Source organism: Rhineura floridana, chromosome 11 (assembly GCF_030035675.1).
Source record: "Rhineura floridana isolate rRhiFlo1 chromosome 11, rRhiFlo1.hap2, whole genome shotgun sequence".
In the NCBI taxonomy this organism is placed as follows: domain Eukaryota; kingdom Metazoa; phylum Chordata; class Lepidosauria; order Squamata; family Rhineuridae; genus Rhineura; species Rhineura floridana.
Window position 1 is genome coordinate 74,124,839 of NC_084490.1, and position 51,958 is coordinate 74,176,796.

General features: G+C 43.1%; 1 protein-coding gene across 1 annotated transcript; it reads left to right on the forward strand.

The window, feature by feature from the left end:
* The first annotated feature begins 2,846 nt into the window (after window positions 1–2,846).
* FH (fumarate hydratase) lies at window positions 2,847–20,943 on the forward strand. The gene is made up of 10 exons (XM_061589986.1): window positions 2,847–3,064; window positions 8,066–8,200; window positions 9,280–9,390; window positions 12,957–13,133; window positions 13,700–13,882; window positions 14,091–14,256; window positions 15,695–15,898; window positions 16,628–16,755; window positions 17,567–17,720; window positions 20,761–20,943. The coding sequence occupies exons 1-10, from the start codon at window positions 2,954–2,956 to the stop codon at window positions 20,901–20,903; spliced, it is 1,512 nt and encodes a 503-aa protein (XP_061445970.1). The 5' UTR covers window positions 2,847–2,953; the 3' UTR covers window positions 20,904–20,943.
* The last annotated feature ends 31,015 nt before the right edge of the window (window positions 20,944–51,958 follow it).

Consider the following 51,958-nt stretch of genomic DNA (forward strand, 5'->3'; position numbering starts at 1 on the left):
CTGGTAGCTCAGGTTCTATCTGGAGTGGCAGGACCTGGCCTTGCTCACCCATGCTCTACTTTCCTCCAGACTGGACTACTACAAGGCACTTTTATGCAAGGCTGCCTTTGAACACAGCTCAGAAAGTTAGCTGATGAAAAATACAAATGTCAGGATGCTGATGAGGGCCAGAAGGTTTGAACACTGTTGTGCTAACTGTATTGGCTGTCAATGCATTTCTGGACTGAACTCAGTGCTGGAATTATTAAGACCCTAAACAATTTGGGACTGGATTACCTTGCTGCCTACTCCTATATGACCCTATCTGTAATGCAAGACTGAGGTCCTATTTATGTGCTAGCTGGTAAAATCGATTAAGTTGGCAAGCAGGGCCCTCTCAGTGGAAGCCCCACAGGTGTGGGGCATTATTCCAGTTAATATTTCTTGGGACCTTTCGGTTCTGGTGTTCATGGCCTTAAAAACTTCTCTTTTTACTATTAGCCCTCTTTAAGAGAAGTTTGGTGATCTAATGAAGTATATTGCTCATGCATCTACTTGTCTGTATCTACTGAGGCTTCATACTCTGCCCAGTGTTCTATTGTTTTCTTTCTCTACATACATTGCTTTGAAGGCTTTGCCCTGAAAAGCAACTAATAAATAACCAAAATAAATAAAATCTGCATTAGTCTCAGCCTCAAGATTAAATGAAGGAAGAGGAAGCGGACTTAATTAGAGCAAGGTTGCAATCCTATACCTATTTGCCAGGGCATAAACTCCATTGAACACAATGTGACTTACCACATAGGCATGACGGATTGCACTGTAAAGAAGAATGAGTGGTTGCTTATAACACAGTTTTTAGGAATGATTCACAAGGTAAGTGCCGTGCCTGAGGACTGGAAAGTGGCAAATGTAATGCCAATCTTCAAAGAGGGATCCAGGGGTGATCCCAGAAATTACAGGCCAGTTAGCTTAACTTCTGTCCCTGGAAAACTGGTAGAAAGTATGATTAAAGCTAGATTAACTAAGCACATAGAAGAACAAGCCTTGCTGAAGCAGAGCCAGCATGGCTTCTGCAAGGGAAAGTCCTGTCTCAGTAACCTATTAGAATTCTTTGAGAGTGTCAACAAGCATATAGATAGAGGTGATCCAGTGGACATAGTGTACTTAGACTTTCAAAAAACTTTTGACAAGGTACCTCACCAAAGACTTCTGAGGAAGCTTAGCAGTCATGGAATAAGAGGAGAGATCCTCTTGTGGATAAGGATTGGTTAAGAAGCAGAAAGCAGAGAGTAGGAATAAACGGACAGTTCTCCCAATGGAGGGCTGTAGAAAGTGGAGTCCCTCAAGGATTGGTATTGGGATTGTACTTTTCAACTTGTTCATTAATGACCTAGAATTAGGAGTGAGCAATGAAGTGGCCAAGTTTGCTGACGATACTAAATTGTTCAGGGTTGTTAAAACAAAAAGGGATTGTGAAGATCTCCAAAAAGACCTCTCCAAACTGAGTGAATGGGCGGAAAAATGGCAAATGCAATTCAGTATAAACAAGTGTAAAATTATGCATATTGGAGCAAAAAATCTTAATTTCACATATACGCTCATGGGGTCTGAACTGGCGGTGACCGACCAGGAGAGAGACCTCGGGGTTGTAGTGGACAGCACGATGAAAATGTGGACCCAGTGTGCGGCAGCTGTGAAAAAGGCAAATTCCATGCTAGGGATAATTAGGAAAGGTATTGAAAATAAAATAGCCGATATCATAATGCCGTTGTATAAATCTATGGTGCGGCCGCATTTGGAATACTGTGTACAGTTCTGATCACCTCATCTCAAAAAGGATATTCTAGAGTTGGAAAAGGTTCAGAAGAGGGCAACCAGAATGATCAAGGGGATGGAGCGACTCCCTTACGAGGAAAGGTTGCAGCATTTGGGGCTTTTTACTTTAGAGAAAAGGCAGATCAGAGGAGACATGATAGAAGTGTATAAAATTATGCATGGCATTGAGAAAGTGGATAGAGAAAAGTTTTTCTCCCTCTCTCATAATACTAGAACTCGTGGACATTCAAAGAAGCTGAATGTTGGAAGATTCAGGACAGACAAAAGGAAATACTTCTTTACTCAGCGCATAGTTAAACTATGGAATTTGCAGCGTCACATCTTCCAGTAATGGCCACCAGCTTGGATGGCTTTAAAAGATTAGACAAATTCATGGAGGACAGGGCTATCAAAGGCTGTGCTCTGCAACCCTAGTCAGAGACAGTGTGTTTCTGAAAACCAGTTGCCGGAAGCCTCAGGAGGGGAGAGTGTTCTTGCACTCGGGTCCTGCTTGCGGGCTTCCCCCAGGCACCTGGTTGGCCACTGTGAGAACAGGACGCTGGACTAGATGGGCCACTGGCCTGATCCAGCAGGCTCTTCTTATGTTCTTATTACTCTTCGGTATGGCTTAATAGATTGCCCCCCCCATCTGAACCAGATTACTTGCTTAAAACTGTTTCAATTTCTAATCGTTTCGATATTTAGCCAAAAAGACGGTAGCTCCTACACTCGTTGCTGAAAAGCTAGCAATAGAACCATAAAAGAAACAAAACTAACTGAACATTCCACTCGAAAAGCTAAAGACCAATTTTTGAAACGGGTGACCGACTACAGCAGTTAAGGAATACGAAAGCTTCGGAGTTGCAATTGCGCAAACTCACTCCAGCTGAGGCATGAGCCCTACGTCAGTAAAGCGGCAAAGAATCGATTGAGCCACTCCCACTTTCCCTTTTGCTTTTTTTAATTGCTGTTTAATTGGCTCTCCTCATTAAACCCGCCTTTTTTTCAGCCCCACCCTGTTTTCTTGATTGGTTTGTGAAGGTGGGATTTCCGACCGAGGGTGAGCGCGGCTGCTCCTTTGCTTTTAGCCCATTGGCTGCTCTATTCCTCCCTCCTCAGGTTCCGCCTTCTATCAGCAGCCTTTCCTGCGGCCACCATGTACCGTTCGCTCCGCTCTTTCCAGCGTTTGAGCTGCGCTAGGGGTATCCTCGCGCACCGGCTGCTCCCGCGCGCCGCTCTGCTGCTTTGCCATCGTCCACGGAGAATGGTGAGCGCGCGGCCGAGCTTCTCTCGCCAAGAGGGAGCGACGGAGGGACGCTGAGAGGTGACCTTTATCGGCCTCTGCAGAATACCTCTCAGGGCACCTTCTCAGCGAACCCCTCCTCGCGGTTGCGGGGTTGAAGCTGGGGGACGTGGAGAAGAGAAGCCTGAGGGTGCGGGGGGGCACCCGGTCAATCGGGCTCCTCCTTTCGCGTCCACCGTGGTGTGGGCAAACGTGGCCTACGGTTAGCGGGGGTTGGGTAGGGAGTCAAGTTGTGGTGAAGACCCGTTGCAGGCTGTCTATAACTCTCTGCCTGCCTGCCTGTGCCTTGCAGCGTCACGTCTTCCAGTAATATATGAACCCCTGCCAATTTGTGAGCAGCACCAGCCCCTCGGATAATGACCTAGAATTAGGAGTGAGCAGTGAAGTGGCCAAGTTTGCTGACGACACTAAATTGTTCAGGGTTGTTAAAACAAAAAGGGATTGCGAAGAGCTCCAAAAAGACCTCTCCAAACTGAGTGAATGGGTGGAAAAATGGCAAATGTAATTCAATATAAACTAGTGTAAAGTTATGCATATCGGAGCAAAACATCTGAATTTCACATATACGCTCATGGGGTCTGAACTGGCAGTGACCGACCAGGAGAGAGACCTTGGAGTTGTAGTGGACAGCACGATGAAAACGTCGACCCAGTGTGCGGTGGCTGTGAAAAAGGCAAATTCCATGCTAGGGATAATTAGGAAAGGTATTGAAAATAAAACAGCCGATATCATAATGCCATTGTATAAATCTATGGTGTGGCCGCATTTGGAATACTGTGTACAGTTCTGATCGCCTCATCTCAAAAAGGATATTCTAGAGTTGGAAAAGGTTCAGAAGAGGGCAACCAGAATGATCAAGGGGATGGAGCGGCTCCCTTACGAGGAAAGGTTGCAGCATTTGAGGCTTTTTAGTTTAGAGAAAAGGCAGGTCAGAGGAGACATGATAGAATTGTATAAAATTATGCATGGCATTGAGCAAGTGGATAGAGAAAAGTTCTTCTCCCTCTCTCATAATACTAGAACTCGTGGACATTCAAAGAAGCTGAATGTTGGAAGATTCAGGACAGACAAAAGGAAGTACTTCTTTACTCAGCGCATAGTTAAACTATGGAATTTGCTCCCACAAGATGCAGTAATGGCCACCAGCTTGGATGGCTTTAAAAGAAGATTAGACAAATTCATGGAGGACAGGGCTATCAATGGCTACTAGCCGTGATGGCTGTGCTCTGCCACCCTAGTCAGAGGCAGCATGCTCTGAAAACCAGTTGCCGGAAGCCTCAGGAGGGGAGAGTGTTCTTGCACTCGGGTCCTGCTTGCGGGCTTCCCCCAGGCACCTGGTTGGCCACTGTGAGAACAGGATGCTGGGCTAGATGGGCCACTGGCCTGATCCAGCAGGCTCTTCTTATGTTCTTAAAGCAAAGATGCACCAATGTTCCATGCTCTACCTGACAGGTGTGGGAGGATCCAGGAAGTGCCGCTGTAGCCTAGAATGCACGGCAGGATAATGCCTGCCCCCTCCCTTGGGTGCTGATCTGGACAACATAAATGTATCTCTTTGATACTGAAGAATGAATTCTAGTTTGGTAAAAATGAACCTCGGGAAACAAACTTGTGGCTGCCTCAACAAATAACTCGGTGTTGTTTGTTTGTGAGGCTTGTTTGTTCCCTGCCTTTGTTATGTGCTTTCAAGTCGATTTCGACTTATGAATCAGCGACCTCCTTTAAATCAAATAATTCTCAAGGTGGCTTACAAGAAACGGGAAGTAACCCAATGGCCTCCCCAAAACAGCCAGCCCTAAGTTTTCTGGCTGATGGATGGGGCCAGAATATGCTTTTCTTCAGCTCTGCAGCCTCAGGACAACTGTATGTGGAAGCCAGGTGTTCTTCTCAGCTGGAAGGGAAGAAACCACATTTGCTTCCTTTTTGGCTGATGGTCTTCCCTTTGCCATACAGTTCCCATGGAGACAGGCGGTGTAACCCCCCCCCCATGACTCTTAGTCCCCTGGCTGATGGCAGAGGCCAAAGTAAACAGTGACATTATTTGCCTAATATTCTAGTCAGGAAGGAAATATTGGGTAGGAAGCTGCTGAAGCTAAGATATAATGGTTTGGTGACGGGGGGGGGAGATGTTCCTTGGCTCCCTGCTACTTATTTGTTAAAAAGTACAGGAGCCCCGATTTTCCTTTTTTGTATTTCAAAATACAAACCTTCTGGGTTACATCTGATAATATTATCATATTAACAATATTACCATGATCTCTGAGCAACTTAATTTTGAAATAGGGTGAGCCCCATAGATGGAATAACCTGCCCTCTGTGCCGAAGGGGAGGGTGCTCCGAGAGGTCTCTATCTCATTTCATGTTGGCTGAAATTCTTGCCAGATATGTGAGTCTCTCATGTGGCTGCTTTTGGCTTGGGCAGTACTGCTGTCCAAGTGAAGTCATGGTACCCAACAGCATTAAAATTAAATGTACTGCCTCCAAATTGATTTTGACTTATGGCGACCCTATGAATAGGGTTTTCATGGGCAGCGGTATTCAGAGGTGGTTTTACCATTGCCTTCCTCTGAGGCTGAGAGGCAGTGACTGGCCCAAGGTCACCCAATGAGCTTCATGGCTGTCTGGGGATTCAAACCCTGGTCTCCCAGGTATTAGTCCAACACCTTAACCACTACACCACAGTGGCTCTCCAGCAGTATTAGCCAGGATCAAAACAGAGAGCATGAGAGAGGTTTGTGCACCACCTCTAATCTGGACTTGGAAAGGATTAGAAAATTTTGTAGAAAGCCAGGAAAATTTCTAATACCCTAGAATCTAGGGCCTAGATCAATTGGGATCTAGTGTGCTTAACTGATTTGCATTCAGGAAGTAAACAATGTATTACATGCCTTATAAACTGAAATATTAGAAACCAATTCACTAAAACACTGTTATCTTTATTATTATTTATTATTATTATTATTTATTAGATTTGTATACCGCCCGACTAGCAATAGCTCTCTGGGCGGTGAACACAAGAAATACAATAAAATCACATAGTATAATACAGCCAAAAACATATAAAAATAAAACAATCTAAAATCAATCACAGCAGATTTTAAAATTACATTAACTTAAATTAACATGCCTCGGAAAAGAGGAAGGTTTTAACTTGGTGCCAAAAGGATAACAATGTCGGCGCCAAGCGCACCTCCTCGGGGAGACTATTCCACAGTTCGGGGGCCACCACTGAGAAGGCCCTAGTTCTTGTCATCACCCTCCGGGCCTCCCTATGAGTCGGAACCCGGAGGAGGGCCTTCGTAGTAGAACGTAGAGTACGGGCCAGTTCGTATCGGGAGAGTTTTTTAAGACATTATGTGATTTTTAAAAGTTTTTTAAAATAGCAATATTGTATTTAAATGTGTGGCTGTATGTTAGTTGAAGTTTTGTGGCTGAAAATATGCTGTGAGACATGTACCATGACAGAGTATATTGAATATATACAATGAGTATTTTATCACTACTATTCTGCTTCTTTAAAACTAAACTATCATAACTGAGCCGGAGATAGTTTGCTTTGAGTGCAGCAAGATATCTGTTTCTAATTGTCTGCTTCTGACTATCTGATATTCTTGATTAAAGGTTTTGTTATAGAGAAGCAGTTGGAAGAATTATCATTTCCCCAAAATATTCATTCAAAATCCTGCAAAAATGTAAATACTTGAATGCTAAAGTCAAACTTTTTCATTTTCCAGTAATCCATGCTGATTGTCTGTTGTCATTTAGTGTCATGGTGCAATCCTGTATGTCACCACAGTTAATATTTAAGAGGCAAAAGTACAAATGTGATTAAGTGGTTTAAACTCTGAACTGTGGCTTGACAAAAAGGCATCATGGGGAAAATTGTGTATTTGGCATTGTTTATATGAGGTTGAGAAGAGCAAGTTATTAGAGCTTTGTAGTAAAATCTGTGGCTAAGAGGCAAAACACTAAACTGGAACAACCTATATGATCAGAATGGGCCTCCCCTGGGGACTGATGGATCCATCCAATTTTCTGTCATGTTTTCAGTTTTTAACTTGTTCAGCCTGACGATACGGGCATGATTCTTGGAGATGTGTCATTGACTACCTGCTTTCTTGAGCCTAACTAAGATGGCTAGGGTGGAGCACAATGCCTGGACAGTGGAAACGATAAGAACTCATTGTGTTCTATGTATGTTAAAGGTGGCAGTGGTGCAACTCTTACTGAAAAAATCATCATTTGATTTAAGTAATTATTATCTAGTAGAGTAGGTTTCATAGAATTGCCTATGTGAGGCACTTGTTCTTTTCTCCAGTATAATTGATTACTCTTCTGCACCCCCATCCCCACTTTGAACCCATGATGTAATCTCCAAAGCTTTTGTATCTGTCTTCAGTTTCAAAAGCAGATTGCCATGCATCCAGGGAAGTTGCTTTTAGACGTTGCCCTGCCCTGTTGAGCTCATGGAACTTGTTTCATCACAGTACTCTGCTCCTAACACCAGAAACCTTGTTTTTGCTTCTGCTTCTGCTAGTTGATTCACCCTGTTTGAACCATGGTTTGTATTATGGTACTTTGTGGCCTTTTCTGATAAAATAATTTTTAAAAGAGAGCCAGTGTGGTATAGTGGTTAGAGTGTTGAACTACGACCTGGGAGACCAGGGTTTGAATCCCCACACAGCCATGAAGCTCACTGGGTGATCTTGGGCCAGTCACTGCCTCTCAGCCTCAGAGGAAGGCAATGGTAAAACCACCTCTGAATACCACCTATTCATACCTATGAATACCTATTCATAGGGTCACCATAAGTCAGGATCGACTTGAAGGCAGTCCATAAAAATAAAATTTTAAAAACAACATTCTGGCATTCTGTGTTAACATTTGTGTTTCTTTGGTGTGTGTTTTTCTGATTTACTAGAAAAATGATCTCTTCATTTTACCTAATTTTTCCCCATTCCTCAGGCTAGCCAGGACTCATTTAGAATAGAATATGATACTTTTGGTGAACTCAAAGTTCCAAATGACAAGTATTATGGAGCACAGACTGTGAGATCCACAATGAATTTTAAGATTGGTGGAGCAACTGAACAGATGCCAGTAAGTAATTTAAATCGGAATTTATTCTGTAAAACAGAGATGGGGAACCTCTGGTACAGATTTCTATTTGGTTAGTGAGGCTGTTTTCCCCAATCCATTCTCACTTACCCCACACCTAACATCATATGTGACCATCAGGTGTGAGGCAGGTGAAAATTCAGCTGCTGGGGAACAGTCCGGGGCCTTAAAGTGCTTCTGATCATTCCTTGCCAAGGAGACTCGCTATCAGTGCTGATCAGCACTCACAGGAAGCCAGCTTGGATTGACTGTGCTGTGGAGTTTCCCGTTGGGAACTTCGTAACATAGCCAATCTCAGTTGGCTTCCTGTAAGCCCTAGGCAGGTGATTGGCACTCACAGGAAGCCCACTGGGATCTGCACGCATCCCTTTGCATTGCCAGCTTGAATTGCAGCTGGTGACGCAGAGGATCTTCCTCTGGGTGTAGCTTGAGCCATGCCTACGAAAGATTTTGGGGGGGCATCTGATGTCACTGTAAAACATTAGGTGATTGACAGATGGGAGACCCTGGCCACCATTCAAAATGGCCTGTGGGTGTTGATCTTATTCTTCACCCCTGCTCTAAAAGCAATCTTGAGGTCTAGTGCAGATATATCATCACTCAGAATTGAAACAGGTTAAGTTTTGACACTCAGTAAAAATCTATTATTTTGGTGTCGGGGGCAAAATTAGTGGAAATTTGAGATTGATGTGGGAATATATTGCCCTAATTATTTTTATTTTTTGCTGGATAGCAGGGTGTTTTTGCAGTTACATGTTCTTATGAAACTGCAACAATTCTTGGCCCCATCAATAGGGCGCAAGGTGGAAAGGGATAAGAGCATGTGAGGGAAGATTTATGTGAGAGGGAAGATTTAAGTGGGGGGGGGTTGGGTACAGTAGTATTGTTTAGATTGTTGATGAATATATGTTTTTCAAAACTTCTAAATAAAAAAATGACTATAAAAAGAGTATGTGGCTGTGTGAATTGGACTTGTTTAGAAGGAAACATACTAGTAAAATGGCTTCCTATATGTGCATGTACAGTTTCACAGTTCTTAGGATTATTCTTTTAATTCTTAGGTCCAAGTAATAAGAGCTTTTGGTATCCTAAAACGAGCAGCTGCTGAAGTAAATCAGGATTATGGCCTTGAGCCAAAGATTGCTAATGCCATTATAAAGGCAGCAGATGAGGTAAGAGGGAACATAAACATCTGAATAAACTTTTATGTAGCAATTTACAGTAGCAAAAAAACCACCTGTGGAGTCATGAAATGTTGAGTTCATATTGGTGTTTGGAAGTTAGGATTGTGTTTTAATCATAAGATATAAAGAAAATGTTGTATTGGTAGACACCCCACTTGAAAGCGCAATAGGTCTTTTGTCTGCCTTTCTGCAATCTCCAGTGAAGAACAGGTACATAGATATAAGAACGCGTTGTAGATTATTGCAAATTGTATGAAGTGAATCGAATCCCCACTAACCAAAATCTGCAGCTAACTGTTTGAGTTTTTGAATTCTGAAATTACATTTTACATCTCAATGTTCAGTCATTGGGATTGCTCCTAAAAGTCTTTCTTGTGCTTGAAATCTTGCTTCCAAGTTAGACACAGGTATACTGAGAATGTAGGATTAGGTTTAACTTATCTGTGTGATTATAGCTCATTACTTAAGTATCTATATATTTTTCCTTTAGTTTTAAGTTTTGTTGATGTTCAACGGAGAAAGTGTTGTGAAACATCTTTACTGAAATTTGCCCCCAAAGTAGGATGATTAGGGTAAAACAAACCTTGTGGCCAATCTGGCCTCAAATAATGTATCTTAGGGCACTGACATTTTAATATAAAAGCTCTGCATAACTGAATCAAAATTGATGCATGGAATTCTTTGTAAGCAATTACTTGCCTTCTGAAAATTCTTTGATTATATAGCCACGAGAGTGTCTGTATACTATAGTCAGCATGGATTTTTCACATTCCACAATGTTAAATTGAAAATACCCCCCATGCCATTCTGATGCTTCCCATAAGCTCATCTCAAACCAAAACCTTACATAACTTATAGTCCTGAACTCAGAAACGCTTGCTTAACAACCCTGTAAATTTTCATGGTGATACACAAAATAGTCAGAGAGAATAGAGAGTTCAAAGTATAAAAAGAGAGAGAGAGAAACCAGATCCCTTTTGGACTTTTTTCTGTCAGTGTTCTCATAATCTGTTGAAATTAATTAAAAATCAGCTGTGTTTGCAGAGTACCTGGAATCCTATTACTGACTTTGCCCCATACTCTGACCTTCATCTACTGCAGATTAAAAGTTAATAAAATGCCTGGCTGATTTTTAATTAATTTAAGAAATATAACATTGAACCCAGTGATAAGGCTGGGCATGCTCAGTAAGAACCAACTGTCAATGTTCTAAAAGGCTTGCCTAATCAGGGGGCCGCACCCACATCAGACTTTGATTTCACTTAAGACAGTCATGGCTTCCAGCAAAGAATCCTGGGAAGTGTAGTTTGTGAAGGGTGCTGAGAGGAGACTTAGTCCCCTGACAGGGTTCCAGGGGCCAGAGTGGTTTAACAGTCAGCCACCCTGATTGAAGGTCTGTGAGAGGAACAGGGTGTCTCCCAGCAAATCTCAGCACCCTTCACTAACTGCACTTCCCAGGATTCTTTGGGAGAAGCCATGACTGTCTAAAGTAATATAAAGGACTGGTATGGATGTGGCCAGGGACAGCTTTGGTTTAAATTTGGGTGGGAGGCTACGTGTGCCTGCTGTAGAATAAAAAGGTGGGGGAAACCCTGGAAGAAGAATGATATTGTTCACAATGTTTTCCTTTTGGAAATGAAAGGGGCTTCTCCTCTGCCAAGTGCCCACCGATCCAATCTCCTGCGCTCCCTCTTGCTCCCTCCCCCTTCCTCCCACCCCCTCCTATTTCTGCCCTCCTTCTCCCCTCCCTGGCCCTCCCCCAGGTCAGTTTCACCTATCCTAAGCATGATTGCACAGGAGTAAATCCCACTGAACTAAAAAAGCATGCAAATGATCAAACCTGCCCTCCCCTCATCCTTCCTATCCCCTCCCTCTTATCCCTCCCCTCCCTCTTCTTTCACCTATCCCTCCCCCATTCCCTTCCAATCTTCTCCTTTCCCCTCCTTCCCCCTCCCCCTCCATGGTCAGTTTTACCTATCCTAAGCATGATTGCATGGGATTAAATCTGATTAAACTCAATAAGCATGCAAACGATCAAACTTGCCCTCCCCCTCCCTCCCATTACCTCCCTTTTGCCCCTTCTCTCTGGCTTCCTTCAACCCTCCCCCTCCTGCTCCCCTTTCCCCCCTTTCTCCTTCCCTCTACTCTCCCCTCCTCCTCCCCATGGTCACTTTTACCTATCCTAGCCATGATTGCATGGGAGTAAATCCCACCATATCAATAAGCATGCAAATGATCAGACCAGCCTTTCCCCTCCTTCCCCTTTCCTTTCCCTTCTTCCTCTCTTCCCTTCTTCCTCCTCCCCTGCCCGCTCCAGGCTTCCCTCCCCATGATCAGTCTTACCTATCCTAAGCATGATTGCACTGCAGTAAATCCCACTGAACACAAACCTGCCTGCTCCCATCCGCCTCCTCCCTCCCCATCCCCTGTAGTTAGTTTCATCTATCCTAAGCATGGTTGCAGGGTAGTAAATCCCACTGAACTCAATAAGTATGAAAATGATCAACCCATTCTCAGTAAAATTGCACAGGATCCCATTTCTTACCTCCCGGATTAAAAAGCAAAGAAATTCACTAATAGGCAAAAAACCTTGCGCTTTAAGAACATACCTATAGCCAACAGATATTTGCCACCACTCATCATATGCTCAGAGGCTCATGTTACCAAATTCTTTCAAGCTACACACCAAGTGGATTGCACTGTGAAAGACCAACTCAAATGGTGTTTGCATTTTGACAGATTTGTAGCGCAGTACCTCAGCGAGGAGGTCAGGTCTCCTGCTTCACTGGTGCATACACTATAGCTGCCCAATTTCCCTGCTTTTTAAAGTTTGATAGAAATATCTGGGGGCTATAGGTACGTTCTTAAATGGCAAGGGTTTTTGCCTATTAGTGAATAGTATTTTCAGTTCCCTGGATTCTTTTGTGTTGGTCACAACGTCTGCTGCTGCCCACTGTCAGTTGAACAATATTGGTCACAGACACTATGTAAAAAGGCAAACAATGAGGCATACTCTTGGAAACAGTCTTGTAACTAGTTAAAAATGTTTTGGTCAGAATCCTGCCAGTATCGGTGTTTGGGATGCAGCAACCCTAGTGAGTGCTGTGTGGGTCCAGATGTCTTCTGTTGAGGCCTCTTGCCTATTGGGGAAGACGTTTAGTGTAAATCTTCTTTGTGGTTATGCTAAAACCTTTTTTGACTAGTGCTTTACTAATGCCAAAAATTAGTCTGACACAGTAATACAACCCAGCTTTTCTGGATTGGATCATTGTGTTCATTTTTGCATATTTTTGAAATATTCCAGAGGTATATGAAGATACAAGATTTGCATTATTCCACTGAGGAGGAAGCAAATAGGGTAGCGCATACACAGCTCATCACAGAAGGTGAATACTGTGAAGTATACATGATGGATTTAAAACCTAGCGCTTAAAAGTTATTTCATCTCTGTTCAATTTTACCATCACATTTAGTTTAGTTCAGTAGTGTTTCACGTACATTGACGTTACTATGAAACCAACGTGTAACAATAATAAATTGTCTGTGTTTTGCAGGTATCTGAAGGTAAATTAAATGATCATTTTCCTCTAGTGGTGTGGCAAACTGGATCTGGAACTCAGACGAACATGAATGTTAATGAAGTCATCAGTAATAGAGCCATTGAAATCCTGGGAGGTAAACTGGGGAGTAAGGACCCAGTGCATCCAAACGACCATGTTAATAAAAGCCAGGTTACTATGTGCTCCTTCCAAATATTCCTTCTAACTTTATATTAGATAATATCTCCTAAAAAGTCCAAATATTTTGGGTTTTGTTTGGCTGGACAAGCAAATATGCATGGTGTTTTGGGGGGAAAAACACTTTGTTGGCATGCTGCGTTGTCAGCTATCATACTGCCAAAACACTCTTAAAATAAGCTATGAATTGTTGGATCAAATTTTTAAAACTCTTCAGATGATTTGTTTGGGATGCTAAATTGCTGTCTATGTTGCTGCATAAAAACAACAAGGGAACCACTAAATGACAACTTCCTGGTGTTAAATACTGCATGTACATGAATCTTCTCATTATTTCTATATGCATTTACTTTTCATAAATTGACCTGAACTTTCTATGGGCTTGAGACTTTTGTGATTTGCATTCCTGATTTTGCTACTGGTATGAGTGGCATAATAAATAGGAGGGGAGGTGTCCTTGTTTCACATGCTTGGAGTGTTTTCCAACTTTTTTGTGTAGTTGAAGATCAGATTCAAACAGATGTTCAAATAACAAGCGTCTTGTGTTTGGATATTCTCAGAGCTCAAACGACACGTTTCCAACAGCAATGCACATTGCTGCTGCACAAGAAGTTCATGAAGTGCTATTGCCAGGGCTACAGAAGCTTCAAGATGCCCTTGATGTCAAGTCAAAAGAGTTTTCCAAAATTATTAAAATTGGACGTACTCATACACAGGATGCAGTTCCCCTTACCCTTGGGCAGGTACAAACCTTGACAACTTAATTTTACATGAAAATACTATCTTCTTCTGGGGCACTTTTTGCCAACATTAAGTTTGTCTGCAGTCAAAAGACATATCTTTGACTAGTGTTCAATGACTCATTTATTTTAAATATTTGTCATTTGAAATGGGAACAAGTAGGCCACTAGTATAATCTTGTCTGTGTCTTTTCCTTTTTCCCCTTCCAAGGAATTTAGTGCTTATGTGCAACAAGTCAAATATGGTATCGCTAGGATCAAATCTGCCATGCCAAGGGTCTATGAGCTGGCGGTTGGTGGCACTGCTGTTGGCACAGGACTGAACACAAGAATTGGTTTTGCTGAGAAGGTGGCTGCTAAGGTGGCTGCACTCACAAGTAAGCGAGGACATGAAGGAAACTACTCTAGATAGCTTCTTAGAGAACTGAAGTATAGTTTTCAAATAAACGGAGCCACCTTTTCTAGCAAGAAAAAGCAGAGCTGTTCTCTACTCTCTCTTTGTGTTACATCTACCTAAGCTTCTTCATAAATTGGGGTTGTCCTGTAGCAGAGACTGCTTGTGAATGGCTTTATCAAACTGCTGTTTTCAAGATCAAGAAGGTTATCAACCAAGCAGCTATCAAAGCTAGAAGTATATCCTTAGAATAGACCATATCCGTTCCTTGAGCCGTCTGATCTGGCCACGATGACACATGCCTTAGTTACATGCCGTTTAGATTACTGTAACGCGCTCTACGTGGGGCTGCCTCTGAAGACTGTTCGGAAACTTCAGTTGGTACAACGTGCTGCAGCCAGAATGTTAACTGGGGCTGGTTACAGGGACCATACTACCCCCCTGTTAAAAAAGTTCCACTGGTTGCCAGTCTGTTTCCGGACACAATTCAAAGTGCTGGTGATGACCTATAAAGCCCTATACGGCTTAGGTCCAGGCTATTTATTAGACCGTATCTCCCTGTATGAGCCTGCCCGGGCCCTGAGATCCCCAGGAGAGGCCCTTCTCTCAATACCCACATCTTCTCAAGTACGACTAGTGGGGACGCGTGAGAGGGCCTTCTCGGTGGCTGCCCCTAGGCTTTGGAATTCCCTTCCTAGGGAGGTAAGAATGACCCCCTCTTCGCAGTCCTTCTGCCGACAAGCAAAGACCCTTCCTATTCCAACAAGCCTTTGGAATTGAAGGCTAAGGATAGGGCGTGAAGGGTGCTGCATTGCTAATGTCTATTATATCATTTTTAAACTAGTCTGAACTCTTTTAGCTGTATGTGTGTATGGTTTTAATATTGGAAATGGTTTAATCTTATTTTAATGTAGACTTTGTATGTTTTTAATTATATGGTTTTTTTATCTGGAATCCGCCATGAGTTCCAGTTTTGGAAAAATGGCGGGGGATAAATAATGATGATGATGATAATAATAATAATATCCCAAGATTAACTGCTAACTACCTCACTGCTGGGGGTGGGGGGGAAGACAGGGTAGGTGGGATTTGCACCACTGGAAAGTAATAGTCTAGTTGTAGCAATGTCTTCTTGACATCCCAGGTTTCTAGCATTAGATGTAATGTATATAATGTAACTGGGTATTTTAACCTTTTATTTTGTGTTTAATTTCTCAACTGTTTTCTTTGTCCATGAAAGCCTGGGAACCCTTGGGGACAGATGATCAAGTTGTATTTATTGATATTTGCCCAGAGATGATAAGGTGGACTCTTCCTGTAAAATGATTTATTTTTAAATAGTACATGAACTATGTGGATCACGTGTAAGAGTAGATTGATGGAATGCTAATGTTATTTTTTTAAATCACATTCTTAATTAGGCTTGCCCTTTGTTACTGCTCCAAACAAATTTGAAGCCCTTGCTGCTCATGATGCCCTGGTTGAACTGAGTGGGGCAATGAACACTGTGGCTTGCAGCCTGATGAAGATAGCCAATGACATCCGTTTCTTGGGTTCTGGACCACGGTCTGGTCTAGGAGAGCTAATCTTGCCTGAAAATGAACCTGGAAGCAGCATTATGCCAGGTAGCACAGCCAAGGACAGTGGGGTTTTTGTTAGCTTTGTGTGAATAGATAGTGAGCTAGCATCTTTATATCATATATTTTCTCTTACAACTTTACATGCTTTTCAGTTTTTGCCTTCAAATATATATATATATGCACAATACTATTTTTCTGCTCCCAATGTATGAAATACTGACCTAAATTTTTTATTTAAAAATTTTGTTCTTGAATGCCAAGTTTCTCTGGGAAGATTGTGGTAAGAGATTAATAATGAGGAGTAAATGAAATTAATGACCCTTCAATAATTCTGGGAGATGTTTCAGCATTTAGAACTGTTGGTTGCATTATTAGAACAATTTATTCTAGTAGCAGAGTATTAACATAATTTATGTATTGCATAAATTGCTTGAATTTTCAGTGAATTCAAGTGAATACCAAATAACATTTAGCAGGTATGCAGTATTTTAGCTTGCTGTCATTGTATTTGCAAATTATTGCTGTCATTAGAACTGCCCTTGAAACTACCGTTTTGGGTTACTTGCTCTCATTAGAATTTATAAGATTCTGCCACCTATTTAAATGTGCCCAGGATGCTGCACAATCGCATCCAGGCCTTTTTCTACAATTTGTTTAAATAATATTTTAGTAAGAGTTCCCTTTAAGAGAATAAATGGGCAGAAATGAATGGCTAAAATGTCTGATGAGAAATTAATGTGAGGTCTCTTTCTCCTCTGCCCTCTCCCTTTAAAGGAAAAGTGAACCCTACTCAGTGTGAGGCCATAACCATGGTGGCAGCTCAGGTGATGGGAAATCATGTTGCTGTTACAGTAGGAGGCAGCTGTGGTCACTTTGAGTTGAATGTCTTTAAGCCCATGATTGTAAGTTTGAAGTTCTGATTATGTGACTTAAACTGAAATTCCCAAATACAATCTATGTTAGAGAGGCTAAATAATTGTAGTAAGAATGGATAATTGAGCTTTGTTGGAATCACAGCCTATGCATGAGCTCTGTTACATTACAGCAGGGTTGGCTAGCCCACAGGCCTTATCTGGCTTTTTGTGGCCCCTCCAAGACCCCTCAAAACTTAACATTAAAATAAAAAGCCCCCCTCCCCCCTTTTCTAGTATGTGCGATGATGGTGGTGGAAATTACTTATGCCAGCTCCAGGCTGATATGGATGAGGGAATATTTGATCCTTGGGGCTTCTAATTTAATAAAGAGTTATTAGATCCAATGAATCCAAGGCCTTCCTGCCATATCCCCAGAATGCCTTATTTGGGGACCAAATGCTGGCTTCTGCTAGAGGAAACAGTTGTTGGTACTAGATCTATGTCCACTACACTTTCCGCAGGCATAGTGGGGAACTTCTGCAGTAATGGCTTCACTGGCAGGGGGCACTTCCATGCAATCATAATGCCTTCTAACTAGGTGGGCCTAGCAACTAGGATTGCTCTGTTAATGTTATTTTCTTATCTATAGATGGGTTGTCATTTAGAAATACTGTTGCAAATAGGCTTCTTAAAAAGTTGGCCATTCAGATTACACTACCAATTGTGGTAAAACTGTAAAAGGGTTAAAATTATATTGGAATATTGACTTGTATTGATCCAAAAATGCAAATATTGTATAGCTGTCAGTCATTTCAATGGGCATCTGTGACTTTTAATTATTTTTTTAAATTTTATTTAGATTAAAAATGTGCTACACTCTGCCCAACTCTTAGGAGATGCCTGTGTTTCTTTCACTGACAATTGTGTGACTGGAATACAAGCCAACACTGAGAGGATCAACAAACTAATGAGTGAGTCATTAATGCTGGTGACTGCCCTTAATCCCCACATAGGTAAGTATCTAACAAATGCTGGGCTTGGCTAATGTGAAGCTGTTAAAATGAATATCAGTATATAACTAATATGCTTGAGCATATTTTCAGAGACCTAGAATAATGTCATGTTTGGTCTGTAAGGGAGGTAGGGTAGATTATGGTCAAGGGAAAAAGATAAACTGCACGTAGAAATGTAATAAAAGGGAAAGGGCATAGATGTGCCCAACTTCCTAAAGCTTTAACAGTTAACATTACTGTTTCACTATTTGTGTACTAATCTAATTTCCAAGTATTGATTGCAAAAAAGGAGAGAATTTACCAGGTTGCAATATCAGATACTGGCCTTCTTATGAATCCATGTAACTTTGTAGACTCATAACTGTATCTCCCTCCTATTAAATGTTTAATAGCCATTGTGAGGGGCCCAAATCCAATCAGGATGGCAGCACTTAAGCAGAGGGGTTAACCTTCCCCCTGCTCCATTTTCTTGATTTGAATCAACCCCTCAAAGCTATTTGCCCTGTGCAGCAAAATGTACAGATACCACATTTTAATTGGGAATATGGGATGTGGGGAAAGAGGACCCTTCCTTTTCCAGCACTGCAGATCCCAGTTAGATTTGGGGGCATTGTGACTGTTTTTAAACTTCTTTAAAACAAGTGGTGATCACAGATCTCCTGTAGTTGCATGTAGTATTGTCAAAGGATAGTAGATGCAGAATACTTGCTTTTAGTTTTTCCAAACTAGGTCACTGATCACCAGAAGAAAGAAAGAAAGCAATTTACAAGCAAGGGAGGCTCTAAGATTTGAGTGTTGTTTATGTCAGAACTATCCTTCTCTAAAGTTGTAGATTATCTCGCATAAAAAACTTTAAGCAGTTCACTCATTCTAAAATCAAGTATTTTATGGGAATTTTTCTTCATTGTCCCCAAAATTGCCACTGGTTTTTTTAAGTCCTCAGGAAAACAAATGAGTTTTTATTTCCTGGCTTCCCCCCCAGGATTCACAGCTTTGTACCTAAATCTTTATTCCATTGTACATTGTACGAGTAAATATCCAAAGATCATTTTTTGTGATACAAATGGTTATAACTGAAAATATGAGACAGGAAAAGATGGTAAACCTCCTATAACTTCTTGTTTGGTTTCATCTGTAAGAATAAAAGTTATTCATAATACATTTCATCCATGTTTATCTCAATTTTCTCCTATAGTGAAGAGTCACAAAAATTATTTTTTAAGATTAAAATATGCACTTCTGAGTGTAGAAGCTAAAGGCAGTAACCCTGGGCTGGACTTTCCCCAATTTTTATATCTTCTTAATTCATACCTTAATTTTGACTTCATTTATTTGATCTCATTGTGTAAGTTGTTTAAGTCTTAACATTTTTTAAACCTCACAGCTATAACACTGTATTGGCCTCTTTAGATCAATTAACAGTAGTCACAGGTTTGTTTAGATTCCAGTTTAATACTGATAAACCCATGAAACGCTAGGTGAAGAGTTCATCTGTTTGCTTAGACTGCAATCCTATACATATTTAGTTAGGTTACATCCCTTTGATCATAATGAAACTGACTTCTGAGTAGACAAACATAGGATTGTGCTGTTAAATATATTTAGTAGTAAACAGCTAATAAAAGCATATACAAAGCAAATTATAGCTCTGCTATGTAGATTATGTATTGCCCCTCAGGATTAGGCAGGTGGACAGTACGTTCACCCCAGTGGCAGAGATCAAAGGTGGTTGTGTCTGCTCTCCAGTTTTGCAATGATGATAAAAGAGCCCCTGGCCCAAGTACTCTTGGCTATAATTGGGCTACTTCAGTTATTATTTCTCTCTGGGCTTGCCTACTTCCCTGGATCTCTGATTGCCTTCAATCCATGCCAATACTTATAGGCAAAAGATCATATAGAGTGCAGCATAATTATGTACAAAGGCCAGTAGCATCATTCCTTTGCAACTGGTTTCACAAGCAGCTTGAGTCTATGGTTGCCTGTGATGCTTGGCACATTTCTTTGATCTTCTATATTTTATACCATGCATTACTGTTTGTGCTTTAGCTAAATCATCCAAGATTAATCCCCTGTTTTTCAAGGTATTTCATGCCAGGTGGGGGTGGGGAGTCCTAGAGAATGGACTTTGTGCACTCGATCAGTTTAACCACAAATGAATAATTTTTTTTCTTGCTCCATTGTCTCACCTTCAGTCCAGCACATAGGCTCTCTTACTACATAGAAATCATCTGTCTCCATGGTCGCTGTGACATGGCATTTCTGCTTAGCCATTTTCTCAGATATTGGGGACTTGATCCATCTCTAAGGCTTTGGCATGCCTGCATCACGACAACCTTATAGAGGAGCTGGAGTGTTAAGAATGATTAAGCATGGTTTGGTCAAAACTGAGCACTCTTATAACCCAGTGATCTTAATTGAAATCAGTGGGCCTTAAAAATTCTGGACCATGCTCAAAATTAATTTACTAGTAGTAACACTACTGAATTTTGCTGACCCGTTCTGTTTTGAAGCATCCAAAATTATTCCCTGTCCACTTCGTTAAGTGTTAACCACTTCTTTTCACTCCAGAAGAATAATTATCGGCAATAGCAAAGCTACAAAAAGACTCTTTTTGCTTTACAACAGAGGGGAAAAAACATATTGATTTGGAATTTCCTTGTGACAGATGACTGAAAAGTGTTAAGGAAAAAAAATGAAACTGAATCCTGCTACAGTATATAAAATTCTGATTACCAGTTGTATGATGTTGGCTGCTCTTCTGACAGCAGATAAAAGGCTGCCACTGAAAACAGCAGCCCTGCCTCACTTTCCCCTTTTCCAATTCAGAGATTCAGTGGGCTGCGTTGATGCCATTGTGCTGCAAGTCTCCCTCTCTATCACACTTCACTGGCTGCCACTTTCATGAGCAGCATCCATCCACATACTCTAAGGGCTCAGGGTAGTAGGAGTTTCTGTTTGGCTGGTGAAGCAGGTCATTTGAATTGTTTCTCAGTGACCAAAATAATTATTAAATCTTGTATGATTTTTCCTTCTACATTAGGCTATGACAAGGCAGCTAAGATTGCCAAAACGGCACATAAAGAAAGGACAACGCTAAAAGAAGCTGCTATCAAGCTTGGATTTCTTACATCAGAACAATTTGATCAGTGGGTAAAGCCAGAAGATATGTTGGGTCCTAAGTAATTCTAACGTGGAAAAAAAATAAATTTTATAAACCAAACAATTTTGTTACTTGTGACTATTATGAAACCACAAATCTGTGACTAACCACAAATTATTTTTCATCTGAAGTGGTAGTGGTTTTTCATGATAGGTGTAGTAACATAACTTCAGATATGCTACAGATATCCTAAAAATTATGCTACATCTGGCTTACAGAGATCAGACTCTCCGTCAAATTATTTGTTGAATGTATAGTGCAGTCTGTACTCATAAAATCAACAATGCACTACAGTCAACACACTGCCTCTACTAAGGAAAAAATGCAGTGGTTGCAAATTGTAAGTTATTCTATATCAATTTCATTTATTTTATCAAAGATTTATAACCTGTCCATCAGTACAGGTTACAACATGAAATTATAAACAATCACAGATTAATAAATTAAAATTCATAAACACCAGCAAATAGAGACAGGTTACAACAGAGGCTAAAGCAGTCATTCATTAAAAACCTAAAAAGTCTTGAGTAAACAGGTATGACTTCATTTGACACTGAAATAACACGATTGGTGCCTGATGGTACCCATAAGGGGAGGTTATTCCACAAATGGGGCACCACCATGGAGAAGGCTCATCCTGCGTTGTCACCGAATGAGCCTCCCCTAACAGTGGAATGCAAAGAAGAGTTGCCTCCTTCAGATGAAGTTGCTAAATTTGTACCGTAACCAAGCTAGATAAATATATTGAACCTGCAGATCTACATGAGGACTAAGCAGGGCGGGACTGGAAGGCACCAACTTGGCTCTTGCCTGGTCTCTCTCAGCCAGCAAGAGTGTATGTGTTTGCCTGCATCAGTCCGATAGTGCCTTTCTTTTCTGCCTGCCTGCAGGTAAGAGTATTTTCTGGCTGATTACAGTGAGTGATATTGTTTGCTGGCTGAGTGAATACAGCTAGGGTATGGCTGTGGTCCAGAACCTGGCCTTACTGTAAGAAGAGACTGCCAAATGTGTGGTTTCCTCAAAAGAGTTACCACTCTGGGGAGGTACAAGGCCAAGGGTGACCCCACTGGCAGTCAGGAAATTGAATTGTAGGTCAGGCACTGTTGGAGACAGGCCTGTGACCCTTACCCAAAATGAGAGCCTGAGGAGGGGGAGTTTTGTTTGGTGGGGTTCCCCCTGAGTGGGAAAAGAGGAAGAGTATTCTGGAATTACTGTATTCTGCCTGACAGTGTGGGATGTGCTTATTACTGGCCCCTAGTTTATGATCTGTGGCCTTAATCTCCCAGCTGTATATAGTGGTATTGGGTGCTAGGATACGTCCAGGTGGACATGTAGCAGGGAGTTGTGAAGATGCTGCTCCAGTTTCAGTGGTAGTGGGCAGAGGTAGGTATCATTTAAGCGGAGGGACTGACCGACATCTGAGAATGAGTCCCAGATATTTGGCCCATCCCTCATTCCAGTCCTCCCGCTGCTGGTAGCATATCTGGTCAGGTGGTGGTGTCACTGAGTGCCAGATTAGTCCATAATATGACTCTGCTTACCCACAACCTGATTGTGGAATTTATTAAATTTGTATCCTACCCCTCCTCTCAAAGGAGCCCAGGGTAAAGGGGCTGGCCTGGCATGTATTACCCAGACTTGGATGGGTGATCTTGGTGGGCCTGACCTAACTCAGCTGTGCCTGTCAGAGTACTAGGTGCAGGATTAGGCTAGACTGGGTGTCATGGGGTATGTTGCTGTTATACATAGAAGTACCATCTCCTTTACCAGATGTATGTCCTGGCCCATGGGCATTCAGGTTTCTGAGGTACCAGAGAGATGAAGAAGGCAGACTGAGTCACAGGTTTACTTAAAAGGAGATAAACTTTTTTTGGGTAACTTTCAGCACTCAGGCGCACCCAATGTGGAACAGACTGCACATCTTGCACAGAGCGTGACCAGTTCTGAACAGCCCACTGGGCACAAGAAGCACTTTTATAGGATACATGTTTACCAGCTCAAATATGAGGTTACAAAACTGATTGATTATTGTAAAGCATCAAATCATTGCATCTCAACATATTATTGCTAGAAAAGGCTACCACATGCTACTAATTGCTACAAAGGATTAAGTCACCACTTAGCCATCCAGTGATGGGGCTCCTTCCCAGGATCATACAGCATAACAACAGCTAATAAGCAAAGCCTCTAATTGCCTGGGGGGCATTAACTGCTCCAAGATCTACACTATCTGGTTAATGAGGCACCTTCCCAGCATCCCACAGCACTCTGGCAGAGCATCAGACAATGCCTGTTAGGACCCCCAGATGGCTCTGAGCTCACATTGGCTGTCCTTGACCCATCTCCTGCATTCTTAGGTGCTGAATGCTAAACTAGAAAGAACTAAGGCTGGGTGGGGGATACAAGCCTCCCCCCCGCCTACAGACAGCTATTCTGCTGATATAGCTGCTGGGCTTGCCCACGGGCCAATACACCAGAAAAGCTGTTGATCTTGGGATGGGCTTAGAGGGTTTGCACCTGTTGGGCCAGAGAGACAGACTGGGGATGTTGTATTGTCCAGCAGCATCCCTGACTCTGGTATCAGAGGAGCCCAGGACAATAGTCCTAGAAAACCTTATGTGCAGACTACCATTGAACTGGCTTGGGATTTCATGGCCTTCCATGATAACTATGGATCTGTCCCAAATAGTCACTGGTCCAGCACATTAGGCAGGGCACACCCTTGATGTAGCTTTACCCTGAATAATGTGAGGAACGGACAGAAGGTAAGGGTGTGTGTGGAATGCACTCCTTTGTCATGGTCAGACCATTATCTGGTGAAGCTTGGATAGGGTAGTGGCAATTCTCCCCATAAGGGTGGTTGGCCCATTTCAATGACCCACCCTTGGAGAATGATGGAACCTGATGTGTTCCTGAATGCTCTGGAGGATCTTCCAATGGAAAGGCTGACAATCCTCATGAAGCCTTAGTCTCACTATGGAATGGCAAGATGAAATGGGTGGGTTACACTATTGCTGTTGAGCATCCTCTCCGGCATTGTGAAGCTTGAGTAGCTCCTTGGTATTCTGGAGAGCTATGGACTATGACGCAAGATGGATAAAGTTTAGAGCACAAGTCTTGCTCCAAAGCTGACACAACACTGGTTGGTGCACATTATCCTACCTACTGTAAGGCAGTGTGGGTTACAAAGGAGACTCATTTCGTAGCTTGCATTGCATCTTCTAGTAGCTAACCGGTGGGGTTATTTCAGATGGTAACTGGCTCCCACTGTTGGGGAGGAGACTTTGGGGACTTGCTGGGACTAACTGGCTGCACATTTTGAGGACACTCAACTTTGAAGTGACCCTGACTCTGCAGTTGTTGCAGTTCTAAATGAGTACCCAATGCCAGAGTCAGTGATGTGTTGTGGGGTCGCTTTCAGTTTATGCGGTCAGCTGATGTGGACATGGTGCTGGCAGCTGTATGCCCAACCATATGCCCTCTTGCCCCTTTATTAAATCTAGCAAGGGGGGTTGACTGGTTGGGTGCAGAATATGGTTAACACTTCACTGCATGATGGGGTGGTCTCTGATGCCTTGAAAGATGTGGTTTGGCCATGCCTCAAGAAACTGGCCCTGGACCCCTTGGTTTGAAATAATTATTGACCAATTGCAAATACCCCTTTCTTGGAGAAAGTAGTGGAGAGAGTTTTGATAGGGCAGCTGCAAGCATTCTTGGATGACGCATACTGTCCAGGTCTCGGCTGTGTCCAGAAGCGCCTTCGCCCAGCTCAGACTGGTTCGCCAGCTGCACCCATTTCTGGAGACGTCTGAGTTGACGAAAGTGGCACATGCCCTAGTTACATCCCGTTTGGACTACTGCAACACACTCTACGTCAGGCTGCCATTGAAGACTGTTTGGAAGCTAAAATTGGTTCAACGTGCGACAGCTAGGATGCTGACTGGGGCTAGTTTTCATGCCCACACGACTCCCCTAATACAGCAACTCCATTGGTTACCGATTTGCTTCCAGACCCAATTCAAGGTGCTGGTATTGTCCTTTAAAGCCCTTCACGGCTTAGGCCCTGTCTATCTGTCCGATCGGTTGTCTGCTTATGAACCCCCCCCGTCCCTTGAGATCCTCTAATGACTTCCTTCTTATGATTCCTTCAGTTTCACTAGTTCATTTATCAGGGACAAGAGATAAGGCGTTTTCAGTTATCGCTCCTAGACTCTGGAATTTTTTACCTCTGGAGGTACGGTCTGCCTCTTCGCTTCTGACATTTCGCCGCCTGGTCAAGACATTTTTATTCCAGGTTGCGTTTAATTTATTTTTATTTAATTTTTTTATTTAATTTAATTTATATACCGCCCTAAGCCCGAAGGCTCTCTGGGCGGTGTACATAAAAAATAAAAACAAGTACAATATATAAATACAATAAGTACAATGAATCAAAAACCAAAAACAGACAAACAATACAAGAACCAAACAATGTCAAAAATACAAAATAATTTGAATGAATAATAGAATTTCTTAATATTTGATTGTTATATTTGGCAATTTTAAGTATGGAGATTGTAATTTTTATTGTAGTTGTGTATTTTATTTATATGTTTCATTAGGTTGTTCGTCGCTCTGAGTTTATGGGAAAATACAGCGGGCTATAAATGTTTTAAATAAATAAATAAATAAATAGAGTAGACCCATTCCAGTCTGGATTCAGGCCTGGCTATTGGAGTCAGTCACCCTTGGTCACCCTGATGGATGACCTTTACAGAGAGTGGGATGGGGGAATGTGACCTTGTCCTGTCTCTGGATCTCTCTGCAGCTTTTGATTCCGTTGGCCATAATAGCCTCCAGGACCAGCTCTGTGGAATGGGAATTAGGAGAAGTGTAGTACAGTGGTTCCAGACTTCCAGGGAATAGCATTGGCAGAATAAAAGAATGCTTTTCAGCTCTCTGGCAGTTATGCTGTGGGGTGCTACAGGATACTAGTTTATCCCCAGTGCTATTTAATATCTATTTTGGGATCAAGGTGACATCAGTATGCTAATGAAACGCAACTCTATTTTTCCGTAACATCTGAATTAGGAAAGGGTGTGTGGGCTGTGGACTGGTGCCTGGATGCAGGGGTGGGATAGATGAAGGAAAATAACCTGGCAAGATGGAGGCACTGTGGGTGTGTGCAAGAAATTGGTCAGTTTCTGCTGTAAAAAACTTCATCATCATGGCGGCAGGAGTAACAGCTACGGGCAAGGGAGCTCCGCAACAAACAGCTTTTATGCAGTAATTTCTCCCTTGTTGGAGGTTACAATGCATTGGAAAATACGGGGTAGCCTCCCCCCTTCTTATGTCACCACCCTCAGACCCGACCTGGATGCCAGCTATCAGAAATGCGATGTAAGATTTTCACCTACACTGGGCTGCCGCCGCCGCCGTTTCCTGGTTGCCGGATTGGAGCTGGGGATGAGCTGCGGCCCTTCGGCGAGCCTGGGGCTGCAGCCTCTACTCAGGAGACAGCGTTGTTGGCTGTGGCAGTTTTCCATTGGCTGCTGGGGTTGGGGCGCGCTCTGTGGCCTCCATTGTCCTGCCGTGCTGGCCTTGATCGTTTTGCCTTGTGTCGGCCGCGTTTGCCTCTCATTGCCTTTGCTTTTGGCTTCTCGGGGAGAACTTTCCTGCTGGTTGCGTCTTCGTGGGGCCTGTTTGTGCCGCCTCTTGCTGTTGCCACACTGGAAGCTAGATGCTGAGAGTAGGGTTGCCAGATCTCTGGTTTTCTGCCAGAGTCTCTGGCAAAAGGGGGCCGTCTCCGGCCATAGGTTCTTTTAAGACGTCAATCTCCGGCTTTTGAGCATTCCCCCCAGCCACGCATGCGTGATTGACATATGTGGCTGGGCGCCTTCCCGCCCTTTCTCATTGAGGCAGGGACTGTGGCTGGAGAGAGAGGAGGGGAACTTGAGGCGTTGCCAGGCAGCAGCGAGTAGAACACCTCATCGAATCTGCTGTGGGGTAAGAAGGCCTCTTGGTCGCAGGAGCCTTGCACAGCCCTTGGTAGCCCAGAGAGGCCTTGCACAGCCCTTGGTAGCCCAGAGAGGCCTTGCACAGCCCTTGGTAGCCCAGAGAGGCCTTGCACAGCCCTTGGTAGCCCAGAGAGGCCTTGCACAGCCCTTGGTAGCCCAGAGAGGCCTTGCACAGCCCTTGGTAGCCCAGAGAGGCCTTGCACAGCCCTTGGTAGCCCAGAGAGGCCTTGCACAGCCCTTGGTAGCCCCGGCCCAACCGCTTCACCCCTCCTGCCGTGGGTGCTGCTGGGCGGCGGTGGTGGCGGCCGCGATGGAGCTCACCAGTCTCTGGCTGGGGGGGCCCATCGCGGCCGCTGCCGCCCAGCGGCGCCCACAGCATGATGGGTGAAGCGGCTGGCCATCCTTTCTGGAGCAGGGGAACCAGTTCCGGGGCTAAGAAGGAGCCGGCCCTGGCCAGCCTCCACTCCTGCTGAGGCTGGCAGGCCGCTCGGATGCCGTCTCCTAGCAACCGCAACTGTAGGCAGCTGACACAGAACAGAAAAGGCACTTTGCGTATCCTCTGCACTCAAATGTCAAGATTTGTCTCTACGTGAACTCAATGTCTGTGCCAAAGAAATACAAATTGTGTGGTTCAATATAAATGTTGCAAATCAAATAAAACGACATATGTTTGGTTATTTAGCATACATAATTCTGCATACATAATTCTCCTTCTGTGGTCCAGGTTCTTTATTAATTAAAACATGACTAGAAGAAAAAGATAGGATGGGTTCATAGATTGTAGATTGGTACATATGAAAGAAACCAGAGACCTTTTGAATGAACGTGGATCTATTCTACCCAGATTATACAGCAGGGTGTCACCCACACTACTGCTGGATGTAGGCTCAGTGGCCCAAAGCAAGGGTGGAGAACCTGTAGCCCTCCAGATAGTGCTGGACTCTAATTCCCATCAGTTCCAGCCCGTATAGCCAACTCCTGGAGGGCCACAGGTTCCCCATCCCCTGGTCCAAAGCCTGCAGCCTTTAACTTTTGATATGAGTGTTGACTTCCACATGTTAAGCTGCACATCTGTCTGCTAAGGCAGTTGTCTAAATTCCAGTATTGCATACCGCTTTTTGTGCAATGATTTTTTTTAACCCTGCATGAGTAGCATGCAAAAAGCTAATTCAAACTGGGAATATGCACAGTGCTGGCATTCGTAGAACAGTCTCAGCATGTGGTAGCTGCACTGCAGTAGGAAGCTGACCCTATCTCAAAACTGTGGTTGTCAAATACCAAGGGGTGTGTTTAAACAGAAAATAATGCAATTGTCCTGACAAAAAATGACCAAGAACAATCCTGGCACCAGAAAAGTAGACATATACAGGATTTCACTGTTAAAATGTTAGATCATCATCACCATCATAATCTCAACAGGAGTTTCCTTAATTGAAATGTTGTTGTTATGTGCCTTCAAGTCGATTATAACTTATGGCGACCCTATGAATCAGTGACCTCCAAGAGCATCTGTCATGAGCCACCCTGTTCAGATATTTCAAGTTCAGGTGTGTGGCTTCCTTTATGGAATCAATCCATCTCTTGTTTGGCCTTCCTCTTTTTCTATTCCCTTCTGTTTTTCGCAGCATTATTGTCTTTTCTAGTGAATCATGTCTTCTCATGATGTGTCCGAAGTATGATAACCTCAGTTTCATCATTTTAGCTTCTAGTGTTAGTTCTGGTTTAATTTGTTCTGACACCCAATTATTTGTCTGTTTTGCCTAGAATGCCCTCCCTTGTCCTTAACATGGCTGCAACCTCAGGGAGAGGGCTGCATAACCTCAGAGAGGGGCTGAAGAACCTCAGGGAGAGGGCTGAAGAACCTCAGAGGGGGGGGCAGAGAGAGCAATGGGCTGCATAACCTCAGAGAGAGGGGGGGCTGCTGTGGGCTGAACAATTCTCAGCGCTGATGTGCCTGTCCCTCCACCTTTATCTTGCTGTAGATAGCCGGGACGAGGTCCAGAACATCCAAGAAGCACGCACAGCAGGATCTTGGTAGGCATGACTTTATGGAATCATATGGCTTCCTTTATGGAATCAATCCATGTCTTGTTTGGCCTTCCTATTTTTCTACTCCCTGCTATTTTCCCAAGCATTATAAAATATTATTTTTATTTTGTATAATCTTTTATAAGACGTTTCATCTTGATGCAATTAAAAACCATTCAATTGCTTCAGCAGGCAAAAAAGTCATTAAGTGGTCTGCCAAGACTCTCAGTAATGTTCAAGTAGTGGTGGTGATGAGTTTGCAAATCCCTGGTCTATCGCCTTGCTGTCTGGTTGTGAGCTTACAGGATGCATTTGACTGGCCAGGCTTGGATGCTGGGTTTGAAGAACATAAGGACAGCCCTGCTGGATCAGCCAAAGGCCCATTTAGTCCAGCGTCTTGTTTGCACAGTGACCACCTAGATGCCTGTGGGAAGCCCACAAGCAGGAACCCAGTGCAGCAGCGCTGTTCCCACTTGTGATTCCCAGCAAATGTTACACAGAGCCATATAGCTTGTGATATGAAGGGCCTTTACTCTGATCCAACAGGGCTCCTCCAGCAGCATTGTGGCATACTTGTGTGCAGGGCTGGATTACCCACTAGGCCCCTGCATTAGTGCCTATGAAACTCCTACAGGCCTACGAGAAAGTTTGGGTTCTACAAAATAAGTTAATTAATGCAAATTATTGTCTGATCTAGCAGTTTACTCAGCCTTGACCCAATGAACAACATACATATGTCTTAAGTAAATGTAGATTAAAAACTCACTTTGCAGCTGTTGTTAGCAAAATCAAAGATCACAATAGAGGAGCACAAGCCAAGATAGCCATGAAGCATTCTCAGTACATGATCTCTTCTCGGTTATCCCAGAGTGCCGGAATGAAATCATGGGCTCAAGTTACAGCAACGTAGGAGACCCCTGTTCTCACAGAGCTACAGTTTGCCATAGTGATTCAACAGACAGCCTCTCTTCCCAGAGATTTCTGTGATTGTAGCTCTGTTAGGGCAACAGGAGTCCTCTATCAGCTTTCAGAACCCTTTGCAAACTACACTTTCCAGGATTTGTTGAGGAAAGCCATGGCTGTTTAAAGTGGAATAATAGTGGATTAAATGTCTGGTGTGAATGTGCCCTGAGTCTTAGCAAGTGGAGGAAAGCTGAATGACGCAGAGGAAGCCAAGGTTGGTTGATTCAGTCCCTACTTCCAGATAACATCTTTCGCCATTCTCTTAAAATTTCCTCTTCCTCTGCGGTGCCCAAGATGGCAAGAACCCTCCATGGGGCAGGAAAGACTGAGACACTTCTTTTCTGAAGGCATCAGAACTGCACCTCTCAAGAAATGTCCCTAATGTCCTAGTAAGAGTTCTACCCACAAGTTAAAGGGTTACGCTGGCCCTTTGGTCTGTGTTGCTGTGGTTGAATTCGGGTAATAAATGTTACACTGTAGTACTGCTATGGCACCCATAACATGGTAAGCACACTTTGAACTTGACCTGTTAGCAAATCAGCAACCAATGCAGATGTCAACACAATACCATACCAACCACAACAAGATTCCTATGAGTAAGGCAGACAACTCAGCATCCCACAACTAGTCAGGATTCATAACCGAAAACCAAAACTAAAAAAATCCTGGCAACCTGTCAGTTAATGTAGAATGCTGCAGCACGATTTCTGACATGAGTGAGATCCTATCAGCACATGATACCTCTGCTCTGAAATCGTGTTGTGGTTGGCATGGTATTGCATTTAGGAAAGCATCACTGTCTTGTTTTTTCATTTTCTGTTTGCATTTCATGTACCTTTGACCCTCCTCCTTTACATCCATAGAAGCAACAACAGTGGTTCCATGTGGTCAGCTCAACCCCCTAAAACCCATTGATGTGCCTTGTTGGTTGCATGATGGTTTGTTTTTTGCCCACTAATGGTAAAAGAGAATTCACATATTTGAAAGTGTGGCTGCAGTTGTTGTTCCCTAACTGCTGCCTGTGAAGGTAGACCAAACCATGTGTGTTTTCTCTCTGTCAATTATTACTCACTGGAATTGGATTGGCTGTCAAAGTGAGTTTATAGTACCCCACAGGGTAGACAGAAAGGGTAGAGAATCTTCTTTCTCTTACTCATTTCTCAGACCTCTTTCTGAAGTGAAGGGTCAAATCTGTAAAGAAGTTTGGAGCAGCCACGTTAAAAGATAAGGGCAGGGCATTCCATGCAGGGGGTTGCCAACCCTGCTTGGATATGGATGTCTTTGCAGAGGATCCCTAGTCAAGCTTTACTAACAGCACAATCCAAACTATATCTACTCAGAAGTAAGTCCTGTTGAGTTCTATGGGGCTTAGTTCCTTAATAAGCATGTTTACAGTTGCTGCCTTCAGGGGCATCTATCTGTGCTCCCATCTAACATCTCTGCAACACTAAGCTCCTTTCTTCCAATAATGGCCTGGCCTGAGGGCACATAAACCCTTCTTGCCAGAAGCAAGTAAGCTAGATTAAATGTTCCCTAAAGGCATTGAACTGTGACCTGGCAGACCAGGGTTCGAATCCCCACACAGCCATGAAGCTCATTGGGTGACCTTGGGCCAGTCACTGCCTCTCAGACTCAGAGGAAGGCAATAGTAAACCACCTCTGTCTAAATACTGCTTACCATGAAGACCCTATCTGGGATCAACTTGAAGGCAGTCCATTTCCATTTTGCATCACCCTAAGCTTGTGGGAAAGAATGACCTTGTCACTTCAGATTTATTTATTTATTTATTTATTTTATTCAATTTTTATACCGCCCAAAGCCAGAGGCTCTCTGGGCGGTGCACAGCATAGAGTACTACAGTACAATAAATACAATAAAATAGCAGTAAGACACTAAAAACATACATTTTAAACGGTTAACAGCCTGGTATACATTAACAACAATAAAATATGATTAAAATGTTAAAATGCCTGGGAAAATAAAAAGGTTTTAACCTGGCACCGAAAGGATAGAAGTGTAGGCGCCAGGCGCCCTAGATCTCGTTACAACCCTCCGAGCCTCTCTGTGAGTCGGGACTCGGAGGAGGGCCTTTGATGTTGAACATAGTGAGCGGGTAGGTTCATATCGGGAGAGGCGTTCCACCAGGTATTGTGGTCCCGCACCGTGTAAGGCTTTATAAGTCAAAACTAGCACTTTGAATTTGGCCCGGAAACAAATAGGTAGCCAGTGCAAACGTGCCAGAACAGGTGTTACGTGTGCAGACCGTCTGGTCCTCGTCAACAGTCTGGCTCCTGCGTTTTGCACTAGCTGTAGTTTCCGGACTGTTTTCAAAGGCAGCCCCATGTAGAGCGCATTGCAGTAGTCCAACCTAGAGGTTACCAGAGCATGCACAACTGATGGACCTAGGAACACCCTATTTTAGGTAAGATTTCTATTTTAATCTCCAGAGAATTTTTTTTGAATGGTATGCTCCAAGCAACTGTGGTTGATACAATGTATCATGTTTAATGATGTCACTAGGGCCCACCCCGTGACGTCACTAGGGCCCGCCCCGTGACGTCACTAGGGCCCGCCCCGTGATGTCACTAGGGCCCGCCCCCATTTTCTCAGGTTTTTGGATGGTTCCGACCTGGCAACCCTAGCTGAGAGTGAGAGGAGATGCCGTTTTCGGTTTCGCAAATGACGCACCTTGTGGACTATACGGGCCAGAAGCTTTATTGACCTTTACTGTAGTAGTCTTTACCTGTTGTTTTAGTTTTATTGTTGTTTTGATGTTGTGATACTTACATATTTTGACTTTGTACATCGCTCAGAGTGGCTGGGTTTCCAGCCAGATGGGTGATAAATAAATCGCAGAAATAAATAAATAAATAAATGGGGTTGCACTCCCCCTGAAGGAGCAGGTATGGAATTTGGGGGTGCTTCTGGAACCAGCTGTGCCATTGGAGGCCCAGATAGACTCAATGGCTACACGCACCTTTTACAGTTGTGACTGGTACAACAGCTGTGACCATTCCTTGACTAACAGTGCTTGATCACAGTAGTTCATGCATTGATGACTTCAAGATTGGATTACTGCAGTGCACTCTCTGTGGGGCTTCCCTTTGCTTGATCTGGAAACTGGTCAGTGTTGAATGCTACCAGTGTGGAATACTGCAGCACTGTTGCTGACTGGAGTAAGAACCTATCAGCATATAACATCTATGCTCGGAGATCTGCACAGCTTGCTGATTTATTATTGGGCCAAATTCAAAGTTTTGCTATTAGTATATAAAGCCCATAACAACTTGAGACCAGTTTACTTGGGATATTTCCTCAACACATATATGCTCACTTGACCACCTACAACAGTGCTAGTTCCGTGGATCAAAGTGGTCAAGTGAGCATATATGTGATGAGGCAATATCCCAAGTAAACTGGTCTCAAGCTATGTCAGCATTTTAATGTTTTATTTTTTTGTAAACTGCTTTAAGGTTCTCTTTACAATCAAGCAGTACATAAAGTTTGTTAAATAATGCTAAATAAAGATACATTACAGAAACTATTCCACATTTGCCGCAAGAGCGTTGACTCAAGCTATGCAGTTTTGTTACTCATCTGCAGGACAATTGCTCTGTGGATGTAGGGGAGGGGCGGTTGGATACCTGGGAGACAGCAGAGGTGATAGGGAAGGATAGAGAGAGGAAAGATCAGCTGAATGCAAAGCAGACATGGCAAGAGCCCCACTGAATAATTATTTGCAAAGCTCCATCACACCATTGAGATGATACAAACTGCTTAAGGAATTCATGTTGCGTTTCTCATCCACCATAACAGCCTTCCTCAATTGGCTGCTTTCCAGATGTTTTGGACTATACCTCCCATCATCCTTAACCATTGGCCATATGGCCTGGGGCTAAAGTTTTTGGCTAAAACATGAATAGCAGGTGTCACTAACCTGCCACCCACTGGCACCAAGTTAGTGGCCCTTGTGTGTGTGTGTGTTTTTAAATTGGGGCACTTCCTTCACCTGTGGGAAGGGCTTTTCTGAATGTGTGCGTGTGATTGAGAGACATGCACTTGGGCAGAGGGGGAGAGGTATGAGTGGTTCATGTGGGTGTGTGGCTGCATGGGTGTGAGAGAGATGCACGTGTGTCTGTGGTCTGCGTGTGTGAAAGAGCGTGAGTGTGGAAGGAAAGGAACAGCATTCTTGTGCATGTGGATGGAATTAATATTGTGCGATCTTCGTAATCAGGGCCAGCAGGACATTGGTGGCTTCCCACGGCAAACAGATTGCCTGGGGAGTGGAGGAAACAGCAGTGACTAGTCTAGTTTTTCGTTATACCATGCCCTTCTGTGTTATGCTACTACCCCCTTGACAGCCATTTTGACTGGCGCCAACAGCGCTGTCTCAAAATTAAAAATGTGCCCATGGGTCCCAAAAGGTAGCGATCCCTGTAGAACGACGCTGAAGTTGGTTCCTAGTTCCCAGTTCCTTATTTGTGTGAAATTTCAGTCACTAACAAAGAAGAAAAGTTGACAGCTACAGCAACGTCAAACCAAATTTAAAATGCCCCTGAACCCCAAAATAAATAATGGGGTACCCTGTATGATATATCACTGTAATCAGGAGACTCTCCCTGTCAAGACTGACAATAAATTTATACAATCAAAATCATCAGGATTCTGATATCATAAATACATAATGATGTTATAACATCATAAATCATAAGTAACTGGGGGTGCACACCCCAAAATCTGCTCTGGGCCAGGACAAATCATATACCCCAGGAAAGGGGAGGGTGTCCCCTACCAGATGCCACTGTGTCCCATCCGGCCCAGAGCTTCTGCTGGGCACCAGGCACTCACGAGGGCATCTATGCAAAATCAAACTGGACAAAAACACGCAGAAAAAAATAAGTAACTGGGGGTACATGCCCCCAAATCTGCTCTGGGCCAGGACAAATCATATACCCCAGGAAAGGAGAGGGTGTCCCCTATGAGATGCCACTGTGTCCCATCCGGCCCAGAGCTTCTGCTGGGCACCAGGCACTCACGAGGGCATCTATGCAAAACCGAAGCAGACAAAAACATGCAGGAAAAAATAAGTAACTGGGGGTACACACCCCAAAATCTGCTCTGGGCCAGGACACATCATATACCCCAAGAAAGGGGAGGGTGTCCCCTACCAGATGCCACTGTGTCCCGCCTGGGCCAGAGCTTCTGCTGGGCGCAGGGAACGTTGGAGGGCATCTATCCAAAACCAAAGCAGAAAAAAACATATAGGAAAAAATAAGTAACTGGGGGTACCCACCCCAAAACTTTCTCTAGGCCAGGACAAATCATATACTCCACGAAAGGGGAGGGTGTCCCCTATGAGATGCCACTGCATCCCATCTGGCCCAGAGCTTGTGCTGGGCACCAGGCACTCACGAGTGCATCTATACAAAATCAAACTGGACAAAAACACGCAGAAAAAATAAGTAACTGGGGGTACACCCCCCAAATCTGCTCTGGGCCAGGACAAATCATATACTCCAGGAAAGGGGAGGGTGTCCCCTACAAGATCCCACTGTGTCCCTGCTGGCCCAGAGCTTCTGCTGGGCGCAGGGCACATGGGAGTGCATCTATACAAAACCAAAGCAGAAAAAAACATACAGGAAAAAATAAGTAACTGGGGGTACACACCCCAAAATCTGCTCTGGGCCAGGACAAATCATATACCCCAGGAAAGGGGAGGGTGTCCCCTATGAGATACCACTGCGTCCCACCTTGCCCACAGCTTCTGCTGCGTGCAGGGCACATGGGAGGCCATCTATCCAAAACCAAAGCAGACAAAAACATACAGGAAAAAATAAGTAACTGGGGGTACACACCCCAAAAATTGCTCTGGGCCAGGACAAATCATATACCCCAGGAAAGGGGAGGGTGTCCCCTACGAGATACCACTGTGTCCCGCCTGGCCCAGAGCTTCTGCTGGGCGCAGGGCACATGGGAGCGCATCTATCCAAAACCAAAGCAGAAAAAAACATACAGGAAAAAAAAGTAACTGGGGGTACACACCCCAAAATCTGCTCTGGGCCAGGACAAATCATATGCCCCAGGAAAGGGGAGGGTGTCCCCTACCAGATGCCACTGCGTCCCGCCTGGCCCAGAGCTTCTGCTGCGCGCAGGGCACATGGGAGGCCATCTATCCAAAACCAAAGCAGACAAAAACATACAGGAAAAAATAAGTAACTGGGGGTACATGCCCCAAAAACTGCTCTGGGCCAGGACAGATCATATACCCCAGGAAAAAAGATGGTGTACTCTTGCATGTCTTTCCCAGCTAAAATAATGAAGAGTAAATATGGCAAAACTGGTACAGAACGCGGCGGCGCGCCTGATTAAAGGCAGCTGCTGGAGAGATCATATCACTCCAGTGCTAAAAGAGCTGCACGGGTTACCAGTTGCTTACCAGGCCCAATTCAAGGTGTTGGTTTTGACCTTTAAAACCCTATACGGTTTCGGCCCAGTCTATCTAAAGGAGCGCCTCCAGCATCATCAGCTATGCCGCCCAACAAGATCAGCCTCAAAAGACCTTCTCTCCATCCCATCAGTCAAAACAGCCAAACTGGTGAGAACGAGAGACAGGGCTTTTTCAATTGTGGCCCCCACCCTGTGAAACTCCCTCCCAAATGATCTCTGCCATGCCCCTTCTATGATGAGCTTCTGCCGGGCCTTGAAGACCGGGCTCTTCAGGCAGGGTTTTCGGGTGGGCTAGATTTTATCTTCATTGTTTTTAGATTTTCAATGTCTAGGTATTATATGCCTATGTTGTATGTCGCCCAGAGTGGCTGGACAGCCAGCCAGATGGGCAACTAATAAATTCTATAAATAAATAAATAAATAAATAAATAAATTGTGGTGACCACTACAAAATCTTCTGTCGGCTATGAAAAATCATTCACTTGAGCAAAGTGAATAGTGTCCTCCGCGAGATGCCACTGCATCCTGCCTGGCATGGTTTGTGGTCATACGGAACAGGTATCGACATCTATGCACAACAACAATAATCAAGCTATGTAGAAAATACAAAAGGAACTGTGGGATTCTACCATCAAACATGCTTTGGGCACTGCAGGTCATATACCCATGCATTCTGGAGAGGGTTCCCACCCAATTCAGAATTTCTTGTATCTGTATAGCACAGACAAGGGCATATATGTATTAGAAAATATAGCAAATATGTACAGGAAAAGAATAAGGAAATGAGGTGCCCATCACAAAAGATGGTTTGGGGCACCATAAAACATACTACATTGCACCTGGAAGAGTGTCTTCTCTGAGATGCCATCCATGAATGCTTTTGAGTGTCAATTATGAAATTACATCTTCAAGAAATCATTGTTGTTTAACCTGCCACATTTTCTTCTGTCGCCAATACCAATGGCTTTTAAAAATAATAATATTTGAGCTGTAACAAGGTGAGTAAGAGGGTAGACCGATACAAAAATTAAACATAAGAAAATCCCATCTTTCAACAACCCTTTTAAGGAGAGACCTTGTCCCTGTGTGCATCTGTATTGGAATTATATTCAAGATGTTTTCAACAATGTTTTGTAATTTTCAAAAGGTGTTTTTCAATGTTTTGTATTTGATTTTGTAAAGATCTTTTGTTTTTAAGATGTTTTTAAAAGACTTGGGGGGGTATCACTTTTTTGCCACCCTGGGCAAATGTGGTGATGTTTGTGCAACAGATGAGTTGTTCCAAGACTTCACAAAGAAAAATAGTACTCCAAGTCATATTGTAGCAATGAGGTTATAAAGGACCAAACAATAACGATGATGTGCAATGTGCAGTTTAGAAAGTCCTCTTCTAAATCTACTACTATTTCAGAGATGTTTGAAAACCAGGAGATTATTTCGAATGGGTGAAATTGTTTAATTCCAGCCCATGTGAAATGGTGTTGATTTTGTAAACTACAAAAATGTTCTAATATATTTCTAAGCAAAATGTTTTTTACTGTTTTACCAGTTCTGATAAATGTGACTTTCTTATTTGTTTTTTAAATTAAGTCTGCACTTGTTTATATGTTCATTTGTATACTTGGTTCTTACCTGTTGGAGAAATATAATATATATGTGTAGTAATTTATTTAGAGATATAATAAATCAAATGCACAACAATTCTTCTCAAAGTATGACTCTATGTTATCTGGTGCCATGGCAGATGGAAACTTGGCTGGATCACCAGACAACGATTCACTCAAGAAGCATAAAGATGTAATTTCATAGATGAGACTCTAAACTATGCATGGATGGCATCTAATAGAAGACAGTATCCCTGATGTGTGGAACTATGATTCGTGGTGCCCCAAATCATAATTTGGAATGGGCATCCAAGTTTCTTATAATGTTTCCTATAGATTTTGGCTATTCTTCTGATACATAAATTAATGTTGTTGGTGTTGTTTAGATTTATTCCCTGCAGTTAACTAAAACGTTTCGGGCGGATCACAAAAGTTATAAAATGCATAATTAAATACAGTTCAAAACACTCTAAAATCAGAAATGATAAATGACCTTGTCTGAGCTATAACTGAACAAAAAGCTCTGACCTGGGTTGGAACCAATGCCATCTTGTAGAGGACCCTGTCCTGTATGAATATGTGTATGGATTGTCACCTTGCAGTGGTGAGTGGGCTTGCGTGTTCCAATGAACCCTGTGAGTGATGCCATCGGGAGTCATGTACTCCCAGCGGGGTCATCCATGGCGGTAAGGTCAAGGGAGAGGAACCAGACAAAGAACGATCAAAGAAAGTCCTCAACAGCAGAACAAGCGGAGGATAACAATGTGTATGTTACAACGGCTGTGAAGGCGGATGAAGGCTGCAGCAGATAAAAGACTTCCAATCAACGTGGTATCCATGCCATTGGATCAAAGCCTTTTTCTATCAAGATTTTGTGTTGATCGTCGTGCACCGATCTCCCCACATAAAACAAATTCACGCACAGGCGCCTTCCAACCAAACCAAACCAAAAGTCCCATGGTGATCGGTGGATGGTGACGGGGGCAGGACTGTGAAATCCGGAAGCCGCTAGTCATGGACTGGCACATGGGCAGTAGTCCTGGCTCAAGGACCGAGGCAGTTGAGTTGTTCGGCAGCTGTATCCACGACTGAGCATTCCTATTCAGGATCCACTCTGCTCACCCCTTATGGGGAAGGTGCTAGAAAAGGTGCCCTAAATATAGTCTGCCTCATCCCTCTCCCTGACTGGATTACCGCGTCCAGTGGGGTCACCACTTAGGAGTCGCAAAAGACAAATGAACTTTGGAACGTGGAATATATGGACATTGCTGGACAATACAGATAGTGAACGTCCTGAACGCAGAACTGCCATCATTGCGAGGGAGTTGAGATGTTTTGGTATTGACATAGCAGCACTCCAAGAAACTTGAAGAGCAGGAGAGGGACAATTGAAGGAAGAAAAAGGTGGTTACACCTTCTTCTGGAAAGGACTGCCTGAACAAGAATGACAAATACATGGAGTAGGCTTTGCTATTAAAAATGATCTTGTGAAGCTCTTGTCAGAAGTTCCTACTGGCATTAATGAACAACTCTCAACTCTCTGATTAAAACTTGCCAAAAACCAGCAGGCAACTATTGTAAGTGCTTATGCACCAACATTAGATGCTGATGAAGACATCAAGGAAAAATTTTGTACCCAGCTGGACACCATCTTATCAGAGATACCTAAGGAGGACAAAATTATCCTCCTGGGCGATTTCACATCCACGCCCTTCAAGATCCTATTAAGCGAGCTTGCTTTCAAACAACTCTCAAGAAACATCTACCTACGGAACTCCCTGAAAATGTTGAGGAACACTGGATTAAACTGAAGACATCCATTACTGCAGCATGTGAACAAACTATTGGATACCAAACTAAGAAACATCAGGATTGGTTTGATGAGAATGATAGTGAGATTGAACATATCATTGACAAGAAAAGGAAAGCCTTCCAGATATGACAGAAAGACATTAACTGTGCTGCTAAGAAAAAAATCTGTGCTAGTGCAAAGGCTGAGGTCCAAAGAAGAACTAGAGAAGAACACCCAGTGGATAAAGAAAGCTCAAGAAATCCAACATTTTGCAGATGCTCATGATGCACGGGGCTTTTTTAATGCCACAAAGGCCATCTACGGACCAACAAATTATGGTACAAATCCCTTACGTTCAATAGATGGTACCAAACTTCTAAAGGACAAAGAGTCTATTGCACTGCATTGGAAAGAGCATTACCACGATCTCCTTAATCATAACTCTATTGTGGCTGATGAGGTCTTCTCGCAAATCCCGCAACAACAAATTAGAGATGATCTTGCAGTATCCCCTAATTTGGATGAAGTCAGTAAAGCCATCAATCAAATGAAAAATAACAAAGCTAGTGGACCTGATGGGATTCCTGCTGAAGTCTTTAAAGAAGGTGGGCCTGAACTTACACAACAACTTAATAAGCTCATCGAAAAAATCTGGATGAGGGAGGAGATCCCGGAAGACTTTAGGGATGCCATAATTATCACTCTTTTCAAGAAGGGTGATAGAACAGATTGTGGGAACTACCGAGGTATCTCTCTTCTTGCTACCGCAGGTAAAATCCTTGCAAGGATCCTTGCAAATTGCCTCCTACCTATTTCAGAAGACATTCTCCCTGAATCCCAAAATGGTTTCCGCCCTTCCAGGCAGACAGTGGACATGATCTTCACTGCACGACAGCTTCAAGAAAAATGCAGGGAGCAAAACCGACCTCTGTATATGGCATTTATTGATCTGACTAAGGCCTTTGATACTGTAAATCGAACTGCCCTCTGGACCATCCTTCTGAAAATTGGATGCCCTGATAAATTTGTGAATGTTTTGCAACTCCTCCATGATGACACGAGGGCAACAATTTTGGATAACAGTGGCTCTCAAAGTGATCCATTCAAAGTGGGATCAGGCATCAAACAGGGATGTGTCATTGCTCCAACCTTATTTGCTATTTTTATCGCCATGATTCTACACCTTGTTGAGGGGAAACTTCCCACTGTCGTAGAAATCACATATCGAACAGACGGAAAGCTTTTTAATCTCAGTAGGCTGAAAGCAAAAAGTAAGGTAATTACAACCTCTGTCATAGAACGTCAATATGCCGATGATAATGTAGTCTGCACACATTCAGAGGAAGATCTTCAAACTATCCTAAATGTCTTTGCAGAAGCATATGAAAAGCTTGGCCTCTCGCTTAACATCAAAAAAACCAAAGTGCTTCATCAGCAAGACCATCTACTTGTGTGAGTTTCTGCAAGACCTGCTCCCTGCATTTCTGGCTGATTTCCACCTGGCCTGGAAGGGCAGGGCCCTGTCTCTCTCCAGCTACAAAAGCAGCAACTGCTGAAGGGGCCAGAGACCATCTACCTGTGTGAGTTTCTGCAAGACCTGCTCCCTGCATTTCTGGCTGATTTCCACCTGGCCTGGAAGGGTGGGGCCCTGTCTCTCTCCAGCTGCAAAAGCAGCAACTGCTGAAGGGGCCAGAGACCATCTACCTGTGTGAGTTTCTGCAAGACCTGCTCCCTGCATTTCTGGCTGATTTCTACCTGGCCTGGAAGGGTGGGGCCCTGTCTCTCTCCAGCTACAAAAGCAGCAACTGCTGAAGGGGCCAGAGACCATCTACCTGTGTGAGTTTCTGCAAGACCTGCTCCCTGCATTTTTGGCTAATTTCCACCTGGCCTGGAAGGGTGGGGCCCTGTCTCTCTCCAGCTACAAAAGCAGCAACTGCTGAAGGGGCCAGAGACCATCTACCTGTGTGAGTTTCTGCAAGACCTGCTCCCTGCATTTCTGGCTGATTTCCACCTGGCCTGGAAGGGTGGGGCCCTGTCTCTCTCCAGCTACAAAAGCAGCAACTGCTGAAGGGGCCAGAGACCGTGTGTGTGTGTATGTGTGCGTGAACCTGCTGCTCGGGATGTCTATAGACTACTGGGGTTAGTTGTTTTTTACTTGTTTTGGGGGTCAAGATTTAATTTTGGAGATTCATTTTTGCTGTTATTTGGACTATAGCATATTTTTGTTAAACACTGTTGTGAAGTGTGTGGGGATTGTTTAATTGTATATTTATTGAGATGTTTTCATTAGTTTGTTGTTTATTATTATTGTTTGGCTACTTATATACTGTGTATATTTATATGTTAAAAATAAAAATGCTACTTATTTGCTGGGAAATTGAAGATTTTTATTTAGGCCTTTTTATAAAGTGTTTGGTTCTCTTATTGTGACACATTTAAATGTTTTTTCTTTTCTTTTAATAATGTTATTTGTTATTTAATTTTGAGAATTGCATTATTGTATTTATGCTTTATGATGTGTTATACTCGTGTTTTTGTAAGCCGCCTTGAGGGCCTTTTGGCCATAAGGCGGGATATAAATTTAATATTAAAAAAAAAAAAGTGCGAACCAATTCCTCTGTAGCACCGTCAATCCAGCTTAATGGTGCAACGCTGGAGAATGTCCATCAATTTTCTTATCTTGGCAGCCATCTCTCTGTAAAAGCTGACATCGATGCTGAAATTCAGCATCGTCTGAGCTCTGCAAGTGCTGCATTCTCCCGAATGAAATGTAGAGTGTATGAGGATTGGGATATTCGCAGGGAGACCAAAATGCTTATTTACAAAGCCACTGTACTACTGACCTTACCGTACGCCTGTGAAACATGGACCATCTATAAACACCACTCCCAACTTCTTGAAAGATTCCACTAACGCTGCCTCCGGAAAATTCTGCAAATTACTTGGGAAGATAGGCGGACTAATGTTAGCGTATTGGAAGAAGCAAAGACCACCAGTGTTGAAGCAATGATCCTCCAACCCCAACTTCGCTGGACCGGCCATGTGGTTCGAATGCCTGATCACTGTCTTCCAAAGCAGGTACTTTGCTCCCAACTTAAGGATGGAAAAAGGAATATCAGTGGACAGCAAAAGAGGTTTAAAGATGTTCTCAAAGCTAATCTTAAAAGATGTAACATGCATTAAGAACTGGGAAGCCTTGGCCCATGAACGTCCCAAATGGAGGTCGGCCATTATCAAAGGTGCTATGGACTTTGAAGAAGCACGAGTAGAGGGCGAAAGGGACAAGCGAGCTAAGTGGAAGGCATGTCAAGCAAATCCTCATCGTGACCATCTTCCATCTGGAAAACTATGTCCTCACTGTGGGAGGCTGTGTGCATCCAGAATTGGCCTCTACAGTCACTTACGGACCCACCACTAAAGACCTTACAATCTTACTCGGCCACGAGTGATCGCCAATGAATGAATGAAATGAATGAATGAATGATATATAATACTTCAAATAAAGTTTTGTGGTGGGCACCACCAGATCCTTTTTTCTCCTACCTAATTTAAACATTTGGTTGTTTATAGTTGCTCAGATCCACTCCTTCTGCACACAAGAAATTCTGGGCAAGTCAGGAAGCCATGGATTCTTGTAGAGAATATTTTTGTCCATTTTAGTTGTGAGTACATGCCATCATATGCGCCCTGCGCCCTCCACAACCTCTGGGCTAAGCAGGACGCACTGGAATGTTATAGAGGACACCCTCCCCTTTCCTGTATTATTATGATGTATTTTATTGTAACCGAGATGTACGTCGCCTAGAGTGGCCATTGGCCAGATAGGCGACACATAAATTAAATTATTATTATTATTATTATTATTCCTGGGGTGTATGATTTGTCCTGGCCCAGAGCAGATTTGGGGGCGTGTACCCCCAGTTACTTATTTTTTCCTGTATGTTTTTGTCTGCTTTGGTTTTGGATAGATGCCCTCCCACGTGCCCTGCACCCAGCAGAATCTCTGGCCCAGGTGGGACGCAGTGGCATCTCGTAGGGGACACCCTCCCCATTCCTGGGGTATATGATTTGTCCTGGCCTAGAGCAGATTTTGGGGTGTGCACCCCCAGTTACTTATGATTTATGATTTTATGACATCATTATGTATTTATGATAATATCAGAATCCTGATGATTTTGATTGTATAAATTTATTGTCAGTCTTGACAGGGAGAGTCTCCTGATTACAGTGATATATCTTACAGGGTACCCCATTATTTATTTTGGGGTTCAGAGGCATTTTAAATTTGGCTTGACGTTGCTGTAGCTGTCAACTTTTCTTCTTTGTTAGTGACTGAAATTTCACACAAATAAGGAACTGGGAACTGGGAACCATCTTCAGCGTCGTTTCCTTCTTCCAGATCAAAAGTACTTTCAGGATCAGTAGTGGATATTTTTTGGTCTTTTAAAAATTTCTTAACTGTATCTATTGTACATTTACACTCATATGTTAGCTGCTTAGTCCCAAAACTAATGTTTAGTTTCCTAATCATCTGTTTGCATTCTGTCATTTCCCCCCCATATTGCAGTAATGCAAAAGCATAGATGAAAAAACATTTAACTTCTTGTGAAACTTTTATTCTGCTTACATGTCCAGCAATGAGCTTTATCATATGTGCCGCGCAAATGTGAATTATTGTAAATTCGAACAGGTCTCTTATTTGAACACACTTCAAAACATGCTTTGAGGTATTGCTTTGGAGGCATCTTGTTAAACACTTCAGTGACAGCACGAATTAAAGCCCAGCTGAAGTCACATTCAACTTTTTGTGGTCTGAGATGTTGTCCAGTCACCTTTAGCATGTTCCTTGAATACAATGCCCAGCCGGTGTGAAATAGTTGGAGTGCTCTGGTCAGAAGTGAGCATCTCTGCTACTGGAAGGATGTGTTCGATGGATTCTTTTTGCACAAAGCATAATACAAAATACGGTGTTTCACTGAAGACGGTCTGTGGACTAAGGACCCTGTGGCATCAAGATACAGCTTGCATAAAGCCACCCTCTGAAGATCACACAAAAGATGTAATTGAACTTCCATGTACATGTGCAACGTAAATGGTGATACAGCAATATACTGCATATAGCAATGTTCTGTTTTATATGGTGCTATTTCTGAAGCATTTTGCTTCTCTTCTATGTTAACACGGTCCTGAAAAAGGTTTTGGTCTTTCAAGGTTTCCCTCACTGGAAATTTTTTGTAAGACTGCAGTACTTTTCACTTCATTATAGTTGCCAGCTATAAGTATATTAGGGTCACATTGGCTTATAAGTGTGTTCCTTAGGTTACTTGGTGTTTCTCCCTTGTTTCCCTCCCCCCAATTCCTTCCATTCTGGGTTACGTGTATGCCTTTTGTATGACTGGCCAATGGTGTGTCTGAGTGATGTTTATTCTTACATTATCATCCTTCGTTGGTCTCTCTTTAATAGTCATTTGCAGCCAAATACAACCATCAAATTTACATTTTGCTTTTCTATGCCAGAATGGGGCATTTATTTTTTGTCAGCTCTTCCTTTTAAATCGATGACATTTGAAAGCAAAGCCACAAAACATGTTCTTTTCCTCCAACTTTTTTGCTAACATACTAGCCCATCCGTTCTGTAATCCAGATTGTGATTTGCTCGAGTATCTCTCTCTTCATTCAGATGTATTTAAAGTTACTATAAACAATGATGGGCATGTTGCAGCAAACACACCTTTTCTGTAACGTTGATCATAGTCTTCTCTTCATCCCTTGTATGTGTTTCAGAGGGCATAGAAACTGATATCTGATCTTCGTGGACACTCTCTTGAAATTCCTTCCCTTTGGGTCTGAGAACATCACTGCCATTCTTCTGTCTAAATATAGTTTGAAATTTGATGTTCCAACTTTGGATCATTGTGCTCAGTTTGGAGAGTAGAATCTATATCCACAGATTCAGTCGGTGAATTAAAATACAATTCATTTTGGGTAGCTTCATTAGAAATTACTTCAAACGCACTGAATTTATAGTCCTGTTTAAAACGGCAGTTCTATTCTGAGTCACATGCTGGACAAAACCATGGTGTAACATCAACCAACTCCTGTGCAGATTTATAACCTATACACTTTGGGTGAAACCAACCATTGTAACGATCACATTGAACATAAGATGACGAATCTTCTGGCTTCTTACAAATACAAAACCTTTTGATCCCAGCTTCTCCCAAAGTTCTACTTCTCAGGGCTCTTCGATCTTCCTTCCATAAATTATAAAGCCACTTCTTACACTTCTCAGGGTTTCTATAAAGCTTAGTAGATATCCTACCCCAACAAGACGTCTCATTTCTGTAACTTTCTTTGTTCAAATACTGCACTTCTTGAATGAAAGCATGTTCTTCAGTATCTAATGCAGAACTTCAATATTTCCATGACGTCTTAAAGGAAATCTCCACATTTGCAAATATAACTGTGGTGCTAACTGTTAGGCAAGGTGAACTGGAATGGAAACCTAACTTAGGTTTCAATTGCAGCCAAGTTAGGTGTGGAGGCATGAAACAACAATTTCTGTTTTAGGATACACACAGCAAACTGATGGGTATTTTGGCAATCAGCTGAGAGTCTGACCTACAACCCTGGCCCCAGGGTATTTTTCCCCATCTGGATCCTTATCTTTGATGATAAAGAAGATGGTTATTTCTTTGAACAGTCAAGTGAACAACACTACTGATAATTTTTTTTAATATATATATATAGTAAACAAAAAGTACCTCTAAAAGTATGGTTGTATATATGTATGTATTTGTTTATTTATTATATTCCTATCCTGTCCTTCCTCCAGCATTAGCCCAGGGTGGCAAAAAAGGAAGCATGCTAGAAGACTCTTTGCAGTGGCTAAGACATTTTTCTCTCATTCTTTCATTCTTTCTTTGACTAGAGCCTCTTCACACATGTCCATGCGGCTGCCTGCCACTTTTCCTGTGACCTAGGACGAATAGATCCAATCAGCAGGAACGGGCAAGGAAGCATGCTAGAAGACTCTTCACAGTGGCTAAGACATTTCCCTCTCATCCTTCCATTCTTTCTTTGACTAGAGCCTCTTCACACATGTCCATGCGGCTGCCTTCCACCTTTCCTATGACCGAGCAGGAATAGAGCCAATCAGCAGGAATGGGCAAGGAAGCATGCTAGAAGACTCTTCACAGTGGCTAAGACATTTCCCTCTCATTCTTTCATTCTTTCTTTGACTATAGGCTCTTCACACATATCCAAGCGGCTGCCTTCCACCATTCTTGTTACCTATCACTAGTAGGAGATTGTTGCCACCCACGCTGGTATCTGAACCTGATTCCCCAAAAGAGCTACTGGGCAGAATTATCCCCATCAGGATATATTCCTTTTAAAAACACTATGGCTGGTTCTCACTGGCCACACTTCCTGAAATGACTTTTGACATCACATCAAATGGCACAGCATTGCTCCCAAGGCATTCCAGAAAGTGTGGCCAGCAGAATATAGTGTGAGGCTCTTTCCACAGCTTCACATTTGCTGCACTTTCTGGTAAGTGTTAGTGGCAATCCTATCCCCAAAACATCTGAGAAATCTCCCACACCCCAGAAAGCTGAGTCATTGTTAAATTTAACGATATCAATGTGCTGATCTTGGAGGGTCGTGGTGGTGATGGCGGTGGTGGGAAGAGCGTCTGAGGAACCCACCAAGATGTCCAGGCTGTGAGGCTGACTCCAGCACCTGCCACCCTCCTTCCCCTTTCTCCCCCACCCCAAGGCCACACAGGAGGGCCCTGTGGCCCAGCAGGAACAGATAAGCAGTAATAGTAAGAAGTGAGCACTCACAACAGCCACCCAAAGACACAAAGAGGACTGAGTACCTGAGCATTAAAAAAGACTCAGTGCCTTATATATGTGCTAAGCCTCTACAGTCAATTACCCTTGAATGGCATTACAGTGAGGAAGGGCAGTCAATCAGTCAATCAGTCAATCAGTCAATCAGTCAATCAGTCAATCAGTCAATCAGTCAATCAGTCAATCAGTCAATCAGTCAATCAGTCAATCAGTCAATCAAGAAAGAAAGTCATACAGGGAAAGTCATACAGGGAAAGTCATACAGGGAAAGTCATACAGGTCATACAGGTAAATCACAGCTGGCATTTCAAAGGCAAAATAAAACTAAATGAGACCGTGAAGTCAAGAAGCCTTCCTCAAAACGTTCTAACATCATGAGCGCTCGCCATAGGTACTTTTGACTCGTGTTGTTGCCGGTGTTGCTTGCTAAATTTCCCCCTCTCTGTTATCTAAAACGTTTTTATCTCTCTCTTTGGCCAAAAATAATTAACAAGAAAAGGCTCCCAGAGTGACATACAAATATCAGTGGCGGAGTGATGTGTCACAGTTGGCATTGGGAAGCTGGCTGAAGCAACAGGAGAGATGCTAGAGTCCAGTGTAAGGGGTGAGGATTGGATTGTACCCTTAATGATTTATTGTAATTGATGAAGGTATTTTTGTTTTGTTGTCATTTATGGATATTTTGTCACTATGATAATATGTGAAATGGATCCTTGAATTTTGCCAATTGTTTATTTTCAGTTAGTTATATTTTGAATTATTATAGGATGACAGTGGGGGGAGGTTGTATATTTTGTCATTTCTATGGTTGTAAACCACCTTGAGTACAGTAATGTAGAAATGCAGTATACAAATTAAAAATGAAATGAAATGAATGAACATTGCTCAAAATCTTGCTCTTCACTGTGAAGTCTCTTGTCCCCTTCACTGAGATAAAAATCTGTGTCTCTTCCCTGCCACACAGTGAAATATTTCCCATACAAGTTGAAGGAAATCCAGTCACTGAGGGACAAATTACACACACGTAGTCTCATGTATCTTTTCTCAGACATTTTGTGAGAAAGAATTTCTGAAGCGGAAAGTTTCAGTGAAGGAATGGTAAGAGTTTGTGTAACACTTGTAGCTGTTTTTCCACTAAAAGTCACACACAGATCCAGCTGCTTTTCAGCCAACAGAGGAAAAGATATGGGTACCTGTATCTGTGCCCCCACAGATTAAAAGCAATGAAGTGCTCTGAACTGAAACTTTCCATTATATTGTTATGAGCATGGGGGTTGGGATGGATGATTTCTGTGGGTCCCCTTTCCAGCCTCTGATTTGGAATCCTATGCCCTGGGGGTTGGCTCTGCTAGCCAGTTGAATCTGTTAATCAAATAGAGTGGCCAGGTAAGAAAATGGGCTCTATCAGTTGCCCAGCAACGGAGAATGGGCCAGGAAGACCCCTTTTGTCATTTAAACTCTGCAGGAGAGCCTCCCCCCCACTCCTGGCAGCTAGCAGAAGTGTGCTTGTAGTTTTAGTGTGTTTAGAGAATTGCTGGGAACTGGAAGGCAGAAAGAGACTGGCTCTCTGCACCATGCCATGTAACATAAAAAAAAATTGCTCAAATTCTGTGATTGTTGGTTTTTTTACTTGAGTTCTTTGTATGGTTTAGGGGTGGCATTGCAGGAGATCAGGCTCTTATGGACAGCTGTGGGGCAGGTAGAAATTAAGCCTTTTTTGTATGAAAATATAATTATGGGGAAAGCTTCACCTGTGACCATTCTATCTATCAGACATCTTATTCCTTGTGTATGCCCCCCTCGCCAGACTTATTTTGATTTGTGAATGCCACGACTATTGCCATTCCCTCCCCCCATTTATCTTTGCAACAACCCTGTGAGGTAACTTAGGCTGAGACAATATTAGGGTTGCCAGGCTCAGGGCCTGAGACTGATCCTGTATCTTTAGGAGAAGAGAAAGTCAGCCAAGTGTAGGAGTTCTTGCAGCACTGTCATGGGAAAAACCACAAGGTGGAATTCTCCTTTCCCCCTGCACAACTTTTAAAGATACAGAAGACCTCTTGGTTGCCAGGCCCGGCCTCCAAGCAAGACTGCATCGGGGCCTTGATGAAATAGAGCATCCAGAGCTCATAAAAATGCTCCTTGGAAACCATAGCTCAGCATCACTCAGCATCTTCACTCCATCTCTCGGCGCTTCACTTATCTGCACTGGGTTCCATGATATGGCATCAGCCGGCAGGCGGGCAGGCTGGCAACTTTGCACGTGGCGGAGCGGTGAGTGGCTCCTCACTCCAGGCGTTGTGCATTGCTCCTCTAGGCGCCCCTCCTCGCCCTCTCCTCCACAATGCTGGGGGCAATGGCCAGCAGTGTTGGCCACTGGCTTCAAGCTTCAAGCCCTCCGGTGGCAGCTCCTTCAGGCCAAGGTAACAGTGCATGAAAACTCACCCAATATTTATTTATATTTTATTATATTTATTATTTGATTCATATACCGCCCTTCGTCTCAGGAGAAGCCCAGGGTGGCAAACAAAAACACTAAAAACACTTTAAAACACCATAAAGACAGACTTTAAAACAAAACATATTTAAAAACATTTTTAAAAATGCTTTAAAAACATCTTTTTACAAAGGTTTAAAAACATTATTTTTTAAAAAAGGTTTAAAAACGCATTAAAAAACTATTTCAACAGAGAGGTAGTTCCCACTACCCTTAACAAACTACAGTTCCCATGATTCTGTGGTGGGATTCATGTGCTTCAAATGTATGATGAATGTCCTTTAAATGCATGGTGTGGATCTACCCTAGGTATGTTGCACATTCATTAGTGAATTGAAAAGAGCTATTTAAAAAGATAATTTTTAAACAGAGCCAATGCTAATCCATGTCATCAGTACTGAGCTACATGGTACCGAATGGCCTGAGCCGGTATAAGGCAGATTCCTTTGTTCCTAAAAGTGGAAAGAGACCCAAGGGCCACAGGGACTCCAAACTTCATTTCTGTATTTTATTTACATTTATATACCGTTTTATTGTAAAAAATCTCAAAGCAGTTTACAGAAGGAATTAAAACAATGAAATTATTGGCAGAAACAGTTAAAGACAGGTATTTAAAATTCAAAATAATAAAACCAACAATGAGTTAAAAACAGATAAAAAACACAATAGCTTCTACATGCCTGGGTAGACTTGCCTAAACAAAAACGTTTTTAGCAGGTGCTGAAAAGAGTACAATGACGGAGTCTGCCTAATGTCAATAGGCAGGGAGTCCCAAAGGGTAGCTGCTGCCACACTAAAGGACTGATCTTTTACAAGAGTAGAACAAGTACTATGTGGAACCCATAACATGGAAAGCACATCTTGAACTTGGCCTGGTAGCAATCGGTGCAGAGGTATTATGTGCTGATAGGGTCTCATTCGTGTCAGCAATCGTGCCACAGAATTCTGCGCTAACTGCAGCCCCCAGGTCAGGTAGGGGCAGGGCATTCCAACCCTGCTTGGATATGGATATCTTTGCGGAGGCTCCCTAGTCAAGCTTTACCAACAGCACAATCCAAACCATATCTACTCAGAAGTAAGTCCTGTTGAGTTCTATGGGGCTTAGTAAGTGTATTTAGAATTGGAGCCCTCAGGGCATCCATCTTTACTCTTTGACTGCTCCTATCTAACACCTCCACAACGCTAGGTTCCTTTCTTCCTCCTATGGCCTGGTCAGAGGGCACTTAAACCCTTCTTGCGAGAAGCAAGTAAGCTAGATTAAATGTTTCCTGCTCAGGCTCCATCTTTTAGCTAAGATTTCTTCATTTCCAATCAGATAAATGTTTTTGTTTGAATTGTATGTGCCAAGCAACTGTGGTTGATGCTTAATGTATCATGCTTAATGACATCAATCGGGCCTGCCCCTGTGACATCACTAGGGCCCACCCTTGAAATCTCAGGGTTTGGGATGCTTCTGACCTGGCAACCCCAATACCCTAACCCTGGGCTCCTGCTGGGAGGAAGGGTGGGATATGGATCAAATAATAAATAAATAAATAAATAATATGCACAAATATGTAGGCAAAAGTGGAGATGGAGTGGTGGGGTGAGTTCAGCACAGAGACACACTAGCCTGCTCTCTCTCATGGCTCACTTTGCAGACTAGGTCTCAGTTGTGAGCAGCTGGGCAGGAAGGCCCCAAGAGGGGCTTCTGAAACACAGTCACACACAAAAAGACCGGCAGAGGGAACAGATGTGGAGTCTACGGTTTATGCAATACATGTCTACTCAGAAGTAAGCTTTATTGGTTTCAATGGGACATACTCCCAGGTAAGTGTGTACACAATACATATTCGCCTGGGAGTAAGTCCCATTAAACCCAATGGGACTTACTTTTGAGCAGACAAGTACTGGA

Bases quoted from the DNA above. Each gene is read 5' to 3' on its own strand.
- FH (XM_061589986.1), top strand. From the start codon at position 2,954: ATGTACCGTTCGCTCCGCTCTTTCCAGCGTTTGAGCTGCGCTAGGGGT. The intron at 16,756-17,566 runs GTAAGTTTGAAG...AATTTTATTTAG, and splicing joins ATGTCTTTAAGCCCATGATT to ATTAAAAATGTGCTACACTC. The intron at 17,721-20,760 runs GTAAGTATCTAA...CTTCTACATTAG, and splicing joins TGCCCTTAATCCCCACATAG to GCTATGACAAGGCAGCTAAG.